Source organism: Theobroma cacao, chromosome 8 (genome assembly GCF_053813885.1).
Source record: "Theobroma cacao isolate CCN51 chromosome 8, ASM5381388v1, whole genome shotgun sequence".
NCBI lineage: Eukaryota > Viridiplantae > Streptophyta > Magnoliopsida > Malvales > Malvaceae > Theobroma > Theobroma cacao.
In genome coordinates, this window is record NC_142646.1 from 4,002,206 (window position 1) to 4,055,413 (window position 53,208).

General features: G+C 33.8%; 4 protein-coding genes and 1 long non-coding RNA gene across 10 annotated transcripts; 3 read left to right on the forward strand and 2 right to left on the reverse strand.

The window, feature by feature from the left end:
- Positions 1-236: 236 nt before the first annotated feature.
- Positions 237-1,927, reverse strand: LOC18591911 (homeobox-leucine zipper protein HAT22-like). Its single transcript, XM_018125351.2, has 3 exons — positions 1,163-1,927; positions 961-1,040; positions 237-869 (listed from the first exon to the last, which is right to left on the reverse strand). The coding sequence occupies exons 1-3, from the start codon at positions 1,601-1,603 to the stop codon at positions 590-592; spliced, it is 801 nt and encodes a 266-aa protein (XP_017980840.1). The 5' UTR covers positions 1,604-1,927; the 3' UTR covers positions 237-589.
- A 7,143-nt stretch (positions 1,928-9,070) lies between these two features.
- On the forward strand, positions 9,071-14,682 carry LOC18591913 (branched-chain amino acid aminotransferase 2, chloroplastic-like). 2 transcript variants are annotated; one of them, XM_007018340.3, is made up of 10 exons: positions 9,071-9,549; positions 9,646-9,740; positions 10,203-10,377; positions 11,016-11,192; positions 11,285-11,416; positions 11,709-11,807; positions 12,447-12,563; positions 13,313-13,408; positions 13,676-13,788; positions 14,205-14,682. In XM_007018340.3, the coding sequence occupies exons 1-10, from the start codon at positions 9,487-9,489 to the stop codon at positions 14,317-14,319; spliced, it is 1,182 nt and encodes a 393-aa protein (XP_007018402.2). In that variant the 5' UTR covers positions 9,071-9,486; the 3' UTR covers positions 14,320-14,682. The 2 variants fall into 2 exon arrangements, with proteins under 2 accessions (XP_007018402.2, XP_007018403.2); XM_007018341.3 differs by lacking the exon at positions 12,447-12,563 and having other exon boundaries at positions 9,075-9,549.
- Positions 14,683-16,592: 1,910 nt separating this feature from the next.
- LOC18591914 (uncharacterized) lies at positions 16,593-18,275 on the reverse strand. 3 transcript variants are annotated; one of them, XR_016027926.1, is made up of 4 exons: positions 18,184-18,272; positions 17,467-17,602; positions 17,222-17,329; positions 16,593-16,773 (listed from the first exon to the last, which is right to left on the reverse strand). It is a non-coding gene; the product is annotated as an uncharacterized LOC18591914 (long non-coding RNA). The 3 variants fall into 3 exon arrangements; XR_016027925.1 differs by having other exon boundaries at positions 17,467-17,631; XR_001929089.2 differs by having other exon boundaries at positions 17,467-18,275.
- A 4,580-nt stretch (positions 18,276-22,855) lies between these two features.
- LOC18591915 (branched-chain-amino-acid aminotransferase 2, chloroplastic-like) lies at positions 22,856-26,130 on the forward strand. Of its 3 annotated transcripts, none has more exons than XR_016027943.1 (10): positions 22,856-23,079; positions 23,249-23,322; positions 23,545-23,716; positions 24,200-24,376; positions 24,486-24,617; positions 24,703-24,801; positions 24,898-25,014; positions 25,221-25,316; positions 25,598-25,808; positions 25,928-25,962. XR_016027943.1 is itself a non-coding variant. In XM_018125397.2 (10 exons), the coding sequence occupies exons 1-10, from the start codon at positions 23,014-23,016 to the stop codon at positions 26,040-26,042; spliced, it is 1,161 nt and encodes a 386-aa protein (XP_017980886.1). In that variant the 5' UTR covers positions 22,861-23,013; the 3' UTR covers positions 26,043-26,130. The 3 variants fall into 3 exon arrangements, 2 of the variants coding, with proteins under 2 accessions (XP_017980886.1, XP_088665193.1); XM_018125397.2 differs by having other exon boundaries at positions 22,861-23,079; positions 25,696-25,808; positions 25,928-26,130; XM_088809067.1 differs by lacking the exon at positions 24,703-24,801 and having other exon boundaries at positions 22,863-23,079; positions 25,696-25,808; positions 25,928-26,130.
- A 22,411-nt stretch (positions 26,131-48,541) lies between these two features.
- BCAT-2 (branched-chain amino acid transaminase 2) lies at positions 48,542-52,766 on the forward strand. Its single transcript, XM_007018345.3, has 10 exons — positions 48,542-48,801; positions 49,526-49,599; positions 50,324-50,495; positions 50,850-51,026; positions 51,125-51,256; positions 51,349-51,447; positions 51,576-51,692; positions 51,899-51,994; positions 52,092-52,204; positions 52,395-52,766. The coding sequence occupies exons 1-10, from the start codon at positions 48,733-48,735 to the stop codon at positions 52,507-52,509; spliced, it is 1,164 nt and encodes a 387-aa protein (XP_007018407.2). The 5' UTR covers positions 48,542-48,732; the 3' UTR covers positions 52,510-52,766.
- The last annotated feature ends 442 nt before the right edge of the window (positions 52,767-53,208 follow it).

Genomic DNA, 53,208 nt, shown 5'->3' on the forward strand with positions numbered 1-53,208 from the left:
AGTGATTCTATGTTTCTTTTTCTTGGTCATTAAGCAAGTTAAGGCAATTTCTATTAAGTTGCCTTTCAACCAATGAGAATTTCTTCCTGACTAAAAGCTACAGTGAAGGTGAGCTTTAGCCAGTGGGGGGAAAATTCAAAGTAGATGGAGTAACTGATGGGCCAACTCTGGAATTGTAAAGCTGGAATTGCAGAGTTTCAATAGATAACATGGCAAAGCAATCCAGAAGAAGGAAGAACAGAAAAAAAGACAGAGAATACGTATAACATTTAAGAAAATACATAATTTACAGCACCATTATTCTGTTAAAAAGGAAATAATTCTCCATTTCTCTATGCCTCTTACAATATGGCCTAAGTTGACTAAATAAATAAAAATCAGTAAGGATAGTAAATTAAGGTTTCAAAGAGATGAGAAGAACAAAACCTTCTCAGTTTCTGCTAAATATGTACAAATATTTCATTTATACAAGGAATATATATAGATATAAGTCTTTTAAGATTCAATTACTCCGTACAGATCTATATATATATTTGACACATAAGCCTTGAACAAAAATAGCTACTGTTCTATGGCCTCAACAAGTTGCCTAGCAGGCTGCAGATGGGTGAGTGAAGGGATTGAAAAAGTGAGATTTCTGTCCAATCGTAAAAGGGCTAGTTGAAGGGCCTTCACCCCCGCTGGCAACCCTCTCACAGGAAGGGCACATGGTGAGGGTGGCTGCAGGCAGCTGCATACAATAAGATGCTGTTAGTTTCAGTGATTTAAGCTCTTGCAGTTCCTTCTGCAGCCTCTTGTTCTCTTCTGTTAGCGTCTCACAACATTTCTTCAGTAACTCACAATCTACTTCAGTCTGTTTCAGCTTTGTCCTGTATTTGAAAAAAAGGAACAAGAGAATCCAAAGTAAGGGGAAAAAACTCATTCATGAGAGGATAAAACAATGATTACCAAGCTATATACCTGGCTCTCCTATTTTGGAACCATACTTCCACTTGCCGTGGCCTTAGATTCAGCTGTTCTGCTAAAAGTTGCTTCTGTTTCTGTTAACACAAGATTGAAGCAATACCAATAAGAGAATAAAACGAATATAAATATTTAAGAGTATATGCAGATATACCTGTATAAACATTAAAAAGAATAAAGACAAAGAAAGATGGTGTACAGGATTAAGAGTGCTGTGTTCTTTGAAGCTGTCTTCTAAAATGGCAGATTGCTCTTTGCTAAGCCTGAGTTTCTTTCTGGGGCTCCCTTCTTCATCTTCATCACTGACCCTTGAAGATACTCTCTCCAATTCTACCTCTTCACCACCAAAATCCCTCTCCTTCTTAACACTAGAGTTAGAAAACGAAGATACTGCACTGAGAGAAGAGCCTTGTTGATGCAAATCTATGGATTCGCCATGTGCTTTACTGGCATCAATCTTTGTGGCAGATTGGTATATGTCATCCGATGGACCTAATGTAAGAGATGGGAAAAAGTGATCATGTTTCAGGAACAATTTCTTCTTCTTTTGTTGGTGATCGGACTGCGAGAACTTTTCTTGCTTGACAAGGCAGCCTATACCAAGACCAAGGCCAGTGTTACAAAAATCATCAAAACCCATTGTGGTTAAAACTAAATGTTGCTCAAAGCTGCTAGCTAGCACAGAATCGTGATGCCGAGGAGGAAAAAGAAAAAGGGTTTTTCTTAGAGAGGAATGGAGGAGGTGGGAGGAGTGTTAATTAGGGGGACTTGTTGATGGGGGCAGGGACGTGGAACGAATTATTAATCAAAGGGAATGAGTAGACTAACGAATCCGGCTGTGAATGATGAAAGTTCCCATCTCTCTTTGTCCGCATAGGTTGACCATTTAGAACAAAACTCTTCTCTTCCTTTCTCTCTCTGTCCCTCCGAGAGCCAAGAATACAGTGTATAAAGTGCATAGAATGGATTGCATACGTGGAATCACATGGAAAGTGGGGGTTGTACACAAGAGCACATAAAAGAGAATAATTCGACCCTTTTACCTTTTTTTCTTTTTGGACTTTTCTCCTGATTTTCACTTTAAATCCACACCTTTAGACACTTTGATTATAAAGCAATTTATTTTAGAATTATAACTTGGGGTATAAATCAACATTTAGAGAAAGAACTCTGCCGCTTGGATATATATATATATATATATATATATATATATATCAATCATTTTCTTTTCAATGTTAACACCCAAATGGTGGTGATTAATTAAAGGTGGTCAGATAGCAAACAATTATTGTCAATTACAGGCAATGATGTTGATTTTTAGTGTGGTAAATCAGAGGAGACAAACATTTCATAATAGAATTAGATGGAGACCCATCATCAGCTGTGTGTTTGTATGTATACCTAGTCGCAGACCGGCCAAATGTCCCCCACCACATGCCTTGCTTCTCTAACAAGTAATAGACTCTCGTAAAACTTGCCCAATTATTCTTGCAGGAGAAGGACATCACCTTAACTTGATTCCTACCAGAGGACATAAGCAGGCAACTACAGCAGACAACTTGGGCTGATAATTAGCAAATGAAATAGGCTCACGCAACTTCTGATGTGCCACAGCACAATTCCCTCACTCGATTCCACTTGACCTAATAAAACCAATAGAGAGGTTCGAGATTGTTGTCCAGAGGGGAAAAGAATAGTGACTGAACTAGTAAGATGACATTAAAAATTGTGCGTGTACTCAAGAGACAAGTTCAGGACAAGGAAAATCGATTAATGGGAAGCATGTTTTCTCCAACATTTTCACTGTTTTCCTCCTAGTGCTGTACTGTCCATGTTTTCAAAAATGTAACTTTCTCGGGGTTTATCTCGCACATGTTTACAAAGTTTTCAATATGTTGGCAGAAATAAATTCTGCACCGTTATTAGTTGCCCTGAGAAAATTGTTTGAAGAAAAAGTATACATGATCTACCACTTCACACAATTTGGAGGAAGAGAAAGAAAGAGATGTGCACCATAGGCGTCTGAATGTAATCTGGGGCCTCTCTACGTCAAATCAATGTAAATTTGGTATGGATAGATATATTGAAGATTCCATGCTGTAAATTTCAAAGGTGCTATAGTAGTAACCCGAATACAATTCCTTAGCATAAACTTGCCGATGAAAGTTGATGTTGAATCTCGAAACTCATTATGTAATTTTCTGATATATATATATATATATATATATATATATATATATATATCTACATATTTATTCCATTTATTTATTTATTTATTTTTCCATTTTCAATTATAATTTGTGGTTCACGCATCTTATACCCTTTCTTATTGGAGATGTAACGATGTGAGATTTTCTTTCCAAGAATCCTTTTCATATGATAACCCAACAGGGAGCAATTTGGAGAGATAGAAGATGCAAAGGATTATTAAGGGAATATATTACAAAATCGAACTCTGATTCCATTTGGTCTTGAATCTCTCACATAGTTGTTAGGTATGAAAGAAGGTTAGCCACTAAGTTACAGGTTCTCCCCCAACGCCACTAATATAAATATTGAGATAAGTACGAAATAAATTGGTTAAAAATGCTAAAAATAAAGTTTTTTTTCTGTAATTTGTACATTAAAATTCAAAACAGGTAAGTTGTTTTAATCTTTAAATCAAACATAGATACATGCTGTTCACACATAAAAAAAAATTAACTCATGAAATTGGGAAAGCATCATTTTTTTAGATAAATATATATATATATATATATATATATATATATATATGTATGTAAGAGAAAATTGTGAAAAATGACATTCATAGAAAGGTAACTTAAAAAATGACCGTCTCTATAATTTTAATTATTTTTAGTCAGTTTTTGGTATGACTTGACAATAATACTCTTTAAACAATTTTAGACAAATTAAAATAGTTTCAATTTTCTCTCTCGCCATCCAGATAAAAATTTTAAAATTAAATCTCGATTTTTCTCTCTGCTCAAATATGTCTATTTTGCCATCCAATTCGCATATATGACATCAAACTCTTTCTTATTTTGTTTTATTTTTTTGGATGGTGGATCTTGGGGTTCTCAAAGGCGATGAACAACGATTTTGCTCTTTGCAGGCAACGATTTTACTCAGGGAGAAAGAACAGCTAAAGCATGTTTGATGGGTTTTATGGTGATTCACGGTTTTATTGTGTCTGAGATTGGGATGATTGTTAAGCATGTTTGCTAGGGATTTTAATTTTTTTTATGAGATTTTGAGTTGAAATTATTTAGGAAATATTTTGTAAAAAGGGTATATTTTGTTTTTGTATAAGGAGAGTGAGCAAGACCTCCCGATAAGGATATATTTTCTCTTGCTTTAGAGGGTTATGGAATTTTAAAACCTATCTTTTATGAAATGCACAATTTCATGGCTTAGCAAAAAAAAAAAATGTGTTTTAGGTTCTTGAGTTTATTGGTTTATTCATAGAATCCAAAATTGAGTTTACTGATTTTTAGGTATTGCGTGACTTAATCACCGTGTGACTAGTTTTTAGTCATTACGTGATTGGTTTTAGGCATTACGTGACTAGTTTTTATACATTGCATGACTAATTTTTAAATAATGCCTAAGTAGCACAATGCCTTACGAACTAGTCACGCAATGCTTTACTAACAAGTCACGCAATGCCTATCAACTAGTCATGCAATGCCTAATCTGAAACTAGTCACGCAATGTCTTATAAAAAAGTAGTCACGCAATACTCAAAGTTAGTCACACAATGTCTTATCAGAAACTAGTCACGCAATGCCTTATAAAAAACTAATCACGCAGTGTCCAAAGTCAGTCACGCAATGCCTTATAAAAAACTAATCACGCAGTGTCCAAAGTCAGTCACGCAATGCCTTATAAAAAACTAATCACGCAGTGTCCAAAGTCAGTCACGCAATGCCTATTAACTAGTCACGCAATGCTTTATAAAAAATCAGTCACGTAATACCCAAAGTCAATAACGCAATACTTAAAAACTAGTCACATAATTTTCAAAAATCATCAAAACTACTGGATTTCATTTAACAAGATCAACAACTTCAAACGATACTTCATATTCCATTTAACAACATAATTAACAAATATGAATGCTAAAAATATTCGAAAGGTTTTCTTCATATATCAAAAATCACTCTAAAATGTTTAAAAATGCTCAAAACACTCACAAGTTTTCTTCGTATATAAAAAACTACTCGAAAATACTTAAAATACTTAAACGTTTTTCTTTCTAGTAAGAAATACTCTAAAGATGAATAATCTGGTGAAGAAATCTCAAAAAATATGAGTCAGTTTGAAACGCAAATCTAAACATATTTGACTTGTTAATAGATTTCGGGTTGAGGTGTGGAGCCTAGCGAATGTGTCGACTTCATTAAGGATAATTTTGTTTAATTTTTTTTCTCTTGACTAAAAATAAATAACATTATAAAAAGAATTATTCTTAAAAACGCTTTATATCTCATGCACATTTATAAAAAGTACTCTATATGTAGATTAGGTAATATATAGGTGATGGGAAAGGATAACGATACGGTACTGTTAATCCACCGACGAATCTATAAGTTCAATGCATAAGTTTCGGGGGGTCATTTTGATGAAAATTTTGATTGATTAGACATCTAACCGTGGAATATATAATTGAATAGGGAGATTGTTAACCCTTTTCCTGTTTTAACAATTCTAGAGGCATGGACGTAAAAAGTATATATATATTTTTCTGATCATTGAGTCACGGAAAGCATTTTGGCAGGCATTGAGATAGGATTATTCAAGCCTTCATAGCCAAGTTTCTGTCCTAGTGCGGATAGATAGACATTGACTTTGAAACAGTGGGGAATATATTATGGTATATATATTTATATTAAACTCAGTCCAAGGCATGATTAATTAGGAATAATTAATCAATAAACTAATACTTTTTAATCAAACATTAACCAAGACGACAAAGAAAAGGGGGGGAAAAAGGATAGCTTAAAAACAAAGGATGCTCAGTAGCACTTGTGCTTGGTTCACACATGACCCAAGAACACAAACAGGGCTGATTCTTTCTTTCCTTTTTTTTTTTTTTTTATCATTTGGGGGAATCCACGTGTCGAGCACAGAGGAACGACACGTAGGATTGGCAGCAGCTGAAAGACAGAGTGGACCCCACAAATTATTTGGCATGATGGAGCATTCGATTCTAAAAGGATGATAATTGTGGGAGCAAAAGGAAGTAGGCAATGATAGAAGGGGGGAGAGGGGGTGGTGGTGGTGGTGGTGTTGGAGATAAGGTTTCAGATGTGTTCCGGCCTTTAAGGCTTAGCCGACCAGTGGTAGTGAGGAATTGTGCTCTTTGTTTGGCTTTTCTGCACACCTCTTTTCTTCCCCATACCAACCGTCCACATCAAGGAAGCCATCACTTTTGTCTGCATTTCTACTACAACTTGTTTTATTGATTGTAATCTACGTTATCGCTAGGCTACGCTTTAACTATTATTATTGGCATCTAAACTTTTTCACTTATTTAAAAAAGAGATCAACATTGATCATTGAATGCATGACGCATCAAACAGTTTTATAATAATAACAATAATGTTGCTACTCTAATTTAAACAGCAATCTTCATGATCAATACAAAGGAATTAATGTTGTTTCCAAAAGCTGATGAGACATTAATATTAAGATGTAAAATGTTTCAAAAAGGTAATGAAATGGTTTGTATTTGTGTCCGTGTGAGAAATATTTATTATTTATTCGATACAATCTTGAATGTTTACCTTACTCACGTTTTGAGTAGTGACATGATGTTCTCAATAGCATTACAAAGAAACTGGTGTAATTCATGAAGACCTTATTTAATAATATTTGGGTTTTTGGTGCTAAACTCTTAATGTTATTAACAATTTGAGTTTAAGTTTTTGATTATCACATAATTTTAATTTAAAATATTATTAAATTAATGGTGTTTAGACTCAAATTATCACAAGTTTAATAATATATATACATATTTTTTTATGAATAAACATGACTGTTTATGTAAGAATTTGATAAGAGATATAGACCGCAGAATTAAGTTTGGTAACGGGACAAGAGAAGTCTAGTCAGTGCAACATAATCCTCATGGACTTCCATTAGATGGAAGGCATCATCAAGGCACCGACTTTCCTAAAGCAACGGTCGGCCTACCCCACTTGGGTTGTCCTACTTCTCTACTCCCTTGCCATTTTCGTGACACTTGACTTTCAATTACAACCATCATGCTTGCGCCTCAAATGGAAGGTGCTGACCTAAGCTAGTGAGCCTCTGCTCGAGAAAAACACCAATGTCAGCCCCCACCCTCACTCAACTGCTCATGGAGCTAGTCTACAAAGTCTAGAGGGAACCATTTGAACAATTATTTTCGGTGATTTTTATAACAAGAACGAGAATACAGAGTCTACTTTTGCCTACGAGTTGGGGCTATATATGAATAAAGAGGAGGATACAAACTTAAGTTCCTTAATGTACCCTTTATTTGCGGATCCAAAGATAAAGAAATTTAGATAAATTTAAGCAAGCAAGGCAAAGGCAAAGGTTCAAGGAAGCAGTAATATCATTGGATGGTGGTCCCAATCACATACAGGAGAAAGAACGTTATACTCTATACGGGTTTGTTTCAAGCTACGTGCGCCCGCACATTAGAGTGTCGACATGCTATGTTTGTGCCTATGGCTACTCTAAAATGGAAGATCAATTGGGGGACCGTTTGTGATTGTATTTGGCCCATCATTCTATTTAGTAGATTTACAATATTATAGGAGCGGTTTTGTCGGTGCTTGAGAAGCTTTCTGCCACCTCTCTTTTCTTCCCATCATAATGTGTTTCTCCCCATCTCACTTTCTATTGCAAAAGAGAAGGAAAGAAAGGTAAGAAAACGAAAAGGGTAGGAAGCAATGAAAGTTGCGATTGTCTTTTTCCATGTGTTGCAAAAAAATTTCATGTTCTTTTAAGGCCTGCAAACAGAGGCCATTTTATCCAAGTAAAGACTAAAGGAAGCCCAAGTATGACAGGCTTGACATGGATATAATTGCTGACGGGCTAGGCCCAAGCCTCTCCGTGTCTCTCCGGGCAGCCAAATTTGACCACAAATCGAGCGTAATCCCAACGTCGTTGGAGATATCGATTGCATAGACGGATTTTTCCACAAGAGGAAAGAAATTCCATTTAAGATGGGGTCATGGACTTAGAGAACAGCTAACCAGCAGAAGGGGAGGAGGGAGAAAGCAAGATGTGTTACGAAGTCAAGTGCTCAACATGCGGGAAGACAACGTGGGGAGGCTGCGGAAGACATGTTCCGTCAATTTATAAGCGGGTGCCTGAAGACCAACGCTGCCAGTGTCGGGAATGGCCTGGTGTCAACCCTTCGGCCGGAGATGCTCAACCCTCAACTTCGTGTACTATTTTGTAGTGTAATAGTTTGTCTTCCTTCTGTGTTCTCAGTTCGATTTGACGCTTCGAATTGCTGTTATCTTTATTTCGCTCTTGTTCTATTTTGATTGCCATCGGATCGGTGTTGTTTACAATTGCTCATGACTACTTTTGTTTTACAAGTAATTTTTTTTCTTTTGGGTTGCTGGGACGTTGGAAATCATTCTGAAAAGAAATAATCTTGCTTTCCCTATACTTTAGTTCAACTTAATATGATCTAATTCTGTTGGATGTTCTGAATTCTGAATAATTTCTGGCAAGGAAAGTGTCATTTCTGAATAAGAAATGATGAAGATGGGTGTGCTTGATCCCTGGAATTCGCATGAAGCCAGGCCAATTTATCAACCCAATGACTTAAACTGTTGGTTCAGCCCGCTGCCTATTATATAACCAATTCAGCCCAAAACAATCGCACTTACAAAAAGACTATGAACAACTGAAATAACAAATGAAATATTCGATTAAATCGGATTAAAGTGTTTGATTATCTTATAATCAAGTTTAGAACATGTTCGAGTATTCAAAAATGTTAGCCTAATTGTTATTCCAACAATAAGGTAAGTTTGTTCGAGTCAATCAAATATTCAACTCATTGTACGCAATTAATCCAAAATTTTCTTAATTTGTTGGGCTTTGGTGGCTTCCGTTGGTCTCTTGACTCTCTTCTCCCTCCCATGATTCGCCACTCTCCCCTGCCACTCCCCTCTCCCCACCGCAATTATGGAGCTAAGTGGTGATTAGTCCAACTTTTGCCTTCCGGCGAGGAAATTACATTTTGGTGAAAAATGTATTTCTACTATATTCAATCACTTGCACAAAAAGAACCTACCTTTTCAGACGAAAATGAAAAGAAAATTACACTTACGAAACCATATGAAAACTTGGTTGATCGTATCAAGTCTAAAATGTCCCAAGTGGAGGGAGAATCTCTCCGCCCAAAAACGAAAACATTGGCACCTCTCTCACTCGATTATTGGACGATCATAACTTGAAAAAGGTTCTTGGCATCCTCCTAAGGGAGAAAGGAAAACCCCAGAAACAGAGATGCTCCTTGTTCCGCTAAGCTTTACCAACGCTACTATTGTCCAATTCTCCTCTTCTCTCAAGGTACCCATTTCTTCTTCTTTTTTCTGTAACGATAATAACAGCAAACCCAATTAAGTTGACCCTTTGAATTAAACAAGAAAGCTTGGTTCTTTGCAGGTCCATCATCAGCTTCGTTTGGCTGCTACATCTTCACAGGGCTCCTTGCCTTCCTCTTCTTCATGGCGCCGAGCCACTTCATCGGATTCTCATAGGTAAAAAATAGTAAGTCTTGTTTTAAAAGAAACATGAGGGCTATTACTGGAATTCTCTGATTGGTAAGATTATAAAACGTAAATTTAAGGTTCATTTTTTTTTTTGGCCGGGGTCCAGATAAGAACAAAAGGAAGTTATGAAATATATATAGAACGTTTTGCTTGATTGTCATAACTCTTCAATCTGGGATCTTTCACTTGTTAGAGAATTAATCAGATAAAAAAAAAAACGAGTTGCCTTACAGTGCTAGCTCGAGGCACCAAAGCATATGGAAATGTTGAATTAGTTTGTTGTCTTATGGACAGTTTCATTGATGAAAACTGATACTTGTGTTAGCCTCAACTTTCAGTAATGTCTACTCTTGAACTACTTCACACTTATTCGCACACTTCTTGTTGTGTTCAGTAAATTGTAATTCATCTCTGAAATGATTTTTGATGAATTTTCTTAAAAAAAAATAGTGAAACATCTGAATCAGCTGATAGAAGATGGGATAGCCTTGGATTCAATCCCGTGCAAACGGACTATATGTATGTTATGAAAAGTTCTGAGGATGGAAGCTTTGCAGATGGTGGCTTAAGACGTTATGGGAACATTGAAATAATTCCAGCAGCGGCTGTCTTGAACTATGGGCAGGTTTGTTACATCAAACTCAATGGTTCACGTACTTGGTTTCTTTTCCCTGGATTTTTATGTTGTAAGCCATCTCGGATAGTTTTGGGGTTTAAAAAGAATCCCTGCTCTTTCATTAGCTGAAACAAGAACACATAGCTGCTCTAGGTTTTTCTTATACTCTTCCATTTTTCCTTGCGTTTCTGTTAATAAGAAGTTGAGAACTTTCAAATTCAATTTTCATTTGTACTTCTAGGCAAATTCAGCAAAGATGTTTTGGGATGAAAATATTATGATTCATAAGTAAATCATTTCATCAACCATGAATTTGCTGTTTTGCCCCCTAATATTCTTATCCTCCACTAGTGTACTCATCACATGCAAATGGCGTATGTTTAATAAATAATCATTACAAGCCAAGACCATGTCCCGCCCCATGTCTCTTGCTTCTTTCTTTTGTCTCATGTTCACTCATGCATGGGGTGAATTTGCAGGTTGTTGAGGAAAAAGTGTGTAATTTAATCTTGCTATACGCAACGCATCTACCTGTGTGGAATCTTTTTTTATCTTATATGAAGAGCTATTTAATCCAAGAGATGCTCTTTCATGTTAAGGCAGTGCTGCTCTGTAGCTATTGTATTAATGATTATTTTTTCTTCTAGGGGATTATTGAGGGTCTGAAAGCATACAAGAAACAAAATGGATCTATTATACTTTTTCGTCCTGAGGAAAATGGATTGCGGCTGAGGGTAGGTGCAGAAAGACTGTGCATGCCTGCACCAACTATTGAGCAGTTTGTGGAAGCTGTAAAAAGTACTGTATTGGCAAATAAGCGCTGGGTAATTGGACATCATGTTGGTTATTTAGGAAAAGAGTCTGATTGCTGTTTGCATTTTATCACCTCTGTCATAGACTGAATGCCATACTGCAGGTCCCTCCTCCAGACAAAGGCTTTTTACACATTCGACCTCTACTTCTGGGGAATGGACCTGTTCTTAGTCTCACAACAGCTCCAGAATTCACCTTTTTGATCTATGTTACTCCAGTTGGAAATTATTTTGAGGTATGTTGTTGCTTGATTTCCTTATTTTGCAAGCATGACATCAAATTCAAGTAGCTTGCTAGGAGGAAAGTTCCTGTCTGCAGCCCAATACTGAGCAACTCCTTGTCATGTCCACGTATAATTTGTCTAGCACTTGTAAAAGTTTCTGCTTCCAGTTGAGCTTTTGTTTTTCACATTTTCTTTTCTCAAAACTTTTATCATCGTGTTTTCCTACTAAATAGATATGGAGTTACTTGAGTAGCAGGTACTCCAGTTTTCTACCATTAACCTTATATTATTATCGTTATGACAGGGTGGTTTGAAACCAATTAATCTGGTGGTTGAAAATGAAACACATCGTGCAGCCCCTGGAGGAGTTGGAAGCATTAAAGCTATAGGAAACTATGCTGGGGTATTCCATTTCCAGTTCATATATGAGACTTGTTCATTGATTAGAATGCAGTCTTCCTTTTCTTTTTTTCCTTTTTATACTTCACCATGGCTTATTTGATTTTCTGTTATGCAACTTATCAAGGCATTTTCTTTATATAGTTGATGAGGCTATAGTAATTCTTCTGTTTTCTCTAGTATCATATCATTTCTAAAGCCATAGGCCATATGCTATCTTTTTCTCCCACTTTTTGTCCTGTAAATCTCAATTTAATATTTGTTATTTCCCTACAGACTTTAAATGCAAATTCATTGAAATATTTTACATTAGGAGTGATTAAAACTCTACATTAAGTCAAATATTTTTAAGTTAAACACTTTAATGTAAAATATACTAATTAAAAAGTTGTTGGAAATTCCAATTATAATTGTTGTCTATGGTGAAGATTCATTTAGTTTTGAATTTTCTTTAAGGAAGAATTGCTCTTGTGCAAGAATAGTTAATTCCAGACAATTGCTCTGTCCTCCATCATTGCTTTATGAATGGTCATAGATAGGCCCATTGTTCAAATATTTCATTGCTACAACATGCGTTTCACTGGTAATATATCCTTTTAGTATATTCAGAAACATTGAAGCTGTAGTATTTTTTTTTTCACAGATTATTAAGGCACAGGCCGCAGCTAAAGTGAATGGTTTCTCTGATGTTTTGTATCTTGACTCTGTTCACAATAAATATCTTGAAGAGATTTCTACCGCTAACCTTTTTGTTGTGAAGGTATCGCTTAGTTTTTGAATCTTAATGGATTCTTGATAACCAAAATCTGAGCATATCATTGACCATGAAATATCCTTGCAATCTTCTGACTAAAAAGTTTAGAAATAAAAAATTGATTCTATTAGTAGCATAATAAAGGCTTAAGAAGTTGTGTGGAAGTGACATTAATATATTTGGCAAGAAATTTTCATTTTTTTAAAAATATTTTTAAATTATGTTATTAAATGCATTTTCCTTTTCACTAAATTGAATATGGGTGCCATAATTGTCTGAGAAATACTTCCAATTTGAGATATAGAAAATAATCTCCAGTCTTCATTTCTGTCAGGTTTTAGTTTTAAATAACTGTGTTACAACATGTGTTTGGGTTTTTTAAAGCATCTATTTCTTTGCTATGTGATGTAACAAGCATCATACCTTGAAAAAGGAATGAGGGAGAACTTAAGTGTTTGTAGAAACCTTTGTTGGCCAATGCTTGGCTATTTTAACAAATTTCGTCCATAACTGTTATAAATTGCCAAATATTTGGGTTGTACAACTTAAAGATGGTGAAACATCTTGTTAGAAGTAATGGGGAAGTGCAAGTGATTTCTGCAGATGGACTCTTATATATCTCCTACCATCTCCCAATCATGTTCTATTATCAAGCAATTCAACATTTCTCCTAATCTGGACCAAAAATAGAATCTCTCTCCAATATCTGTTGCATTAGATTGATTTTATTATGTTTTGTTCTGTATAAATTGCAGAATAATACAATCTCTACCCCAACACTAGGGGGGACAATTCTTCCTGGGGTTACAAGAAAAAGTATTATTGCTATTGCTCTCAGCCAAGGGTTCCAGGTATGCAGTTTGAAGTGGCGTTGTCTCTAATTTAATTGTTACCGGACAAGTTTGATTTTCTTTGTATTGATGTGGTAAGAATGCTCAATACTTTATCTTTTTCTCATTTTTTTCTCTTTCAAAAGTGGTTTTTTTTATTTGAAACAAATCAATCATTTGCTCATTCTTCAATTCATATTCTAAATGGGCTGTGCATTGTTGATACTTGGACATTCTTTTGTTTATCTGCACCAATTATGTCATTAAGCCCTTTGCATATATAAACAGGTTGAGGAGCGACTTGTATCGGTTGAGGAATTGTCTGATGCCGATGAAGTTTTTTGTAGTGAAAATGCTCTTTGTGTTTTGCCTGTTGGCAGCATCACATACATGGATAAAAGGTAAATTCTTATTTTTATCCCCTGGATTTAAATTGTTAGTAGTTTCTTAAGTAAGTAAATCAAGAGTTAGAGACCAACTTTTTTTTGCTACAAGAGACCAAATTATTTAGAATAATAATTATAGACAAAGCTACCTTTCTGCAACTTGGTTCGGTTGAAGTTAATGTCCTGCGGAAAGTTAAATTTAGAAAAATCTCAAGGAGGCTTAGGCACCTCTTGGACAATAAAGTATTTAGGTATAGTGGTGGTTTCATCCCTTAAATAACCTGCATATTCCTTTTTTTTTTCCCTCGAAAGGTATCGGGATAACCTGTTGCAGCCTTGCAGGGTCTAGTATCTACTTGCATCCTGTTCTTACTCCTCACTGAGTTACATATTCTGACATAGTCTTCTCATTTTCTGGCTTTCTTTTGCAGGGTGGACTATGAAGAGAGTGGATTTGTAGTATCTCAGCAGCTCTACTCAGCGCTTACAAATATACAGATGGGTCTTACGGAAGACATAATGGGTTGGACTACGGTGTTGGAGTAGATACATTCACTTCTTTCCTCGAGTTTTAGAAATTGTTGAATAAACAGATGGTGCTCAAAGAACCCTTTATTTTCTTTTAATCAACTCCCGTATACTAGGGTACTTGGAACTTGGCTTCATTCCCCAAGCGCCATTTCTTAACTTAGGCGAGTGTTATCATCAATCCCTTGCAATGAGGTCAAAGGCAATTTTTTAAAGATTGGTTTAATTGCCAGGAATTGAGGCTAACCGTACTCCAAGCATTCACTCTAGGCTAAAATGCATTAGCATATAGAGCTGTTGGTGAATGTTTCAGCTATACAGAGAGTTTTGTCACAAAGAATATATGCAGCGTATATGCAACCATTAGCCATTGTGACAGCATTCTTTAACTGTTGAGAAGAGCCTGGTGCCTTCATACAAAAACAAAGGCTTGTTGTTTAGCAATTGCCAAGAGCATTTTTACAGTAATACGAGATACCATGGAATTTCGCCTACACGGAAAAGGTATCAAAGAAGGAATTGAAGAAACTTTAAGAGTCAGATATTCTTTCTATTTTTGGTTCTAACATTTTGAACATGATTTTTTTAACTTCATAGAAAGCAAGAAGAATTCATCCTCTTGACAGCAAGAACAAATTCATCAACAACAGTCAGATCATGAAAAACCCAACGTAGTAAAAGTAATAATGAATAAATAAAGTTTGCCAATACATCAATCACGGGGACAAAAAAACCTAGAAGCAGAGAAGGAAAACCGCAAAAAAAATTGCACCAACCCAAACATGGGTATAACTTGAATTTTTCAAAAGAACAATTCAACATTACAATCAGATCGAATTATTTTACATAAACAGCACATTACTTATATACCAATCTTCTCACCACCAAAAGGCAAAAAGCACCAGCGTAACAAAGCCTGTAAAATAAGTCATCCATTACGCGTAAAAAAATAGACAGGGAAAATGAAAATCAATTTCCAAATATAAAGTAAAAACGAATTCTTACCACCTATACGAATTTTCATTCAATTAATCATCCCACTTGTAGACAAAACAAACAAAAAAAAAAACAAAATAAGAGAGAAAAAAATAACTGAATGCTCACACAGCAGAAACTACAGTAACAAAAACTAAGAAGGCGGAATGCAGTAAAAGAAAAACCAATGGCAAGAACAAATGAAAACCCAAGAAAGAAAAAACAGAGCAATCCACCATAAATAACCAAAAAAGTGAGGAATAAAACACTAGCTAACGCAGTAGAGCTACAGTAACCAACACGAAGAAGGATGAAACACCAACAATAACAGTAAATCAGAATTCGGAAATGAAAGCAGTAAAGGAAAAAACCAACAATAATAGGATCTTAACAGATGAAACACCAAACAATAGTGGAAAAAATTGTCAAAAGTAACAAAACCAAATAAACTGAAACCAAAACGGCAACAGAAGAAAACAAGAGGAGAAAGGAAGAGAGGGGCTGAAACTGAGAGAAACAGATGAGAAATCCAGAAACATAGGAGTAGACCGAGAGACAGGCGGATAAACCAAAGCAGGTATGAGAGAAATCTACAAGCACTCGAGTACAGATAGGGCGTATAGACGGAAAAGTCCTCATTCAATAATAAAATAACAAAGACCAAAACTCTAAATGCAATTAAAGTATCCACGTGGTGAAATACTTAGGCTCCACGTGACGTAAACCAAGGCCGTCTTCTTTTTATGTACACTAGAATTGAACCCCTGCGTTGCGGCAAAATAAAAGAATATTTATTTCATTGATAGGAAACTTTTGAGATAGAATTGTTTGTCTTAAAATATGTGTTTGTAAAAATATCTATACACAAAAATTATTGTAAAGTTAACCACAAAACGAATAATTGTTACATGGTTGTTCACAAATTTATGTATTAATTTTCAACTAACTTATAAAAAGTTAATACTTATGAAAAAAATTAAGATAAAATATAAATTACTATGAATCGAAATTATATTGTGTTGTTACTATAAAAGCTATTAAAGTAATTTCGTAACTTCAGTAGTTTTTATTAAATTTAATAGAGTAGTAGAGTATAATGATTTGACCAATATATTTCCAACATTACTGTTATATATTAACTTAATTAAGAATAAAGTAACCTATTTTTCATAAAAAAAACCAACAAATTCGAACAAATTTGAATAAATATCTAAATAAGTTACATACAAAAAAATAAAATGAAAAAAAAATAACAAAATTTTTGTGCTCAAATACAAAGATAAGAAATAAACATAAGGAGTCAGAAAAGAAATTAATTAAAAAATACCAAGCAATTCCATATCAGATTCAATTTTGTAACTTTCATGTGCTCTTGTGAATAAATTTCTTACAAACTATTTATATAAATAATTACATAGTTGTCATATTAAAGAGACTAATAAGGATAGCAGCACACCGATAAATAGTTTGTGATTATTTTATGCTAGCTGTTTTGACCTGAGCATGTGAAAGAAGAAAAAAAATATTAATGGCAGAAAGAAGGAGAAACTAAAGAGAGGTTTGCACATGACATTCATTAAATTAAGATGTTGTATAAATCTTTTTTTACAATCAATAATCCATGGATTATAGTATAAAACCTCAATGAACGCAAATAAAAGGTCATAAAATAACTAAACGATTATCAATGAGTAACAAATAAGGAACCAAAACAAATTGAAAATCAGATAAGACAAGCACAAATAATAGAAAGGAAAGAAACAGAGAAAAAGCAATTGTTACGAAGACAAAAAATCAAAACTTGATGATAAATAAAAACAATGAAATCAGAAACATGTGATCATAAAAAATATTACCATAGATTGTGACAATTGGTAGTTAATAGAAACTTATAATTAAGATGAGTGGGATAAAGATTAAAGAGAAATATTTTAATCACCTTTACCTGAACTACTTTTTGGGTGCTCTTACTTCGCACTAAACTGTTTCCTTTAATGCTTCGCCAGTCTTTGCCCATCACCAAGAAATCATTCGGAACATCAAATTCAAAATGCTGATAAATGTAAATGTCGACAAAAATATAAGGAATGACTCAAACAAATGTAAATAGGTTTGTCACTTAGGCAAGCAGTAAATAAATAATTTGATTGAGCAAAGATATATAGAAACACATAAGTTGAAGTTAAAAACCTTTGCCTGAATTAATTGGACATCCTTGACCACAAACTTTGCAGCTCTGTTATGATATTCTCTTTGAAGGACAGAACATACATCGTTGGCTAAAGCCTCCTCAAAGTTTAGGCCACAAAGGTTGTCAAATCAATATCTCCATAAAAAAGATAGATCTTTAAGGGACTGATCCAAATGGAATTACTTATAATAAATATAAATAAAATAAATAATTAACATCTATTTAAACTGTTCAGTAATTCATATTCAGCGTCCTTACGTTCATGATCACATCAATAAACAACCAATGAAAAACCATAAGAGTTTATTCTCAACAGATTAAAGATGAAAGTAAACAAACAAAAAAAGCATCAAATGACTCATTCATCCACCACAACTGAGAGATATGGCTATCACTATAACACAAAAACACAACTGTACAAATAAATAATGGAATAAAGGAAAAATTATTTTTTAAAAATACCCAAACTGAAATGGGAGTAATCAAATTTCCTTTTATATATATAATGGAATCAAGAAACAACAATGAAAGCCGAAAAGAAGAAAAAAAAAGGACAAAACAAAACTGGGAAAAGATAAATAATAGTAAAAAATGGAAGGAAAATCCTTGAGAAGAAAAACGCAAAATCAAAGCAGAGAAAGACACAAAGCACAGAAAACAAGAAAGCAAAATAGCCAAACTCAAGGGAAAAATCACCAACAACAGAGCATACAAACCAAAAAATGAAGGACGCAAACTCGAAAGAACAGAAAGGATGGCCTTGGAGTAACCAAAATAAATAAAGACAAACTCCTCACCCAAATTTGAAAATCAAGTCAGACGTGAAACGAAAGCATGAAAAGCAAGCTAAGCACGTCATTCCATTAAAATCACACACGTGTCTCGTCTGAAAAAATGCGCGGTTCGAGACACCAAACACATCACAACACCAACTTCAATCCTCCAACCTTCACGTGGCAAAACTTGGGGACCCCGTTGGAGCATGAAAAGCATCTTACACAACACCAAGGACTTGGATGGAAATGCGTTCACTGGATTGACAGAGGGTACAGATTTTTCTTTTTTAATATTGCTTTAATTTAATTGAGTATTGACTGACTTTTCTGTAAATTGACTTACTCATCATGGGTTTAGAAATTGAAAACGTGGACATTATCTAAGTCGACAAGTGGGTAAATGAGGAAGCCCCTTTTACTTATGTTATAGATGCCCGTGCGTTGCACAAGGCCTCTTCCCACTTGTTTTTTTCTTTCTCTTGCGACCTTTTTTCTTTATATGCGATAGAGGAAAAAGTCCTTTAAAGGTTTTTTTTAAATATATTATAGATTAATTTGCTACCTCATACGATATGCTCGGAATGATAATTTTTATTTTAATTGAATTAAAAATATTTTATAAAATAAATATATAATAATAATTATATTATCATATTTAATTATTGATGTACATTGACATGTACAAAATATATAATTATTGTTACTATAATTATTATGATGGTATTTATAATGGTGCTTTTATAAAAAAATATACTTAAAAATAACTTTATGACAAAACAAAACTTTAAATAAAATCTTATCTTTAACTAGTTGATTTACATCACTTTGCATTAATTACATTTAACATTAAAAAATGATATGAGAGTAACAAATAATAGAATCAAGAAAAATTATATTTTATAAATACCTATATATAAAAAGTTAAAAAAAAATCTAAAATATCAACCATTAAAGAAAAAAAATCTAGTCTAAACCCAATCTCATGAGACGTTAAGCCCACATCCAAAAAACTCAACCACGAACCCAATCTCATCATACCTCAAGCCTATAACCTTATCAAATGTAAAACCCAAACCCAACTCTATCAAGCTTCAGGCCTATGTCCTAAAAACCCAGCTATAAACTAATTTCATTAAATTTCAAGTTCACGCCCTAAAAATCTAGTTACATGTCAAATTAAGAATGTTATCAAGTATCAAGGCAGGAGCCCTTTAAGGTTTTCTTTAAATATAATTATGCCCCATCAAATCTTAAGGCAATACCTCAAAAATAGTTATGCATAAGATGATCAAAACTCAATGTGGAGCAAAACCAAAGGTTCAACATCTCACAATTTTAAAGTCTTCTTAGGCTTTCCGTATACACATCGACTAAGCCCCATCAAATCTCAAGGCAACATTCCAAAAAATAGTTACGTGTCAGGCAAGGGCGGAGTTAAAACAATTTCAAAGGGGGCCTAATTAGAAAAAGACATTAAACAGTTAAAAAAAATTATATATAATTCAATTATTATTAATATAAAAAATTAAATAAAATTTAAAAGATATTAGACATACAAAAAATACACATTAATAGTAATGATAGTGTCATTTATATATATGATTGAATAGAATTGTAAAAGAAATATTTGTCATTTTTTGCGTACAAAAGTGGAAGAGAAAATAATTTTTCAAATTCAAATGAATTGCCTTTTTACTTTGTATGTTATAGCTCTTTTCTTATTTTCTGTTTGCCTCTTAAATTGCTAATTAATATATTAGGTTATTGGATTGAATTATTGAGATATAATATATTATGATAGGTTATTAGGTTAGACTATTAAAATATAATATATTATGATAGGTTTAGATTTATATTAAAACTTAATGAATTTGAATTAGTAGACTCACTTTTATTTTTTTTTGAATTTGATAGGTTTAACATATTAATTTAGAATTTATTTGTTAGGCTTAACTAGTAATATGCTAATCATAATGATTCTAATTTTATCAAACAGTTTGAAGAATAAAACTAATTATTAAAAAAAATTATTTTAAAAGCCATTAAAAATATATATAATACATAAAATTGTATTGAAACAAATTATTAAATAAAAAATTATGTTGCAAGCCAATAAAAATATATCTAATAAATAAAATTGTATTGAAAGTAATACAATTATTTCATTCTATTAATTTATGTGTGTATCCTTGTTACTTAAAGTTTGTAACATACATGTTAGAATGAATTGGTTATTCTAAATAAAAAATAATATATTGATGAAATTCTAAATAATAGTGTAACATTGCAACTTATATTTGAGAATTACATAATAATTTATTTATTTTTAAGATTAAAATCATAAAAAATAAAATCCATATAACAGAAAAAAGAAACATGACAAGTAGAAGATAGAATTTACATATGACATAATAAAAAGAAAAAAAATATAATGGATGGTTCATAGAAATTTGTGGAAGAAATCCTATAGAGATTTAAAACATATGTGTAAATAAAATAGAAATAAATGAATAAATATAAATAATAATAATATAAATTAAAAGAAAAAATTAAGAAAAAACTTTAAAACTGAGTCAAGCATATAAAATTATTTTGTTATTCTTTATTTGTATTAATTATTAAATAAAAAATTATTTTGAGGGATCATTAGGAAAATTTATAAAACATTTAAAAAATTTTATCTAATATGTAAATTTTTTTTAAAATTTTGGATCCTATAAGGAGGCTCTGCCTTTGGTGTCACGTGATCAAAGCTCCATGTGGAGCAAAACCAAAAGCTAAACGTGTCACAATTTTGAAGTCCTTTTGGAGCTTAGTTTCAATATAATTATAAATTAGAATTTGACTTGACAAGTTTTATCAATTGTGGTCTAATACTTATATGATCCGTTCAAAGTTAAATCTCATAACAGTTCTCTCTTGATGATTTCATGTGAAAAATTCAACCACTTCTTATGACTTGTAATACTTCCTAATGTCACACTGTCAAGGAGTCTTATAGGAATTTTTTTTATATAGGGTTATAGATAATTATAGGGTAGTTGTAGCACGGCTTTATGATTTAGGCTATGGTTAAGAGCAGTTATTTGCAGTCACCAAATGTTTCTGCAAACTTGTCATCTTGTCAACTTATGTAGAACCTAACTTATCACTGGTGGATTTATGTTCACGAAGATGGTATTAAATTGTCATGATTTTTCATGAGGTTAATTAGCAACAACTATAACAATACAAGTTAATTAGGTTTTCATCAAATTAAAAAGAAGAAGATATCAACTAGTTCAACTTATAATTGATTAGTGATTGTAGCAACAACTACGTACAGAAGTTATTTTCATTGCATAGAATGTGCTAATCAAATGGTTGAAACTCAAAAATGAAAAACCCAAAAATAATAATCGTGCATATAAATGGTACAAACTAGTAAGTAAAGATATCTTCGAATGATACTTGGTAATCAGCATGCTTTTTACTCTTAAATACAAAGAAAAAGAGATGATGTTACTATTCTTTTTATCTTAATTTTCAAATTTTGTGATTTTTTTCCTACACAACCATCTATACATGCACAAAATCACTGCCTAACTCATCTAGAGATAGGTGTTTGATTTGATAACCTAACCTAGATAGCATCTCCAAAGCAATAGCTTTCCCACCGGATGTTATTGACTTTATCTCCCCCTCTCAAAGTAGGCTTCCGTGTGAGGTAATAATCCTAACTGATGGCAACAAAACTTCTGCCATTGATTTTTCCCTCTCTCAAAGTACAGCTTCATGCTTATTGATTTTTCTCATAATTATAACTGATTAAAGCTATTCAAAACTTATCTCAAAACCTAACTATATCTTATTTGTTAAGTTTAATAAATAAGTTTGAACCTAATATCTATTGCTAGAATTTAGGTAAGGTTTTTGTTATTTTTTTTTCTCATGTTTTATTCGATGAAAATGAACTCATTATGTGTTTTGAATTTTAATTTTATTATAAAAATAACCCAAGATCCATGAAAAAAATTAATTTTAAACATCGAGACGTATTATCATAGACGAACTTGAGCAAGAGAACATAAGTTTTATCCAATTTTTATACTCTTTCAAACGAGAAGAACTTGAGTGTATGGTTGCTTGATTCATTTGAGCTTGCAATCTTATATTTTTGAAATTAAAATGCCCATGCGATGATGCACATGAGAATATATATGGGCATATGTCACTGCTATTATGATTTAATTTTCAGACAATTATATATATATATATATATATATTATTGTACTTTTAACTGAAAAAAACTGAATCTCCAAAATAGAATTCAAAGACGATGTTAACAAAAAAAAATTGGAATTTACGCTCATACAAATATTAATTGCTTGGAATTAATTTATATTAATTGGTTGGCATTAATGTCTTCAAACTCATCTTTACCAAGACCATTCATTTCCTCAAAAAACATCCATAAACTTTCATCTGTCGTAATGCTTGTTTGATGTAACTTATGCTGTTTCAGCCAACGACTAAACGTAGTCAAAGTCAGGCACTGTCCCAATTTTACGTACCGAGAAGCGAATGGTTCAAAGCCATTGCTCGCGTATTAAAATTACATTTAGACTTTCTATATATGCTTGGCAGTTCTCTGCTGCTATTACAACTTAATTCCTTGTGCAAAAAACATTTAGATTTCCTGGTCTGCATGTTTTTCTTCATTTAGTTGTTAGTTTCCTCTGTATTGGCTGCTTAATCCTGTCTGTTAGAGAATAATAAGAAGGGCAAAATATGGCTTTTAGAAGTGTATGCTTTCCCCAGTTTCTTCGATCTTTGGTCGGCCCTGGCTGTTCCAAGGTATCAATCTCTCTCTCTCTCTCTCTCTCCTACTGTATTGTAGAAGCATCAGGTGTTTAATGAATTTCCTTTATCTGTAACTCTTTGTCGACAATGAAGTTTGATGAATATAGCTTTGAGACATCCCTGTAATATAATAACTTGTCATTTTCTAATGCGTTTCTCTTAGGCTGGAGCTTGCCGTTATTTCGCACCTCGGGCTGCGTCTGCCTCAAAGCAAGCCTGCGACCCTCCTTCCTACAGGTAAATATTGAATTCTATGTACATCTGCAATCATATTATCTCACTCATTTTTCCCCATTGGCTGGGATACACTGTGGGGATCTTTCTTGCTATATATGGTCCAACCCCCTTAAAAACCATATTCAAAAATCACATTTTTGAACTAATTTATTTAATCTTAATCTTAATCTAATTAATTTCCTTGTGCTTGTGGCTCTTGGTCTTTGATGGAAATGCCTTCAGAGATGATGAGAATGCTGACGTGGATTGGGAAAATCTTGGATTTAGTGCGGTGCAAACTGATTTTATGTACATCATGAAATGTTCGAAAGATGAAAATTTTGTACAAAGACAGCTTAGTCGCTACCGGAACATTGAATTCAACCCTTCAGCAGGAGTCTTAAATTATGGACAGGTAAGCAAGCCTGAAGCTTCAGCCCAGCTTTTCTTCCTTTCCCTTTTTTTTTTTTTTTATATACGGGATTCATTACGTAATTGGACCAAATTTGAACAAAATAAAAATTTGTAGCCATTTCTGTCGTTTACATTAATTGCAATTGTAAGCAAAACGCACGTACTAGATCTTACTAAGAATGACAATTAACCTTCAAATTATTATAATTTTCATGAAATAAGGTATTAGTTTATTCGATTTCATTTCATAATCCAAAGAATCTCTCATGTTAGTTCTAATCAACAAATCATTAATATACATATCAAAATATAAAATTAAGTTATATTTATATACAGCTCAAGACCAGATAGGACAGGGCAACCTGATAAATCTTTTCAACGTCGAGATCTACAACTGGAAGTGACTTCGTTTGTTCTTCATTAAACTATAAACTTTGACACGTCTAAACACATTGTAGTTATTGCATGAAATTATCATATCCAGGGTATTTTTGAAGGTCTAAAAGCAAACAGGAAAGAAGATGGGAGCCTGCTTCTCTTCCGTCCAGATCAAAATGCCATCCGCATGAAGATTGGTGCTGAAAGAATGTGTATGCCCTCTCCATCCATTGATCAGTTTATCGAGGCAGTGAAACAAACTGCTCTTGCCAATAAGCGTTGGGTAATCATCCTCAACTTTGAAACAGAGGAAATTGAATTCCCAGTCTATTCTTCTCTAAGTACCCTTTTCTTCTTTCTTTTTGATTAAACTTATTGGCAAGATTGAGCAGGTTCCTCCACCAAGAAAAGGGTCCCTCTACATTAGACCTTTGCTTATCGGAAGCGGCCCTGTTTTGGGCATTGCTCCAGCACCTGAATACATGTTCCTCACATATGCTTCCCCTGTTGGCAACTATTTCAAGGTGGTGTTTGATTTTTTATTTTTTTAAATATAATTAATTTCAACTTTAACTTCAAACATGAGATTATGCTCAATTGTTGATACAGCAAGGTAACGCACCTTTGAACTTATATGTTGAAGAAGAATTAATTCGTGCCTCTCCTGGTGGAGCTGGAGGAGTGAAATCTATTTCAAATTATGCGCCAGTGAGGGCCATTGTTTACTTTCCATCTTTAATACCTTTGTATCAGCATACCAGGTTAATTGAAAGGATGTCAAGGTTTCTCTGAGTTTATTTGTAGGTCGTGAAAGCACTAATCAGAGCAAGAAGCCAGGGATTTTCTGATGTTTTGTACCTTGACTCAGTAAATAAGAAATATTTGGAGGAACTCTCGGCTTCCAACATTTTCATTATCAAGGTACAACTTCAGATCAGATTTTCATTTAATTTCAATTTTTGAATGTCCAACACCCTAGACACTTGTCCCTGTTTTTTTGCCTGATCGAATAGAAGAAGTTGGACCATGGAGAGAAAAATGTAATCTACCAATAGCAAAACAGGAGTGAGATATATAACAACCGTCATTCTTATAAAATCATTAACCTCATGTTTCAATCTTTGCAGGGGAATGTTATTGCTACTCCTCCTACAAGTGGGACTATTCTTCCTGGAATCACACGTAAAAGCATTATCGACATTGCGTATGATCTTGGTTATCAGGTGGCTAATTTGTGCACATAATAAAGCTCAGTCTCTTCATTGACTTGGCGGCTACTTGTTCTGTTCTTTCGTTCGTTACTTTGATGTTACTTACGTTAATTATCTTCCATAATTCCCTTGTCCGACAAGTTGCCTTTCTTTTTCTTGCTTAAAAATATCTAGAATAAGTTGTCTTCTTTTGATTGAAATTGTCAATATTGTCATTTCGACATCCTAGGTTCATTACTGAATTATAAGCTCCCCAAGCCACCTCTCATCCTCAGATTCTTTTTCGTTTGCAGGTAACATAATTAACTCAAGACTTTTGCACAGCTTAGCACCTTTGAAAACCTGCTAAACTATATAAAAGAGGAAAAAACTTCTTGAATTCGATGATCAGGTTGAGGAAAGAGCTATATCAGTGGACGAATTGATAGATGCTGATGAAGTTTTTTGCACGGGGACTGCTGTGGGCGTTGGTTCAGTCGGTAGTGTTACATACAGGGGTAGAAGGTGATTACTACCAAATAATGTTTCCTATTTTTGCTCAATCAAAAAGAAAAGGTCTGACAAAATGAAAAAGTCCCTTGCTCTTGTTAGAATTACCTTACATCTATTAGCATGTGCTACAGGATTCAATTCAAAGTGGGTGAATGCTCCGTTTGCCAAGAATTAGGCTCAACTCTCGTTGGCATTCAAACAGGCCAAATTGAGGATAAGAAGTACTGGATTATCAAGATTCCATAACTCTTTACGATACAAATGTAAAGAAGCAGAGTGATGCTATGTAATCTAACCTACTTTTCTATTAGCTTATACATAAAAAGTTCTTTTTATATCCAAGCATTTGATTTATTAGTTAGTGTATAATTTCTTGAGTAGAGTTTAAATTTTCTTTTCTCAATTAAAAAAAAAGTTCTTATTAATTTATTTTACACAAGAATAATACTTTACAAGAAAAATTTACAACCATAAATCAAATCATAAGTAACAAATTTATACCACATCATGTAAGATAAATTAATAATATTAAAATCAGTTCCTTGATGTTTAAATGTCAGAGATGTCAGGTTAAAATTCCATTAATGCTGATAGCCGTGAGAAGTAATATTGATTCACCATGTTATAACAATAAAAAATAGTAGGTAGATATCAATTGAGTCCTAGGACTAGATTCAACCAGCTTTTCTTTTATGCTAAATGTTCTACGACTTCTCTTATCAATCCTTTTGAAATTTCCATATCAAAGCTTCTTAATGGCCGTCTGTCCCTTTGCTATCCCTACGTGGTCTAAGGGTTAGTTAATTCATAATGCTGTTCTCCCCACCACTTTTTTTATCATCGAAGTCGGCATAAATTTTAGATTCCAGCAGCACCACATCCTCGTGCTAAGTAGTTAATTGTTGAGTTCATATGTTAGCACGTGCCCCTATGATGGATTTTATCTAGCTTAGAGAAAAAGGTTGATTCAAGGTATTATTAGCGTGAACTTCCTAAAATCCTCCCGTTAATACATAATATTTAACAATTTTTATTAGACAAAAATATGATTTGAATTTATTTAAATATAATTCATACAAGGTTGTTTTATTTTTTTTACCTCACTTTATCACTTTCTTTAGTCTTCAACTTTATTGATGGGTAATTATGAGCCTTTAATTGATGGGTAATTATTGGACAACTTATAAAAATATTTTAAAACCCTTATTTACAAAAGTGTACTTTGTTGACAATTAAAAAATTATGATTTATTGTGAAAATTACATTATCATAAAGATTAGTCATTCAATAAATGGTTTACCATTAGTACTATAAATTAAAAAATACCGTTAGCAACATGGAAATATAATAATTCAAGATCAAGTTATAATGCAAGGTAAGTGTTAATGTGCTAGCATTGACGCTTATAATGTACAATTTACTTTGTAGAGATGAAACTAGTTCATGGATAGTAAATAACTAATCACCTTGAAAGAAATGGTAAAAACAAATAGACGTAGGTTCAAGATTTGATATCCTTTTTTCATCCTAAGCATAAACCAACAAATTAACCTATGGTGAAACTCGAGTTTTAAGACTTCAAATTTTAATTTCTTCTTCTCACAATCTGTTGAGTTTTAGGTTGACTAGAATTCTAGATCTTATTTGATTAAGATTTTTGTTTGTAGACAATATTAAGTAGTTGTATGGTTTTTAAACTTCTTATTCTACATCGAATCCTAATCACATTCTACTTTGGACTTTTATACTATAAAAGTGGATTTCTAGGCTTTAGAATTGCAAGTAGTGCTTTGAGAGCTCTAGAGAGGGAACATCTTATAACTCTATCTTTTGCTCTAGGTGGAGCTAGAGTGGTTTGAGTGAATGTTCTTAGGAGGTTATTGAGGAAGAGTGTGCAAGGGATCTTGGGTTATTTTGGGGAATCATAAAGGTCAATTTATTGTACTTTAAATTCTCAATAATAGAAGAACAGTTTCACTCCGTGGACGTAAGTAAGAGGCCGAACCACGTAAATTCTTGTGTTTTTCTGTTTGCTTATTTTCTCTAGATTTTATCTTTGTTGATTCTTGGGCAATTTCCACAACAAACTGGTATCAAAGCTTCAGGTTCGGTAAATTCAAGATTCAACAAGGATGTCAAAAGTTACTAGTTCTGCGAATTTTTCAATTGAGAAGTTTGATGAGAAGACTAGTTTCACGCAGTGGCAGAGAAGGATGAAAGATCTCCTTGTACAGCAAGGTTTAATGCGCCCCTTGCTAGGAAAGAAGGAAGGGCAACCAGATGACATGAAGGATGTTGAATGGGCAGAGTTGGAGCAAAGGTGTGTGAGCACTATTCGGCTTTGCATTGGAGATAATGTGTTTAATCATGTTATTGATGAGGATTCTGCTTTAAGATTATGGGTAAAGTTAGAGAAAATTTACTTGGCGAAAAGTCTTTCTAACAAGTTGCAACTTAGGCGAAAGTTGTATCGCTTAAAGATAGAGGAGAATGGAGACCTCATGAAGCATATGAATGAATTCGATGGAATCATTGATCAGTTGAAGAAGGTTGATGTCAAGGTGGAGGAAGACGAAAAGGCACTATTGTTCTTGGCTTCACTTCTAGACTCTTATGAGGTATTTGTGGAATCTCTTATATATGAGATGGATACAATAACGTTAGAACAAGCACAAGCAATGTTAATGTCTCGTGAAGCCCGAAAGAAAAGTAAAGAAGGGGATAGAGATCCAAATGGCTTGGCATTAGTAATTGAGGCTAATAGGAGGAAGTCAACTGGTAAGGGATCTAAGGGTGGCAAGTCTAGATCCAACAATGTTCAATGCTTTAAATGCAAAGGGTATGGGCATATTAAAAGGGATTGTCCTACAAAAGGGGATGAAAGTAACGAGAACAAAGGTGAGTGTGCTTTCGTTGCTGAAGGTGATAATTGTGATGTCCTTACAATTTCAAAAAATATGGATGCAAATTCTGATTGGTATTTAGATTCTGCTTCTGCTACTCACATATGTTATCAAAAGGATTGTTTTGATTTACTTCAAGAAGGGGTGGTTGGGAATTTGACTTTGGGTAATAAGTCAATAGTGAAGGTCATGGGTATTGGAGTGGTGAAAATCAAAATGTTTGATGGGGTTGTGCGCTTTTTGGGTGGTGTGGCCTATATCCCAAAGATGCGTAAGAATCTAATATCATTGAGCCTGTTAGACTCCAAAGGGTATGGATATTCTGCTTGTGATGGAGTAGTAAAAGTCACACAAGGCGACATGGTCCTGATGAGGGGAAATTTGCATAATGACTTGTATCGTCTAGAATGTGAGGTCTCGAAAGGATGGGAACAGTGCACAGGGGATGGTAGCTACCAAAGTAAGATTTCATTTACCAAGGAGGTGATGAAAGGTTCCCATGGTGTAGACGATGGTGAAAGGACGAAAAATCTTGCCAGTAGTGAATTAGAAGGGTTGTCAAGGTCCCTTTCCGAAGTCAATTAGTGCCATTGACTTGATGGTTACACAGGTGCATTGGCCGTTTTATGGAATCAAGTGTTGGACCATGTTTGATTCGGTATGTGTAGTAGTGGTAATTATAAAGGCCAATGATTTAGAAAGTCTTATGCTTGGAGAGTTGTTCAAGTGTCGTGACGTGCGGGTCCGGGAACCCGTCCGCCAGACGCGGGGCGAAAATTAAAATCGCAAGGTGTGGGAGTCGCCACCAATCTTTTTTATCTAGGTGTGATTGGTCACCTATTAACCCGATTCTTAATCGACGAAGTCCTAAATTAATTTTAGGTCCGTCGAAAGAACGAGAACTGGTCCACGTTTTAGAGATGGGTTCGGGAGTGCGGTTACGCACGGAGAAGGGTTAGCACCTCCGTGACGCCCGTTCTACGAACGGTACCATTTAATCTTAAGTTATCTTAATATAGCCTTTTCTTAGTTTAATCCCTATTTTATTAATTAAATTTTTATTGAATTGTCAGACTGAGTTTTTCACTTGGTCTTACGTATGCATATGATGCAAGCGTAGAATGATGTCGTGACTTGTTTATTTTAAATGATGGAGTCGGTAATCTTTTATTGGAAAATTATTCGAAGACTATCCCAACGCTTTGGTGAAGTCTCGAAATTCTCCTCACCTAAAGATATCCCCGGAAGAACTCGTCTCTACGAGCTCCTCGGGGAAATCCCATCATCGGGATTCCCGCGCCATTTACAAAATAAGAGTGGCATGCAATGACATTATAAAAGGATGGTATGTACGTGTACGCGTTTATTGATTATTTAAAAATTTTGATTATTTGTTATTTATTATTTTTTTATTTATATATATACTTTATTTTTTGGTCTTCTATTTAAATCCATATTTGTTGTTGGTCAATTTTTTTACTTGTTTACAAAGCTTATCTAAATAATTAATTAATTAACTTTTAAACGATTAATTTAACTTTGTTTAGTAATATTTATTTGAATTAACAAAATCTTTCTACATATATTATTTTTTAATAATGACTATTTGGCTTAATGGGTTTTGAAATTTAGAGTTCGGATTTATCCCGACGCTTCGGTGAAAATCCGTCCCTGACTTCGTACCCGAAAATATCCACCGGAAAGAGGCAACTCTTTGCCCCTTTTTTGGTGGTAATACTCAAATATTTATTATATTATTTATTACATTTATTTATTTATTTTTTTATTTTATTATCATTATTTTTATATATTTTATTTTATATATATTTTTTTATTATTTTTTTTATTTTTTCATTTTTTTATCTAAAAATATAATATAATATATATATGTATATTGAATTATTATTATTATTATTTATTTTATTTTATTTTTATTTTTTTAATATTAAATATAAATATTTGTTCCTAAAAAATGATAAAATGCATTTAAATTAAAATGGGCTAGACCCAAGTAAAAAAGGTTATACCTTGTTGGGCTGCAATCGGCCCAACCCGACGGTCCGTGGGAGCCCAAATCCACTATGCCAGGCCTGCTTCTGGAAGCCCGCAAGGTGAGATTCAAAACGCACCGTTTTGATGCCTGCGAAGCCGCTCAAAACGACGCCGTTTGGCCGGGTCCTTTCAGCTTCTGCTTGCCTCTCCGAAACGACGCCGTTTTGCCCCCCTAAACCTAGGTATTTAACCCCCTTTTTTCTCTTTCCCTCCTCACTTTCAACCCTCACTTTCTCTCTCTAGCGGCGGCACCCTCCATTCTCTCTCTAAAAATCTTTTTTTTTTTCTCTCTTCCGGCGCCGGCGCCCTCTTTTCTCGGTTTTCTTTCTCTCTTCTCTTTCTCCCGGCGAATCTCTTCGCCTCCCCTCTCTTTCGTCGGCCTCTCTCTCTTCTCTCTCAACGCCGGTTGAACATCTACAGACCCCTTCCCTCTCTTCCGTCCGCCGGCTTCCTCCTCTCAGATCCCCTCATTTTTTGTTGTTTTTGTTTTTGCTTCTTTCTTTTGTGTTTTTTGTGTGGCTAACTGCTGTTTTTTGTTTCTTTTTTTGTGCAGGGTTTTAAAGAGCCGGGTTGTCCAATTTTTTGGACAACCCGGTGAGGGGGGGGTTCTGGCACCCCTGGGGTTGGTGGCCCTCTTTGCACATTTTTTGTTTATTTTTATTTATTTTATTTATTTTATTTATTTAATTTTTTTTAATTTATGTGTCTACAGTTGCCCCTCTTTGCACATTCTTGAGAATCAAGGATAGTGCAAAGACGTAGACACCACATTTGGCTTATCTCGAAGCCAGTTGGTTTAATCAAATCGATCTAGAATCGACTTATCTCAAAATAAGTTCGATTTTAAACAAAAACGAAATTTCTAGACTTGATCTGGGCTTGACCCATGTTAGGACAAATTCAATTAAAATTCTTAGACTTAATCTAGGCTCGAACTATCTCACAAAAGGTTCGATTTAAACAAAATTAAAATTCCTAGACTTAATCTAGGCTCGACCTATCTCACAACAGGTTCGATCTAAAAAATTGAAATTCCTAGACTTAATCTAGGCTCGACCTATCTCACAACAGGTTCGATTTAAACAAAAATTAAAATTCCTAGACTTAAACTAGGCTCGACCCATCTCACAGCAGGTTCGATTTAAACAAAATTAAAAATTCTTAGACTTAATCTAGGCTCGACCTATCTCACAACAGGTTCGATTTAAACCAAGTTAAAATTCCTAGACTTAATCTAGGCTCGACCTATCTCACAACAGGTTCGATTTAAACAAAATTAAAATTCCTAGACTTAATCTAGACTCGACCTATCTCACAACAGGTTCGATTTAAACCAAGTTAAAATTCCTAGACTTAATCTAGGCTCGACCTATCTCACAACAGGTTCGATTTAAACCAAGTTAAAATTCCTAGACTTAATCTAGGCTCGACCTATCTCATAACAGGTTCGATTTAAACAAAATTAAAATTCCTAGACTTAATCTAGACTCGACCTATCTCACAACAGGTTCGATTTAAAAATTGAAATTCCTAGACTTAATCTAGGCTCGACCTATCTCACAACATGTTTGATTTAAACAATTGAAGTTTCTAAACTTAATCTAGGCTCGACCTATCTCACAACAGGTTCGATTTAAACAAAATTAAAATTCCTAGCCTTAATCTAGGCTCGACCTATCTCACAACAGGTTCGATTTAAACAAAATTAAAAATTCTTAGACTTAATCTAGGCTCGACCTATCTCACAACAGGTTCGATTTAAACCAAGTTAAAATTCCTAGACTTAATCTAGGCTCGACCTATCTCACAACAGGTTCGATTTAAACAAAATTAAAATTCCTAGACTTAATCTAGACTCGACCTATCTCACAACAGGTTCAATTTAAACCAAGTTAAAATTCCTAGACTTAATCTAGGCTCGACCTATCTCACAACAGGTTCGATTTAAACCAAGTTAAAATTCTTAGACTTAATCTAGGCTCGACCTATCTCATAACAGGTTCGATTTAAACAAAATTAAAATTCCTAGACTTAATCTAGACTCGACCTATCTCACAACAGGTTCGATTTAAAAATTTAATGCTAACTTAATTGGAATAACATGAAATGGAAAGACTCAAATCCTTCCGTCGAAGTTTTACAATCTCAACATTTTAAGTCGAGTGAATTTCGACCTTCAAAGCTTGGGACATGAATTAATTTTGATTCTTGTCGAGTGCATGGCTAGGCATGTATGCATGATTGACATGATTGAATGCTTTTCATGTTTATGATTCATTAAGGTTCCAAGACCTTCCTCTTGCTTCATCCGATTTTCACTGCAACTTTCGATCTTCTTTGCCTGTTTTCTTTCCTTCTGTAGAATTCAGGTAATTCCAGACTTTCCCTTAAGTACCCTCTCCTTTGACATTTGACTTTGCCTTAGGTTCAGGGCTCTGCCATTCCTTTTTCATCCTTAAGTCTTTTGCTGAACAGTGAGTGTAATTTCTTGCTTAATTAGTTTATTTCTTTTACCAATCATCATTCATTTTCATGACAATCATTATGTGAATCATGGGATGGTAAATAACGAAAGAGTTGAAACAAAGAGGCGAAGAAAAACTTCATATATGAGGAATCAAATAGTTCAAGGTAAACAGAATTTACAGGGCAGACATTAGATCTTTTAAATAATGAACACCCATACCACTAAGAGCAAACAATCTGATACTCGACTTCAAGAATTGTCCTTGACTGATGCTTTGATCAAATCTGTAGGTTGCAGATTCCTTAGCTTCCCCTTCTTTGTGAAATTGTGGAGCTCCATCCATGGTGTATTTAGGCCGACATCCCCAAATTCCCTTCTATCTTCCTGTTTTTCAGCCTCAAGCCGCCCTTTTTCGGGTTTTCGACATGAGCCTCCTCCCTTAGGTACGAGCTGCTCTTTTCTGGTTTTCAGCACGAACCCCCTCCTTTAGGTACGAGCCGCCCTTTTCGGGTTTTCAGCACGAACCCCTTCCGTTTTTCTCTTTTTTTTTTTTTTTTCTTTTTTTCTTAGGCATAGTACTTCTTCACCGCATCCGCATTTATTGGATTAGGCAGATCTCCCCCATCCATGTCAGCCAAAATCAAAGCTCCTCCTGAAAAAGCCTTCTTTATCACGTATGGCCCTTCCCAATTCGGCATCCATTTTCCCCGAAAATCAGTTTGATTAGGGAGTATTCTCTTGAGAACCAACTCTCCTTCTCGGAACTGCCTGGGATGAACTTTTTTCTCGTATGCTCGTATCATCCTTCGTTGGTACATCTGACCATGACAAAGAGCCGCCAGCCTTTTCTCCTCAATCAGATTCAACTGTTCGTAGCGGGAGCGGACCCACTCAGCATATTCCAATTTTGTTTCCATCAACACCCTCAATGATGGGATTTCTACTTCAACAGGTAGGACTGCTTCTGCACCGTATACTAATGAGTACGGAGTTGCCCCGGTGGAGGTACGCACAGAAGTTCGATATGCATGTAGGGCAAACGGAAGTTTCTCATGCCAGTCTTTATAAACTTCAGTCATCTTTTCGACAATCTTCTTGATGTTTTTGTTGGCTGCCTCTACCGCTCCGTTCATCTTCGGACGGTAAGTTGTCGAGTTATGATGCTTGATCTTGAATTTAGCGCAAACATCCTTCACCATCGCACCATTCAAATTGCTTGCGTTATCCGTAATGATCCTTTCTGGAAGTCCATACCGACATATGATCTCCTTTTGGATGAACCTACACACCACCTTTTGTGTCACATTGGCATAGGAAGCTGCTTCTACCCATTTCGTGAAATAATCGATGGCCACCAATATGAATCGATGTCCATTAGAGGCTTTTGGCGTAATAAGTCCAATCACATCCATTCCCCACATTGAAAATGGCCAAGGTGCTGTGAAAACATGCAATGGGGTTGGTGGAGCATGGATCCTATCAGCGTATACTTGACACTTGTGGCATTTTCGAGCAAAGTTTATGCAGTCTGATTCCAATGTCAACCAATAATAACCCGCTCTCATAATTTGTCTAGCCAACATATGTCCATTAGCATGAGCTCCACAAGTTCCTTCGTGGACTTCTTTAATTATTTTGTTGGCTTCCGCAACATCCACACATCTCAAGAGTACTTGATCTCGACTCCTTTTGTAGAGCACTTCTCCGCTAAGGAAGAAACCCATTGCTAATCTTCGAAGAGTTCGCTTGTCATTATCAGTGACATTCTCAGGATATGCCTGATGCTTGATGTATTGCATGATATCATGATACCACGGCTTACCATCCACCTCTTCTTCAACATTCAAGCAGTATGCGGAGACTTCACGAACTTCTAAATCAAAAGGGCGTACATCGGCCGCCTCTTTTATTTTGAACATCGCTGCGAGGGTGGCTAAAGCATCAGCAATCTGATTCTCTTCTCGAGGCAAATGGTTAAAGCTGATTTCTTTGAACTGTTTGCTTAATTCTATAACCAGCTTTTTATATGGAACTAGTTTAGGATCTCTAGTTTCCCATTCACCTTTCATTTGACATATCACTAAAGCCGAATCTCCGTAAACATCTATCGCGTCAACCTTCATCTCAATTGCTGCTTGTAATCCCATTACCAACGCCTCATACTCCGCCATATTGTTAGTACAATTGAAATTCAATCTCGCCGTGGCTGGATAGTACTTCCCGTTTGGAGAAATCAACACTGCCCCAATTCCGTGCCCCAAAGTATTGGATGCCCCATCAAAATACACCTTCCATGGATTAAGTTCATTGGGACCAACTTTTTCTACATGCAAAACGGCCATCAAATCTTCATATGGGAAATCGAAACTTACAGATTCATAATCTTCATTAGCTCGATCTGCAAGGAAATCGACGATGGCGCTCCCTTTGATTGATTTTTGGGACACATACACAATGTCATACTCAGACAATAGTACTTGCCATCGAGCTATTCTTCCGGACAGGCAGGGTTTTTCAAAAATATACTTGATGGGATCTAATTTCGCCACCAACCATGTTGTGTGATACAACATATACTGCCGGAGCCTCTGAGCGGTCCATGCTAGTGCACAACACATCTTTTCGAGAGTAGAATATTTGGACTCATACTCCATGAATTTCTTGCTCAAGTAATATACGGCTCGTTCTTTCTTCCCAGTTTCATCATGTTGTCCCAATACACATCCCATAGAATTCTTGTTCACAGTCAAATACAGAATGAGAGGTTTTCCGACCGTCGGTGGCATCAACACCGGTGGATTTGTGAGATATTCTTTGATTTTATCAAAGGCTATTTGACATTCTTCATTCCACTCTCCTGGGTCTCGTTTCCGAAGCAGCTTGAAGATTGGATCACATTTGCAGGTGAGCTGGGATATAAATCGAGCAATGTAATTCAACCTCCCTAAAAATCCTCTCACTTCTTTTTGCGTTTTGGGAGGTGGTAGCTCTTGAATAGCTCGTATTTTATCCGGGTCCACTTCGATTCCTTTTTCACTGACTATGAACCCCAACAATTTTCCAGAGGTTACACCGAAAGTGCATTTTGCAGGATTCAACTTGAGCTGGAACTTCCGCAATCTCTCGAACAGTTTTTTGAGATTGACAGTATGATCCCTTTCTGTATGAGATTTTGCAATCATGTCATCCACGTATACCTCTATCTCTTTATGCATCATATCGTGGAACAAAGCTACCATTGCCCTTTGGTAAGTGGCGCCTGCATTCTTCAATCCAAATGGCATTACTTTGTAACAAAACGTTCCCCACATGGTCACGAACGTAGTTTTTTCCATATCTTCGGGTGCCATCTTAATCTGATTGTAACCAGAAAAGCCATCCATGAAAGAGAACAAAGCATGTTTTGCCGTGTTGTCCACAAGAGTATCAATATGTGGCAAAGGGAAGCTATCCTTCGGACTCGCTCTGTTCAAATCCCTATAATCGACGCACATTCGAACTTTTCCATCCTTCTTAGGAACCGGAACTATATTAGCCACCCATTCAGGGTACTTAGCCACCTCTAAAAATCCAGCATCGAATTGCTTTTTTACTTCCTCTTTAATCTTCAGCAACATCTCTGGCTTCATCCTTCTCAACTTCTGTTTAATAGGCTTGCAATCTGGTTCCAAAGGTAACTTGTGAACAACTATGTCAGTATTAAGACCTGGCATGTCCTGATATGACCAAGCAAACACGTCCACATATTCATGGAGTAATTCTTCCAGCTTCTGCCGTTCATCGGATGACAGCGAGGTGCCAACCTTAACCTCTTTCTTCTCTTCCCCATTTCCGAGGTTAATCATTTCTGTGAGTTCCTGATGAGGTGAAATTCCCTTTTCTTCCTGTTCCAACATTCTCGACAAATCAGGGGGTAAGCTGTAGTCATCTACCTCCTCTTCATTTTTCAATTCATCAATGTTCGGAATTATCTCAAAATCGATATTCAAATCGTTGTCTAGATTGTCTTCGTGTTCATTATTTAAAGACCTGCAAACAGGTAAAGTGGGAGGGGTGTATGGGCAAGTATTTATTGGCTAAAAGAATAGATGAAATGAAATATGCAAAAAGATTGATGAATTATGAAACACATTATGCATTGTCATTTATTCAAATGATGAAGGTAATAGAAAGCCCTACTTAAACAGGAAATTAATCTTAACACCCTTGGGCATAGGCATTTAGATAAAATTGTTCATTACATTTTGGAAGACTTAAAGATGATGGGCAGTTCCGTGGCTGTCCAATTACTTAGCTCCTCTCCTGGCAGTACTGGATACACCACAGGGATCTTCTCATCAGGTTCTTCATCTCTGATCATATGGATTGATAGCTCATCAAATATCCGTAGAACCTGATTGATCATATGGATTGATAGCTCATCAAGTATCCGTAGTACTGGATACGCCCAGCCATCCCGATTTTTTTTTTATTTTTTTTTATTTTTTTTATTTTATTTATTTAATTTTTTTTAATTTATGTGTCTACATCAAGGTGTTGGAAAGTAGGTGGAGTTAGGAAGTTGCAATTAGGTGCGACTAGTGGAAAAGGTTTAAGGAGTTTGAATTCAAGTCAAAGGTGGAGATTTGTTGAGTTTTAGGTTGACTAGAATTCTAGATCTTATTTGATTAGGATTTTTGTTTGTATACAATATTAAGTAGTTGTATGGTTTTTAAACTTCTTATTCCACATCGAATCCTAATCACATTTTACTTTGGACTTTTATACTATAAAAGTGAATTTTTAGGCTTTAGAATTGCAAGTAGTGCTTTGAGAGCTCTAGAGAGGAAACATCTTATAACTCTATATTTTGCTCTAGGTGGAGCTAGAATGGTTTGAGTGAATGTTCTTGGGAGATTATTGAAGAAGAGTGTGCAAGGGATCTTGGGTTGTTTTGGGGAACCATAAAGGTCAATTTATTGTACTTTATATTCTCAATAATAGAAGAACAGTTTTACTCCGTGAACGTAGGTAAGAGGCCGAACCACGTAAATTCTTGTGTTTTTCTGTTTGCTTATTTTCTCTGGATTTTATCTTTGTCGATTCTTGGGCAATTTCCACAACACAATCGAAACAAAGCTTTATCAACATGAAAATCGTTATTTTGAAACCAAATATATTCCTCATTCAATTACCAAGAAAAAACTTCATACTGACAGTTGGGTGATAAAAAAGACATGTGGATGTTGAGAAAGTAAAATTAAATTACTTGTACAAAGCTAGTGTGGTGACTAGGTTCAAATTTTCTTAATAGATGAATAAAATTTTAGTGATATATGTGTTTTGCATAATGATGCAAGTACATGGATGCGTTCTATCTTCAAAATTTTCATACTATTGAAATAAATAAATAAATATAAATATTAATCATATTATTTACTTGATAATCTATTTAACCATCTTCTTGGATTTTTTTTAAATTCTATTATTTTCTCTATTTATTGTGATTATAAAAGTTACAAAAATAATTTTTTTAAAAATTATTTTAATAAACAAGTGACCATAAAGATAAAGATACATAACATCTAGAGGAAATTGTGAGAAATAACATTCCTCATAAACTTAATTCAAAAATATCATTTTTTATAATTTAAACTATTTTTAATCAATTTTTGGCATGACTTGACAACAATACCCTTTAAACAATTTATCCTGCCATCCAGACAAAAATTTGAAAATTAAATCTCGATTTCTCTATTTTGTGAAATACTGTTTATCTCACCATTCGGAGATGACATCAAGTTCTTTCTTATTTTGTTTTATATTTTTAGATAGTGGATCTTGGGGTTCTCAATGACGATGAACAGCGATTTTACTCTTCTATAGTGATTGCAGGCAGCATGATGAATTTGGTAATTGGATGCTTTCTGGTGATGACTTGTTTCGAAACGTGTGCTGTGATTAAGATGCTTGTGTTGATGAGTTGGATTGGATTGGTTAAGATGATGGGCTCAGGGAAAAGAAATAGTTGAAGTATGTTTGATGGGTTTTATAGTGGTTCACGGTTTTGTTGTATTTGAGATTGGAATGATTGTTAAGCATGTTTGCTGAGGATTTTGATTTTTTTTTATGGGATTCTGAATTGAAATTGTTGAAGAAATATTTTGTAAATGACGTATATTTTGTTTTTGCAGAAGGGGAGTGAGCAAGGCCCTCCCGATAGGGATTTATTTTGTCTTGCTTTTGAGGGTTATGGAGCTTTGTAACCTATCTTTTATGAAATACACAATTTCATGGCTTAGCAAAAAAAAAAAAAGTACGTGTTTTAGGTTCTTGAGTTTATTGGTTTATTCATAGAATCCCAGAGTTAAGGAATTGAAATTGATTATATTGATTTTTAAGTATTGTGAGACTGATTTTTAGGCATTACGTGATTGGTTTTAGGCATTACGTGACTGATTTTTACGCATTGCTTAAGTCACACAATGGTTTACTAACTAGTCACACAATGCCTTACTAACTAGTCACGCAATGCCTTACTAACAAGTCACGCAATGCCTATCAACTAGTCACACAATGCTTTATCAGAAACTAGTCACACAATGCCTTATCAAAAACTAGTCACAAACTAGTCACGCAATGTCCAAAGTTAGTCACGTAATGTCTTATCAAAAACTAGTCACGCAATACCCAAAGTCAGTCACGCAATGTCCATAGTCAGTAACGCAATGCCTAAAAACTAGTCATGTACTTATCAAAAATCACCAAAACTACTGAATTCCATTTAACAAGATCAACAACTTCAAACGATACACCATATTCCATTTAACAACATAATTAACGAATATGAATGCTCAAAATATTCAAAAGTTTTTCTTCATATATCAAAAATCACTCCAAAATGCTTAAAAATGCTCACAGGTTTTCTTCATATATCAAAAACTACTCCAAAATGCTCAAAATGCTTAAATATTTTTCTTTCTGGTAAGGAATACTTCAGATATGAATAGTCTGGTGAGGAAAGCTAAAAAAAATGAGTTAGTTTGAGGTGTAGACCTAAACATACTTGACCTGTTAATAGGTTTCGGGTTGAGACGCGGAGCCAAATAAATGGGTTGATTTCATTAAGGGTAATTTTGAGTAAATTTTAATTCTCTTAACTAAAAACAGTTAAAATTATAAGGAGGCTTATTGTTAAAAATATATTATGCGTAGGGCTCATTTAAAAAAAGAACTCTAACATCTAATATAGAATGTGTAAAAAATGTCATAATCAACTTAAAATAAATTATGATAATTATAAACGTAAATGGAAGTTCGTAAGAATATGTCATGACCCCATCTCCCCATCTAGGGTCATGATCGACACGAGGATGAAGAAAACATGACCTTTTTAATCCAAGCAAGCCTTACTTGTCGAGCATGCCTATACACAAAACCATCACAAGCGTCTTTGAATGTCCATAGACTTCATCTAGAAGAAAGTATAAATGTACTTTCATTCATCACAAACACCTAACTCAAGTTGGCTTTAAGATATATCAATCATAACATTGTCCATTTTACATACTCATTAGCTCACATGGGCTTTCGGGCCATTACACTAAGTCACATGTCATACATATACATGTACATGTTTATACACATGTGCATCAAAGTATGTTTCCATGCTTGGCTACAAAATGGAAGTGTAAACCAACGACCATAATTACATGACCAAAATAGACTCATTAACGAAACACAACGTGAGATAGGTGGGCTCCATAGTCGACTGCTAGGCATACCTATTAAACAAGACTCGAGGATCCTTCCTCAGATGGTGATCCGAGCTAAGTCATGTATTTGAACACAAAAAACACAAGATTTGAAAATGTGAGTAAAACTTAATGAGTGAAAAATGTAAAGTAACAAACTAAGCATGCTTCATTAATAATACAATGCCTTTGTTTGCAAACTATGCAATTTAATTTCAAAACCAAATCCCATTCAATTCATGAATGACAATGTGTTATGTATAAATTAAGTGAGGTTATACATGTACGAAAACTTCCTTGGAAGCTGGGAGAAAGGCACCAACCAGTGACCTTTAAAAGGCATTAAAAAAAATGCATAACTTAATTATGATGTAGGGGGGTTGACCGTTTGACATAAAGGGGTCGATCTTTAGTGCATAGAATCTATCTTTCAGGTTTTGTCTTTTGAAGATTGACTTTTTTTCCCTTGAGGGTTGATCCCTCATTAACAGAAAACTTGTAATTGACTACTAGATGTCGGGGATCAACCCTTTCTACACTTGGGTTCGATCCTTCCTGGACAAAAAGCTTTCAAACAGCTTCTGGATGGCAGGGATTAGCCTTTCTCACCTTGAGAATCGATCCCTCCTTAACAGAATACAATTTTTTAGTTCTTGTGAACTCCAACCTTGACGCAATAAGAGGGAATTTACCTTTTTCCATCATAAGTTTTTCTCACAAGGTCAATACCATCAAATTATCAAACCTCATTACTTCATAAAGGGAGGATCACAATCCAAACCCACAATAGCTCAATCGAACATCATTCCAAGATTCAACCTAACTATTCACCTAAATGGAACTTCAAATAAATAAGGTCAAGCTAAAGGTTTTTCAATCAATGGAGCAGTGCCATAACCCCTACTACATAAGGCATCAAGCATGCATCTCACTCATCACACATGTCTTGCACCAAACTTTACTAGGTAGGCAGGCATCAAGCATGTGTCTCACATAGTTAGAGGTGAGCAAGATTGGATCGGACTAATGACCCAACCGAGCCGAATGTAATTTGGGTAAAATTATTAGGTCTAATTGGTTCATTAAATTTATTGGTTCAAAAAGTTTTATCCAATTGATTTATTTGGTTGATTCTTGATCATAAATTTTTTAATCAAATCAATCAAAAGACCAAACTAATATTATATATATAATTTTTTAAATATTTTTAAAATTTATATATAATATATATTTTCCTATTGCTAAGTTGATGATATGTGATGGTTGATTGTTTTATGTTTAATGATATTATTTTATAGATTATTTGTATATTATATAATTTTGGATAAAGTTTATAAATTCCAATATTGCAATTTGTGAAAGACAAAAGTGACAAAACTTCAATTCTTTTGGTCCAAACCCTAATCGACTGAATTTATTTAATATTTGATCAGTTTGATCTTCCTTTAAGTTTAATTGATTCGGTCTTCCTTTAAGTTTGGTCGATTTTGGTGAATTTTCTAAAAATATTTGATTCATTTCTTCCTTAATTATGACGGACCAACCTGATCAAACCGACTAATTGCTCACCCCTACACGCAGTACATATGGCTAGCACCAAGTCTTGCAACATAGGCATAACAAGCATGTGTCTTACTTGTTGCTAGACCTGACAATTCGTGTTAACGTGTCGTAAACGTGTCAGACACGATTAGACACGAAACACGTTAAGATTAAACACGAACATGACACGTTTAATAGTCGTGTCTTAAATTTAAAACACGTACACATAAATATTTAATACACGTGTAATACGACACGACACGATTAACACGTTTATTAAACGTGTCAATATATGACACGACACGATTAATAACACGTTTAACACGATTAACACGTTTAACACGATTAAATAAAAATATTTACAATTAAATATAATTTTATTATTTAAATTTAAAATCTATAATTATAAAAATAATTATAATAAAACAAAAATAATAATAACATCAAATAATTACCAAAAGTTAAAAATTAGAGTTGAGCATATATAATTACATTATACCCTTTATAAAATTAAAAAAACTTATTAAAATAATTATTTAAAATTATTTATATAAGGTTAAAATAGTTTTTAACTATTAATTTTTAATAAGTTAATAAATGTGTCACGTATATACGTTTAAACACGATCACACGATTAAGTAAATGTGTTTAAACGTATTTTAAATGTGTTTGTCGTGTCTGACACGTTTAGATATGAAACACGTTAAGACTAAACCCAAAATCTATTTAGCTTGTGTCTTGTCGTGTCGTGTTCAAAATTACTAGGTCTACTTATTGCACATGTCTAGCACCGAGTCTTGGTAAATAGGCATTAAGCATTGTGCTCCATATTCATACTAGACCTAGCAATTCGTGTTTTCGTGTCTTAAACGTGTCAGACACGATTAGACACGAAACAGGTTAAGGCTAAACACGAATACGACAAGTTTAATATTCGTGTCTTAAATTTGAAACACGTACACGTACATGTTTAATACACATGTAACACGACACGGCATGATTAACACGTTTTACACGTTTATTAAACGTGTCAATATACGACACGACACGATTAATAACACGTTTAACACGATTAAATAAATATATTTATAATTAAATATAATTTTATTATTTAAATTTAAAATCTATAATTATAAAAATAATTATAACAAAATAATAATAATAATAACATTAAATATAATAAAATTTAATATAAATAACATACATAAAATTCATTATCATACAAAAGGTTAAAATACACATTAAATAATTATTAAAAATTATTTATATAAGGTTAAAATAGTTTTTAACTATTAATGTTTAATAGGTTAATAAACGTATCATGTATACAAGTTTAAATACGTATACACGTTTAAACATGATAACACGATTAAGTAAACGTGTTTAAACGTGTTTTAAACGTGTTTGTCGTGTCTGACACGTTAAGACACGAAACATGTTAAGGGTAAACCCAAAACCTGTTTAACCCGTGTCTTCTCATGTTATGTCCAAAATTGCCAAGTCTAATTCATACCATTACACCTCTTCACTTGAGGTTCAATTCCCATATAAAACAAACTTGATCCCAAGGTTGCACATATCAACATCAATACCAAGCTCATTCATTCATCTATACATTTTAACCACAATTGAAGTGCGGCAACCAAGTGGCTTGCATACTATTTCCATAAAAAACTGACCACTTTTAAGAAATGTCTTTAAAAGGCTTGTCCCCTATGCAATTTCAAATACCATATAGTACAATCATAAACATATCTATAATTTATATAAAAGTAAGATAATTGATTGGATTAATTAATTGACACCTGTTATTCTCAATTGGATTAATTTTTTTTAGTATACCTTATGTCAAAACTATGTAGGTTTTGACATTTGAAGGGTGTTTTATACTTTTATTTATTTTAATAAAAAAATACTTGAAAATAATAATTTCTAATTTTTAATGTTTACAGGATAGATTCGTTTAATATTTATCAATTGCAATTTAATGTTATTTTTTGTCTATATTCTTTTATTCTACATAAACCTGAATCCATAATATTTAAACATCTCTTTTATATATGAATGTTTAAATTTCAATAAACATCCATCCAATTCAATAAGTAAAATAAAAAAGTCAAAAAAGTCTACTCATTTCTCAATATACATAGTATACAATCATCATTGAATAAATAAATCAACTGAATTTGACAACCTTTAGCCATTCATTTTATATGTAAAAGACAGATACTACTAGAAATTAGTAACTATATTATATTGATAGGATTTTTATATTATATTCATTTTACATTATCCTACAACTATTTATTTTAATCCACCAATATTACAAGTTATACACTCTCTCATTTCTTAATATTTTATTATACATCTAATAATCTTTGATAGTATTATTATTTTTTTTGGATAAGTACTGTTTTATAATCATATATATAGGTGTAGGTGTCCGATAATTGAAATAAGAACAAATAACTATCTTCAATTAATATTAGTTTACCTTTTCTCTACCAATAAGAACCATATATTCATGCAGTTCAGTAATACAATATAATACTTCAACATAATCTATATTTTTTGTGATTTTTTTCATAACATAGCTATGGGTACCATCCTAATATATACAATAGTATCAAAACATGTTTAATGGACAATTTCATCAAAAATCTCAATTTAGAACTCAACATTGAAACATGAATTTGAGTGAGGATGTAAACCATTGTTCATGCACATTTTCATAGTAAAATAGTTTAAATGCAGTTCACTCTTCCTTCTTACTCTCACAAGTAACTCAACACACCTTGCTTCAAATTGATCCTTAGAATCTCAATGAAATCTTGATGAGCAAATCGGAGAAAATTTCCAGCACCAACTCTTGGCTTAGAGAGAGAAACACAAGCTGAAATTATGAAAAGATTAGGTTAGGACCGAAACTAGCAAAGTTGAAAGTTGCAAAGTCTTAACCTCACCATAGATTAAACTTCCTAGTGCTCCAATTGGCCTAACTTAATGAGTGGACAGGGCCAATGTTGCCTAAAAACTTGTGGGAGTTGATCCCTACTTATTAGGGTCGATCTTCTAGATCAGAATGCTTTAAAAGGCCTTTCTCTTGATTTTTCTTGCTCCTTTATCCTCCAAACGTCCCTTTTTACTCGTTTTAATATTTTTAAAGGTTAATCTTTATATTTTGATTGAGCTCAGAATAAGGTGCTCTGTCTAACTCATTAAGTAAATTTTCCATTTTACCCATGTGTATCAAACTGGGTTCCACAAAATAAATATAACCTGATAATAGTCTAACTAAAGAAGTAAGATGTCAATGAAAACTCAAATTAACCTTTATAACTTTTAAAACCTTTATAAAACAAGTAAGCTCTTGTTCTTTGGGGTAGTCTATTCTGGTTCTGAGATGGAGCCTTTGTGTTGGTTGTAATCTTTTGCAACTGTTTTAGGGCTCTCTTTTGATGGCATTTTTTTGTTTTCAGAGCAAGCATTTTTGTAAATTTGCTCCACCCGAAGGGTGAGTTTTGTACTTTGATTTGATGAGGAATGCATCAACTCTTTGCCTTTCAAAACAGCAGTTTCTGACGTAAATGTCAAGTACAAAGATAAAAATAATAAACTTAACACTTCTCATAATTAAAAAAACTATAAACATAAATAACCTAAATTGCAAAAATATATAATATGCGGCATAAATTGGGTAAGAAGTGCCATAATTAAATAAAAATTTTAGGCCATATCAAATTTGTCTTAAGAAAAGGCATGATATTATTATTGATAAATTAATTCTGTACATAAACAAGTAACCTTAATATTGTGTCGAAAAAATCAACTTCTAAAACTCACACAAATATTAATTTCTTATATCAAAATAAAAATAACATAAATAATAATAAATATTTAATTTAGTTATTTTAAATGTTCAAATATGATATATTTACATGCAACGGGGGAGGGGAGGGGACGGGGCTAGTAGGCACCCAAAAATTTTTAAATTTTTAAAACATATCTTTATTTTTTTAAAATTTATAATTTTACTCTTCTAAAAATTTTAAATTTTTTTAACATATCTTTAATTTCTTGGAATTTTATAATGTTACCCCTACAATAATTTTTATTTGGTGAGATATCATACAACAATTAGTCAACAACTAATTTTAATAGACGTAAAATTAAAATAAAACCTATTACAATAAAATTATTTTCAAACCTCACTTTTCTAAAACCTCACAACTACTATATCTTGTTCTCTTTTCTCTTACCAAATAAAAACAAAAAATCATTTTAGCATTCTCTGGCAGAAAACCTCTAGTCAGTAACTTAATTTTCATATCATGATAATTGGTAAATTTAGTTTATTTAATGTTATTTTATTTTTAATATTTTCAAGTTTAAACTTTTTCTTTATTTAAGAATTTCTACTTAATGATTTTGATTTAGCAACAAAACAAAGATTTGATTAAACACTAAGGTTAGTTATTACTTATTTATTTAGGGATTTCTTGATTGCTTCCTTATTATTTGTGTTTTTTTTTTCTTAGATTCTTGTGAATAATTAAGATTTTTATTTGGGGATTGCTTCTTCATTGAATTACTTATTAATATTGTATTTAATTTTTGTGATTAATTTTAAGAAATTGCTTCCATTCAGTTGTTTATTGATAGCACTTAATATTTTTCTATGGAATTGCTTCCTATTGAGATTTTTTGTTGTGAAATTCGTTAAGAATGAAATTTGTAATAGAATGTCAGTTGATTTTTATCATTGATCATTCTCATTGAAAATAAAATCATTCAAGTCTTTGACATTGATTTAGTAGTAAATGCCTTCAACTCGATTGTCGAGTTTAATCAAAGATGCCAATCTTAGTATGCAATAATTGTTAAAAAATGTCTTTATTTTGTAATTGGAGTTATTTATGTAATTTTCATATAAATTTTTTTCATATAAATTACTTTAGATTTTTGTCAAACATTAAACTTCTTATTGACTGTTTTATAGACATTGTCTTCGCCCCAAACACTGTTTTATAGATATTGTCATAGTCCCAAACACGAAATCATGTCTCCACCACTTTTATATGTGATATGTAAATTTTACTTAAAAAAAAAACAAAACTACTACTCTTTATCTATTTTTATTAAAATATTTATTATTTTCATTAATTCACCTCTATCATTTTTTATTATTTTGTTCAAGTCAATTTTTATTGTTTAAAATAATTTACGCTGAATAGTATAATAATTAGTGATAACCTTAATTACTATGATTAATTGTTATAGTTTTTGATATGTAAATAAAGAAATAATGTGTAAGTTAACAATATATATTTACTATAATAGATAAGATGTGACTTAATTATGCCAACCTTTTAATTATAATATTGTTTTTTGTAAAAATCAATAAAAATAATTAAGATAGAATATTTATCTTGTTTGTTAAATGAATAAATAAATATTTCTTTTACTTTTCTGTTTATCTATTAACTTATTTAAAAATTATATTATTTTTTAATTTTTCATAATAATTTCTCACGAGGCAATGATATTCATTACCTCACAGCAAAGTAGACCTTGATACAAATAAGGCCTCACCCTAATTTTTTAGGTTTCAGAGGGGTGCCGATATGTAGCCCTCAGGGTGTAAATAATTTGGACCTAATTACTCCAAATTTATTAAACTAATACCAAAAATTTCCAATAAATTAAAATTAATTCAGTGCTTGATAATTTTAACATTTTAAGATTTGAATAAACTTTATACCCTTGGTATTAACGCGAGTCTCTTGATCATTCCAAATATGGGTTCTTACAATTTTGATGATATGACTGTATATTATGGTAAATGCATATTTTTTTTTTTGCTATATATAGATATTGTATCGGATTCGGATACGCAATGATTCATCCATTGCCAACTTGACTACACTTTATTTCTGCAAATTTATGTTCTTTTCTTTTCTACCTTTTAACTTTTTATTTGTCAGGTTGGCGTGGATAATTCCGTGTTGAGCCACTCTTATATATATTTGGCGCTTTCTTTCCTTCCTTATACCGTTTCTAGTCCAAAAACGTCTCTCTCTGGGATTACCATAACAAGTCAGCAATTATTTCCTTCTTAGTTGTCAGCTCCTTTTCTTGCAATCTGTATCTGTCATCTGGTCTAGCTCGGAATCTTATTAAAGACCCCAACTTGGTCTTCTTTGTTCTTTTGTTCAAAGACAATTGCAGAAAGCAAAACCATGGTTCAGAGGAGTTCTTGCATACGCAATCTGGTTCAATCCCTGCGAGCTGCTTCTTTTTCATCTAAGGTTTTTCATATCTTTTAACGTTTTTGATTGTTAGTATTCTTTACTGGCACGCAGTTGATCATTATCATTAGTTGTTGCTGCTTTTGTTTGCATGAAAAGTTGTTTCTTTCATTTTAGTATCTGGTATCATCCTTCTCTGCTCATCGGTGAATTTAATGATCCTGATCGTCTTGTTTATTGGTTTAAGAAGCTCTTTTCGACAATAATTGGGTTTTTCTTTGTCTGTTCGCTTTTGTTTCTCATCATTGAAACTCTACACTTATCTAAGGATCATCCATTTAAGTTTCGTCATCTCAAGCCTTCAAGTTCAAGTCATATTTATAAGAGATTATTGGCTTAATCCGAGATGAGTGATGAGGAATCTGATATAACTGAAAAGTGCAATTCAACAAGATTTGTATTTTAGGCCTGCACCAATAGTACTATGTATAATTTCAATAGTTGAAACAGGGGAGTGATCAGAGGCATGACTACGGTTGAGTTTGGACTTTGGAGTTTGACAACTAAAAACAATTGAATGTTTTATCTCTTGAACGCCACTTGTTCTCACTCATTATCGAATCAGATAATGTTGGTATATTTCATCCTGAACTATAACAGTCAAAGACAATACTTTTGTATTCCATTTTTTCATTTGACCAAATAAAATTTCAGTGCAATTCTAAGATGTAAAACCCTGAATTTAGGCAGAGAAGTACTAATATGTTTTGATACATGCTTATAGCTTGCAGATTACCGTGGGTACACTTCTCAGGCTGCGTCTTCTCTGCGAGCAGCAAGTCAACCATCTGTTTACAGGTAATTGCATCAAACAGGGGAGCTGCCGTTTCCCCTGTATAATTGTGCTAAAACAGGGTTGCAGCCTGACTAGTTTGATCAAATGTGCATAATTTTCAAGATCGTGCTGCACAAAAGCGTTTTTGGTTTTAGATATGAGTGCGTGCATGTGTTTATTATTAACTCAAAAAAATTGGGTTTGGTTTGTAAAAGAGACACAAACAGAAAAACCATACACGTGGGGGAGTTGTCTTCGGGATCAAGTCTTTCTGACATTATCAAAGCTCTTGCAAATCTTGTCAACATGTTACATGTACATAAATATTAAATTTCTATAATTTCTTTTCATTATCCTTTGTCCGAATATAATGGGGCTCACCATGTTCAAGTTAGGTATAAAAGATTGTGAGGAAAACAAGGAGTTGAGAAACCCTACATTATCTGCTGGGATTCATTGATGATGATGATGATGAGGGTACTATGATTTAAGTTTCGTTGTTTCTCAAGCTTGAAATTATCCAATTAGGACACTTGCATGCTAGTTAATAAACCCAAATTGTAAATTTAAGGTTAAATGGTTGTTGTAAGATCTTGTTTTTGGGGGATGACAGGTTCTTTTTACGTAATAAAAAACAGAAAGGAGAAGAGTCGACGTGTTTTTGTCTTCTTCTAAAGTCATTAACTGATTGTCAAACGGGGTGAATATTTTAACTTTATCTTTTGTTTTTGGAATTGATGGCTTTAGTGACGATGAGTACGCTGATGTGGATTGGGATAGACTTGGTTTCGGTCTGACGCCAGCTGATTACATGTACGTTATGAGATGTTTTAAAGACGAGAATTTTAAAGGAGGACAGCTCAGTCGATATGGCAATATTGAATTAAGCCCTTCAGCAGGGGTCTTAAATTATGGACAGGCAAGCTCCACATCCCATTTTTCCTTTTTCGGTGTGATATGCAATTCAAATTGGAGAAATTGAAATCTTTGATCAGTAAGAAAAAACGTGGAGTTGACAATCAAAACTGAAGAAACAGTTGAAATATTTTGGTTGTTGCTGAGTTGGAGACAAGTGGAGCACTTACCTAACTTTAGAAATTATGAGTAAAATATATCGTTAAACAGGTAGCCATCTTTCATTTGGGATCCTTTGATAATGTTAAACACGCAAGGATTGACAAACCCAAATTTAAACTCTGACTAAAGATCCGGATAAAGATGATAAGAATATCTAATTTGCCCCATTATCTAATTCAGCTGAAACTCTATCCAGGGCATATATGAAGGTACGAAAGCTAACAGGACAGAAGATGGGCGCATTCTTCTGTTCCGTCCGGAGCAAAATGCCACTCGCATGAGGCGTGGCGCTGAACGAATGTGCATGCCATCTCCCTCCATTGAACAATTTGTTGATGCAGTGAAAGAAACTGTGTTAGCTAACAGGCGTTGGGTAATTAACAAGATTGTGCTTCTATCTTTCTAGTCTCCTGATAATTAGCCTTCAATTTCTTATGACCGCGCATAAATTGATTCATTGATTACGTACAGGTTCCTCCCCCAGGAAAAGGGTCATTGTATGTTAGGCCTCTGCTTTTGGGGAGTGGTCCTATATTAGGTTTGGCACCAGCTCCGGAATATACATTTCTTATTTATGCTTCCCCTGTCCGCAACTACTTCAAGGTACTGGCTTCTTTATACTTCTGTATTTTTTTTTTGTTTGACTTTAGCTTTGCATAAAAGGCTTATATATATTCTGATCATCCTGGATTCAGGAAGGTACTGCACCTTTGAACTTATATATTGATGAAGAATTTGTTCGGGCTTCTCCTGGTGGAGCAGGAGGCGTGAAGACAATCACAAACTACGCTCCAGTGAGTAAAACCTTCTCATTTGCACAGTTCAAAATGTCAACATTTATTAATGTTTTCTTATTACGAAATGACGGATACTATACCCCATACAAAATTTATGAAGCATTTACGCCTTTCTATTGTAACAGGTTCTGAAAGCAATAGCCAGAGCAAAAAACAGAGGATTTTCTGATGTCCTGTACCTTGATGCCGTGAATAGGAAATATCTGGAGGAGGTCTCCTCTTGTAATATTTTCATTGTGAAGGTATTGTTGGAATACAATTTCAGGCTAACAACTGCTAAGACTTTTAGCAAATTTTTAGTATGCCAACTTAAGGAACCCTAAGAACCCTTTACCATTTAATACTCCATCCAAGCAGCCGAGATCGTGGGCTCTGCCTAGTGCTGGGGTACAATGCACTTATTTCGTAAAAAGGAGAATCACTTAATTCAAATAATCAAAATTTTCAGGGAAAACTTATTTCAACCCCTGCTTCAAATGGAACTATTCTTGGAGGAGTAACTCGGAAAAGTATCATTGAGATCGCGAGGGATCACGGTTACCAGGTGACTACCTGATACTTCTAACCTCCAATCTACAAACTATGTCTTCAAATATTGCAATAAGACAGGGTGAGGATTTAATACAAGACAAATGTTCTAGGTCGAGGAGCGGGCAATTCCAGTCGATGAATTGGTTGATGCTGATGAAGTTTTTTGCACCGGAACAGCTGTTGGAGTTGCTCCAGTTGGTAGCATTACACATGAGAACAGAAGGTAACTGATAGAATTGAGCAAATCATGCCATGAAAAGAAGTGAAAGCAAGCTTACGACCACTCCCCTCACCACACCACCTCCCACCCCCCCCCCCCCCCCCCCCAAAAAAAAAAAAAAAAGAAAACTGAAAATCAATGTTAATCTCTATTTGACCTAACATGAACTCATGTAATCTATGCATATTTGCAGAATCGAATTCAAAACAGAGGGTAGGTTGGTCAGTCAAGAACTGTACTCGACTCTCGTGGGACTTCAAACTGGCCGCATTGAGGACAAAAAAGGATGGACGGTCGAGGTCCATTAAGCTCTTTAACGCTTACAATGTCGCGTATATAATTTCAGTTTAATTTGCTGTATTATATAGAAGCAGTCTGTAAATTCCTATCCCATTTCCCATCGCGGTGTATAGGAGCATAGGAATATGGTCTTCTTTCTACTCAATTAATAATTTATCCTACATTTAAACTAGCAAGTGGCTATGGATGCTATGGCCACTAAAGAAAACTGGTAATAGATGTTTCTTTTCCTTTTCATCTAATGGAAAGTTTGGTTTGGCTTCAACTATGTAATTTTGTTTATGAATAACATGGAAAATCTAATAGTAGGACTATATGAGGTTAAATGTGCCTTAAGAGGAAATCACCATACCTTGTAAAGAATAAAGAATCACTAACAAATTCAATCAAGGTTGTAGTAATAATCTAAGTAGAGGCTAAAACATGATTATATGTCTCTAACTCTATCCAGATTCTGCATTTGAAAGCAATATTTTCTAAACTCCTAATATTTTAGTCTTTAACTGTCAAGAACAACTGAACAAGTAATAATTCTGCTAGTTTAATTATTGGAAATACCCAGAACAGATTCTTCTTGACCATAAGTTCTAGCTTGCAGTATAGGAAATTGGGCTGCCATATGGAAAACATGTATCTATTGTAATTCAGTTAAGCTGATTTATGCATTCCTGAAGTGAGCCTTAAGTAAATCCTCTACATGGACTGAT

What these genes read in the sequence shown, in the direction of transcription:
- LOC18591911 (XM_018125351.2), bottom strand. Translation starts at nt 1,603, where the DNA reads ATGGGTTTTGATGATTTTTGTAACACTGGCCTTGGTCTTGGTATAGGC. An exon ending in AACACAGCACTCTTAATCCT is followed by an intron (nt 1,041 to 1,162) that starts GTACACCATCTT and finishes TTGTGTTAACAG; the next exon opens with AAACAGAAGCAACTTTTAGC. An exon ending in TTCCAAAATAGGAGAGCCAG is followed by an intron (nt 870 to 960) that starts GTATATAGCTTG and finishes TTTCAAATACAG; the next exon opens with GACAAAGCTGAAACAGACTG.
- LOC18591915 (XM_018125397.2), top strand. Translation starts at nt 23,014, where the DNA reads ATGGCTTTTAGAAGTGTATGCTTTCCCCAGTTTCTTCGATCTTTGGTC. An exon ending in TCGGCCCTGGCTGTTCCAAG is followed by an intron (nt 23,080 to 23,248) that starts GTATCAATCTCT and finishes CGTTTCTCTTAG; the next exon opens with GCTGGAGCTTGCCGTTATTT. An exon ending in CTCTTGCCAATAAGCGTTGG is followed by an intron (nt 24,377 to 24,485) that starts GTAATCATCCTC and finishes AAGATTGAGCAG; the next exon opens with GTTCCTCCACCAAGAAAAGG.
- LOC18591913 (XM_007018340.3), top strand. Translation starts at nt 9,487, where the DNA reads ATGCTCCTTGTTCCGCTAAGCTTTACCAACGCTACTATTGTCCAATTC. An exon ending in AATTCTCCTCTTCTCTCAAG is followed by an intron (nt 9,550 to 9,645) that starts GTACCCATTTCT and finishes GGTTCTTTGCAG; the next exon opens with GTCCATCATCAGCTTCGTTT. An exon ending in CAGTTGGAAATTATTTTGAG is followed by an intron (nt 11,417 to 11,708) that starts GTATGTTGTTGC and finishes TCGTTATGACAG; the next exon opens with GGTGGTTTGAAACCAATTAA.
- BCAT-2 (XM_007018345.3), top strand. Translation starts at nt 48,733, where the DNA reads ATGGTTCAGAGGAGTTCTTGCATACGCAATCTGGTTCAATCCCTGCGA. An exon ending in AGTCAACCATCTGTTTACAG is followed by an intron (nt 49,600 to 50,323) that starts GTAATTGCATCA and finishes TGATGGCTTTAG; the next exon opens with TGACGATGAGTACGCTGATG. An exon ending in GTAATATTTTCATTGTGAAG is followed by an intron (nt 51,693 to 51,898) that starts GTATTGTTGGAA and finishes CAAAATTTTCAG; the next exon opens with GGAAAACTTATTTCAACCCC.